The sequence below is a fragment of the Equus quagga genome, chromosome 11 (assembly GCF_021613505.1).
Source record: "Equus quagga isolate Etosha38 chromosome 11, UCLA_HA_Equagga_1.0, whole genome shotgun sequence".
NCBI lineage: Eukaryota > Metazoa > Chordata > Mammalia > Perissodactyla > Equidae > Equus > Equus quagga.
This window is the reverse complement of record NC_060277.1, coordinates 24,157,510-24,229,598: the sequence shown is the minus strand read 5'-3', so window position 1 is coordinate 24,229,598 and position 72,089 is coordinate 24,157,510. Positions and strand designations below refer to the sequence as shown.

General features: G+C 43.7%; 1 protein-coding gene across 1 annotated transcript; it reads left to right on the top strand.

Moving 5' to 3' along the window:
• Window positions 1–39,517: 39,517 nt before the first annotated feature.
• On the top strand, window positions 39,518–40,612 carry GPR6 (G protein-coupled receptor 6). Its single transcript, XM_046674496.1, has one exon. It carries the CDS (start codon window positions 39,521–39,523, stop codon window positions 40,610–40,612), a length of 1,092 nt encoding a protein of 363 aa, XP_046530452.1. The 5' UTR covers window positions 39,518–39,520.
• The last annotated feature ends 31,477 nt before the right edge of the window (window positions 40,613–72,089 follow it).

Genomic DNA, 72,089 nt, shown 5'->3' with positions numbered 1-72,089 from the left:
CTGCAATTTCTAGATGAGAAAAACAAGGTTCAGAGAGGGTATGTGACAGGTCCATTTTCAAACATTATGTAAGTAGTGAAGTCAGCCTATGTTCTTAACTGCTGTACTGAGGTCCAAAACCTGTGGGAGAAGACGGAGCACAAAAAGGCTAGCTCCAAGAGCCTGGTAATCATCACGCCCCCTAATTCCCATATGTTTCTCATTCTGAAGAAGGGGACCCTAGAAAGGGTGTTGGGCTGGATAATTAGCCTGAATTTTGGTTTGTTTTTCTCATTGAAGTCCCAGAGCTCAGCATTTGTCCCAGCTCACCCTGCCCTGCTCAACCACAGATGCTGATGTCCAGCCACCCATAGACTCAGGCCTCTCCTGCTGCCAAACTGGGAAAGACTGGCCAAGCTGGCCAATGTCCTCAGTTCGCAGAGGCTGGAATACACCTTCGCAGCCCATGGCAGCCATATGGCATGGTGTGAGCATCAAGCTGCACCTTTTCTCCGTTATTTCTTGTCCCACTCCCCCTGCGCTGGTTTCTGATTGGATTCTTGATCCTCACGTCATTCCCATCCAGAAACAGCCAGGTACCCCACTCCCCAGGCAGCTCCCCAAGGCATCTGATTTGAACCCTGCACTAATCTGGACAACCTGTCCCAGCACTAGGATGTGCCCACCCACCTATGAGTACAGAAGCTGACCATAGAGCCCAGGTGCCAGGTCCTTTGTATATTGGGCCGATATTCAATGAATGTTCATTGTTACTATTATTGGCAGTAGTATCCAAATTCTTTCAGTATGTGATTGTTCCAAGTGATAACCAGGACCTCCCAACTTAGCCATAGGATTCCGAAGACCTATGAGAATGGGGTAGAGGGGAGTGGGCCATCAAGCAACATCTGGAAAAACCACTGCCTCATGGCTGTTGATGGTCATTAGGTCCTAAGTCACTGGCCAGGAGATTCCTTTCACTTTGACAATTACGGGGTATTCTTCTGGGCCAAGGATCACACCTGGCTCACCTTTTCTTGGTGAATGGTGCCTTCCAAGGTTGTGGAGTCTAACAGGGTCTAGATCGTTACTACTTGCTGTTCCAAGTGCTGTGACTTCACCAGAAGCCACAAGTGCATGATATGAAGGCTGGGTAGATTCCGATTTCACAGCCCAACCTTCCAGAGGGATATCTCAATGCTTTTCTCCATCAGTGGGACAGCAGGCCAATAAAAGACTCATTAGGAATGATTCCAATTGTGGACCCAGGTTGTGGCTGGGAAACATTCTAGAGGAAGAACCTGGAAGCTAAAACCTGTGGACTGAACCTTTTACTGGCTGTAACACTAAGCTCTTTGGAGAAACTGACAGGGGACAAAATGATCAATAAACTGTTACCCACACACTTCCACCATCCTGAATCCTGGTTAAAGATGAAAGCAACCATAAAACCACCCAAGCCAAAGACCGAAGAGTCATTCTAAACTTATTCCTCCTTTTCTTTTTCTCCATTCATCTAAGCAGTCACTCAGTCCTGCTAGTTTTACCATGTTAACATTTCCCCATCTCACTGCCATGGTCTTAGTTCAAGTTTTCAGTTACTCAGCTACTTCAATCATCCAACTCAGTCTTTGCGCTCAGTCACACCCTTCCATCCAGCTGCCAAACCTGATCATGTTGCTCCCACGTTTAAAGCACCTTTCACAGCTCTCAATGGCCCAGAGTATCCAAACTCCTTGGCACAGAGAGAAGCTGCCTCCAAACCCTCCACCCAAGATCTATATCCCCTGCCAATCTCTCCAGCCTCATTTCTCACCATTGTCCATATGGACTCTATGAATCAGGATACACTGGGATATACTGTGGTAACAAACAACTCCCAAAACCTCTGTGGCTTAACGTACCAGAAGTTTATTTCTTGTTCATGCAAAATACCACTGTGGGACCACATTCCCACAGAGGAAGTGGGAAGTGTAGTCTTTCATGTGCTCAGGAAAGAAAGGAGAACCAGATACTGTTGAACACTACTAATGTTTGCCTTGTGTTTCTTATGCTCCAGGTATTCTAAACACCTGTGGCCTCCTTAGCATACCCTGCCATGTGATGCCTCTGTGCCTTTGCACATGCTGTTCCCAACTCTGGAATGCCTCTCTTCTCCCTCCTTTCCCATTTCTCCCAGTCTTTCTTTCTCTGTTAACACAACTCCTGAGAAACTCTTTCACTGTGTTTTCAGAACCCAAATTTAGTGTCTCCTCTATAAAGCCTTCCCTGACAGCCCCCAGGCCCCAATGATAAATGGTTTGCACCCTCCTCAATGCCACAACACTGTTAGACACAGACAAGTTATCGAACTTACCCTTCCGTGTTGACATGGTTTGTTAATGCATCTGTTCTTCCTGCTTCCGTACATCCCAAGATCCTGACACAGACCTTGGCAGTATCAGTTGTCCAATAAGTGTATATAGAATTACACTGAGTGAGTGAATGTGGCCCTTTACTGGGGAGGGCTCAGGTCTATCTGGTGGGCCTCACCCCTAGGCAGACTTTACAGGTCCAAGGAGGTTGGACGCAATGGTCCTCATCAGAGTTGGTGCCCCCATCTCTCCCTAAACCCTCCACCTGTACGTCAGATGGGCCTCTTGTCTCCTTGGGCCTAGCAGGCACTGCTAGGAACAGACAAGAGGTTAATTCTTTGTGTTCCTGTGAATTTTCTTCACACTCATTCTGAGACCAGGCCCAAGGCTAACAGAAGAGGGAAATAATACTAAAGGGGGCAGGAGCGTTGGAAAAAGGAAGAAAAGGGGAAAAGGGACTAAAGTCACCGAGGGCATAAAGGCATTTCCACCCTTTCCCTCTTGGGCATAATTACCATATATTAATGTCAACCTCTGCCCAACAGGACTCCCGTTAACCACACATCCCCATGACTCTGAAGGAAAAAGGTCCTCCATCAATTCTCCTTTTTCTCAATTGCTCGCTAACTTCTCCTGCTGTGAAGGGCTGCTTCAACGGGCCTCTAGTGCTTCTTTCAGTAGGGCCCAGCTGACTGGACCTCAACAACTCCCGTTTTGTAAACATAGTCTCAAACTACCTGGCTTCCTCTTTCCTGTTCTTGAAAACTAATTTTCCAACTAATATTCCAGTCTTCTCTGGAGATCCAGTTTGTGGGCAGTGCCTGCTAACTCAGTGTTCTCAGTGAGCTATAATGGTAATAATTGGTATTTCTTTCTTCCCATCGTCTTTCCAATAATCTGTGCATCTAGGATATTTTTTCCCTCATTTTCATGCTCTACCGTCAAAACTCATTTTGTTGTTTTCATTCCACGTATTTAAAAGCTCAGAGTGAGTTAGTGTGGCATCTGTGCCTCCCCCTGGCTAGCTGTGCTTTCTAGATTAGTATCCACAGTAGATTTAATTAGTACAATATTTACCTCCGCTTCTTGCTCATTAATAAAGATATCACAGCAGAGCAGATTCCCGTGACAGTCCTCCTGAGCCATATCCAGGTGTATGAATGTGAGAAGGCCATTTGATTATTTTTGTGATAATTGACATAATAATGTGTTTATAACCATTTCCCCAGAGGCTCAGCAGCTTTTTCAGAAGCAATTGTCATATGATTATTAGTTACTTTCAAAATTGCATTTTTTAAATCAACAAAGCACTTAAGAGTTCTTTAAAAAATATTCCCTTCTCTACTCTACCCTGTCCACATCTTCTCATTGATACAGAGCTCCTAAAATGGAAGAAGATGAAAACAAAGTCAAAAGTACAGAGCTAGAGGAAGAGGAGAGGCATAATGAGCAAGCTTCCTGAGGGGTCACTGGTGGCCACCTGCCATGGGTGGAACATGCCTTGTTTGTCGTGCCATAAAAGATGACTGTTGGGGCATTTTTTGGTTACCAACTAATTTTCTCATCTAAACTAACGAGAACTCACATTTGAGCAGGGAAATTTCAGAAACCAATTCAGAGGCCTCTATCTGCAACACTTATTGTGAACTCTTCAGTTGCTTATTTGAGAGCTCCAAGGGTATTTGGACAATGCAAAGAACTCTTTTATGTGAAATACTACAGTAGGGTCACTGAACATGATTATCGTACATTACCAGTGTGTCTGGTGATAAGAACATGAACTGCCCTTCCACGGAGATGTTCATAAGACATCTGTGAGAAGGGTGAAAGTGATCCAGAATATGCATTGGGACATGGAGGGAATGGTAACAACAACTTATAGTTGGATAACATGTTGGGTCCTAATTAGGGCTGCGTCAGAGGCTTTTCAAACACCCCAAAGATCTGGATTCAGTTGATCAAGGTCTCAGGTCCAGGCATATGTATTTTGAAAAAGCTCTCCCTGGGTGCCTCTTCTGCACAAATGCTCCTTTGGAGAAGCACCGACAGCAATGCGTTATTTTCAAAGCACTTTTGCATTCCACACAACTGCTTGATGAGACTGCCTCCATATTGTCAAATTCAGGGTCACTTTTCTTATCATCTGACCTCTCAGTTGACCACTCACTCCTTCTGGTCAGACACTCCCTTCTTCTCTTGCTTTCGAGGACACCACCCTCTTCTGTTTTTCCTCTGACCACAGTGACTGCTGTCTGGATCCTCTTTCTCAATATCAACTAAATGTCGGAGAGCCGCGGGGCTCAGTCCCTGTGCAGCCTCTCTTTCCTTATGTGACCTCATCCAGTCCCATGGTTTCAAATACCTCCTCTGTGCTGAAAAATTCCTCTTTTCTATCTTCAGCTCTGACCTGCCTACTGAACTTTGGACCCCTACATCCAACTGCCTAGATAACATCTCTCCTTGGATATTTGAAAGACATTGCAAACCCAGCATGTCTAAAACAAAATATAATTTTGATCCCACCAAATCTGCTCCCTCTCTAGGATTCTCCATTTCATTCAATCAGCTGCCAAAATCGGACTATCCTCTATTCTTCTTTTCCTCACATATCCAATCAGCGAGGCTCTTTGACACTATCTGCAACACATAGCCCAGAAGTGTCCATTTCTCTCCATCTCTCTTCTATCACCCTAGACCAGGCCACCGTCGTCATCAGCCTGGACTAGTACAATAGCCTTCTAACTGGTTTTCTTGTTTCCAATCCACTTTCCTTAGAGTAACCAAAGAAATTTTTTAAAAACAAAAATCAAATCGTGACATCACATCCCTTCTCAAAACATTCCCCTTAGCTTCCTATCTCTCTTAGAATAAAATCTCAGTTCACTACCTGGGTTTACCAAGAGCTGCAGGACATGGCCGTTGCCTCCCTCTCCCCTTCATCCACCATGCTCCAGCCATGTGGACGTTTTTTGTTCCTCAAACACTCCAAGTTTGTTCTTGTAAGAAGACCTTTGCACTACATGTACCTTTTGCTGATTGACTTTCCCCCTCATCTTTGCATATCTGGCTCCTTCTTGTCATTCAGATCTCAGCTTAACTGTCACTTCTTCAGAGATACCAGTCCTGACCCCCCCCCCCCCACCCCCGCCCAATCTAAAGCAATTATCTGGTCCTCTCTTTCACTCTCTTGCTTATTCATCTGCATACTATTTATCCTCTATTTATTATTTTTCTCATTTATTTCCATACATTAGAATGAGAGCAGGGACCTCATCTCATGCTCATTTGAAATATCCCCAGCCCTAGATAACTATTGAATCAATTTACTTAACTGAATCAGTCTGGCTGTGAAGGGGGCTTGAGCATCCTTTGTTATAGATGAGAAAAATGTCGTCCAATTGGGCCAGATACTTGCTCAAGGTCCCACAGCTAAATCAATGGCCAAGCAAATCTTCTGAGTCTTATTCCAGCCCTCTTTCTGCTTAAGTTGAGGCTGCCTCCACATGAAGAACTCCATCTTGAAAAAAAAAATGTCATTTTCCTTTAAACAATTAAATCTCCTGCACACCAATGCAAAATAAGCATGGTGTACAGACTGTGGGGTCTCAATGCAGGGAGAAGCAACCTTATCTGAGTTCTAAGGTTTGGTGGATTTTGCTGCCCAAATGTGATGTGACCTCCAGGAAGAGAACATGGTGGAGCACAACAACAATCCGGCTGGGGGCTGTGTGTGTGTGGTGGGAATGAGTACGTGCACACTCACTCCTCATCCACAGCCCCTTTGCGCTTGTACTGAATCAAGGCTCCTAGGATGAGTCATAGCCACCAGGATGCACTCCTTGAACTGAACCACCAGCACCTCCTTCACCAATCATTGCTCACTGATGAAACAAGCCCAAGGGGAAAGTTTGAATAAACCACAGGACAGGGTCTGCAGGCACCCCTACGCTTAGAAATGGGCCGTCAGTTAGTTCTCAAATTGGGAAGGAGGTCTTCAGTTTCCGTCTTTGGTAGGTGACCATCTGGCCATTCTTTTTCTAATTGAACCAGTGGAAGTACAAGCATTAACAATGGCGCCATTTATCCAGGCCTGAATGCTTCAGCAAATGTGTAGGAAATTGTTCCTATAGCAACAAGGAGATGACAGGTCAAGTCTGCTGCTCCTGCTGGATCACAGAACGCAGCAGGCGACTTCTTCCTCTTCAGACCAAAGCCCTCCTTGAAAAGGGATTGATATTCTTAAGCATACCTTAACCTCCACTTAGCTTCCAGATCTGCCAGTTCGGAACACGCAGCCAGGGTCAAGGCTGTGATTCCAAACTCTCCCAAGGACAGCCAAGAGAGGGAAGAGGCTTGAAACCTGCTCATCTCCTGCTGGCTTTTCTTAAGCTCTCTTGGTTAGTTCTGTTTTGTTTGCCAGATAATGGCAAGTGTTAGCACCTGGGCTTGAAATCCCAGCTGCCACCCTCCATTTCCCTTGGTTTCTATGCTTGAGCCACAGAGATCGTCATGGATAACTGTGAGGATTAGCAAGCCCCTGTTGCTCTGGGAACTCTACCCTGAGTGGAAAGAACTGGCTGAGGAAAAGGGGAAGCCAGCTGGGGGTTTTACCAGCCGTCTGATGGCGAGCAAATGCCTTAATCTCTCTGCATTTTAGCAGAGATTTCTAAAACAGGATTTATATGTTATAGGATTATTGTAAGGATTGAGTGCAAAGGGTGGAGGAAGCATGTAGTGCAATGCCTGGCCGGTGGTGGCTCTCCATAAATGCTGGTTCTCTTCTCCTCCATTCCCCACTCCTAAGACCTTTAGAAGGACAGACTTTCCAGAGAGAAGCAAAGAATATTGAGAGGAGAGATCTTCCCTGACGGGCATGGAGGAGGAGAAGAGGGATGGTGGGCACCAAAGGATGTTGCTTTTAGGTATTGTTGTGGGGCATGTGTTGGGTGGAATCCAGCCAGAAAAGCCAGATGAACCTTATATACCATCCCAAAGGGTAACAGAGGGTGGAGAAGAGGCTAGACAAAGGAAATGGGATTTGTGGCTTTTATTTTAACCAAAGGTATACCTATTTCAACTGTGACTCAAAACCAAAACCAATAAGCCTGTTTATACCTTAACCATTGACACAAGAGGTGTTCCCAAAGACGGGGCAAAAGATACAGCCCTCATGATCCAGAGCCACTCCCAAAGATAGCCCAAAGAGAGAAAGACTGAGATGAACCCTCTGAGAGCTGGCAATGGTCGGTAGGACGTCAGACACAATGGGGTACAACCCACATTTCTGTGTGGACATCTACAAATTCTCAGGGCCCCCAACGTGACAGTTAGCCACCTACAGACACAGGCCTGCCAGACTGTGCCCCTAGCCAGGTGGAGGGCCAAACCAAGCTCTCAGGACACAAAGGAATGTTTATGCCCCATAAACATTGTCTATTATTAGTATTATTGGATGCAGAGAAAGAAGAGACGTCTAGGAGAACAATTGGGTTTAGGAAATGGACATGGCTGTTTCAGTTTGTACGTTGTCTTAGGGCAGAGCCCTCCCCCCCGGATGTGGTCCTTCCTCTCAAGATGTAGCCTTTCTTAGGTCTCAGCTGAATGCCTGTGGTGCTCAGAAAGTTTTCTCTGTTCTGACTGGGCCCAAACTCCTAGGGCTCCTAGTACTGTGCAGTCTTTGAAATCCCCACTCAGCCCTCAGCCCCCGAGCATCTGCCTCCTCAGGCCTCATGGAGTCTCACCCTGCACCCTCCAGCCCTCGGTGGCCAGGGTGCAAGGGAAATCCCATTGTGCACATCTTCCCACATATTCCAGCCCCCTCAGCAGCCCCCAGTTCAAAATTGTAGCTTTCCATCAGAAAATAGAGAGGTAGAAATAGCTAATTCATTTTATGAGGCCTCCATAATCCTGATAAAAAAATCTAATAAGGACATTATAAGAAAAGAAAATTACAGGTCAATATTCTTCATGAACATAGATGCAAAAATGAAAACAGCAAAATATTAGAAAATAGATTCTAGCAATACATAAAAGGGAGGTTTATCCAAGGAATATAAAGTTGGTTCAACATTCAAAAATAAATCAAGGTAATCCACCATATTAACAAAATAGAGGAGAAAATTATATGATTATTGCAAGAAATAGAGAAAAGATATTTGAAAAATTTTAACACCTATTCATTATAAAATCTCTGAAAACTATGAAAATAAGGGGGCATCCTCAATTTGATAGAGCTAACACCATCCTTAATGGAGAAATATAGAACGTGTTTCTGTTATGATTGAGAACAGAAAGAATGGCCACTTTTATTGCTACATTTCAACACTTTACTCGAGGTCCCAGCCAGTGCAGTGGGGCAATAAGAAGAAATATATAGCATAGAAATTGAAAAGGAATAAATAAAACTTTATTCAAAGACAACATGGTTGTTTATAGACAATCCAAAGGAATCTACAAAAAATACTGGAACTAATAAGTTAATTTGGCAAAGTTGAAGAATACAAGATCAATAATTTAAAAATCAGGTTTTTTTAATATTCTGGAAAGCAAAAATTGGAAAATGAAAACTTTAAATACCATTTAAAATAGCATCAAAAATCACAAAAGAGCCAGCCCTGATGACCTAGTGGTTAAAGTTCGGTGTGCTCTCAGCTTCAGCAGCCTGGGTTGGTTTCCCTGTTGTGGAACCACACCACCTGCCTGTCAGTTGCCATGCTGTGCCAGCAGCTCAAGTAGAAGAACCAGAAAGACTTACAACCTGCATATACAACCATGCACTGGGGCTTTGGGGAGAAAATAAAAAGAGGAAGATTGGCAACAGATGTTAGCTCAGGGTGACTCTTTCCTTGCAAAACAAGCAAACAAAACATAAAAAACCTACAGTTCGGAAACTGCCAAATGTTGAGAAAAATCAAAGACCTAAATAACTAGAGAAATACATCATGTTAATGGGTTGGAATATTCAATATTGTTAAGATGTCAATTCTTTCTAGATTGATGAATAGAGTTAACAAAATCCCAATCAAAATTCCCACAGGCTTCTACTGTAAGAATTGACAAGCCGATTTTAAAATGTGTCTATAAAGGCAAAGGGCCTAAAACAGTCAGAACAATTTTGGAAAGATGAACAATGTTGAAGAACTTATGCTACCCAATATCAAAACTTACTTTAAGGCTACAGTAATCAAGAAAATTTAGGGTTCTCGTCAAGATGGCGCTGTGAGCAGACGTTGAACTCGCCTCCTCCCACGAACACAACCAGGTTACAACAATTTTGGGAAGAATCACCCTGGATTGAAAACTGAAAACTGGATAAAAAGAACCCCCACGACAAGGGACAGTCCTGACGAAAGCAGAAGAGGCAGTAACTCCGGCCAGAGAGGAAAAAGCCACCTTTGGGAGCAGCGGAGCTTTTCAGCTGGCCAGGCGGGAGCCAACCTAAGGTACAAGCCCTCCCTGGAGGAGTGAGGTCCGGAGGGGGGCAATACTGCTATAACCATCCTTTGGACTCAGCCCAACTGAGACAGGGGTCTTACTGTCTGGCTTTGCTGGCTATTAACTGCAGCGAGGACACCCCAGAAAAGCTATTGGCCGAAAGCCAAAAAGATCCGGGTCTTAAAGGGCCCACGCACAAACTCACTCATTGCAGCAACCTAAAATCACCAGAGAGAAGGCTGACTCTCCTTTGGTGAAACAAGACTCACCTGGTGGGCTCTGGGGGCATCTTGGTGAGAGGAGGATCCTCTCCTGAGACTGAGACATCGTTATTCTGAGCTGGTGCAGGCGTGCTGATACGGACACCAGTGGGGGCCATTGAGGTGCGTCCCTTGGGCTGTTAGCCCAGGGGTCTGCCACACCCACTAGAGCACAAATTTAATCCAGTTCAGCCAGGGCAGGCAACCCACCCTAGGGACTGGCCCCACCTAACAGCAAGCCCTCAGGCTACTTTTCAGCCTGCATTGACTGAGTGCCTTGATCCTCTACAGGCAGGCAAGGGTGTCTGCCTCTGTGGGGCAGGGCTTGTGTGAGGACCAGGTGAACTGTGGGGGGCATTGGGGCAGAGGTGGGGGCCTCTGCAGTGTGGCGTTGGGGTAGGCTCCAGGGGGTTGAGAAGTGTGCACGGACCAGGACTGTGCTGACAGTGTATGTGGTCCAGAGGGGGGTGAGGCTTATCAGCGGCAGAAGACTTGTGCTTCACAAATAGCCATAAAAAGGATCAGCCCCACCTTCCAAAGCCTGAAACAACTGAGAGCCTCCATGCCAAGGGCTAGCCCCATTCAGCTGCACTCTTAAGAGAACTGACATCAGCCTTGTTTGGCTCAGGCCTATCACAACTGTACGCCCCTGAGCCTAGCAACCAGCTACACTAGGTACCAACCCAATTAAGAGGACACTTGCAATAAGAGTGTGCTAATAGACTTTGTAGCCAACAGTGCTGAGGCCCCTCCAAACCAGATTTACAAACAGCTGGCCAGGAAAGGAAAGATCAGACTCCCCGGGTACCTGCAGTGGGAGCAACCCTGCCACAGCAGAACAACACAAGTAGCCCACAAAGGGGTCACTCCTGGTTCTTATGGTCTGGTGACGAGAGGGAAGCACACTGCTGGGCCTCATAAGGCATCTCATACATAAGGCCACTTCTCCAAGATCAGGAGACATAGTCGACTCACCTACTACAAAGAAAATAGCACAGAGAAAGAGGCATAATGAGGAGGCAAAGGAATACTTTCCAAGGAAGGGAACACTACAAAACACCAGAAAAAGAACTAAGTGAAACAGAAACTAGCGACCTCCTTGACAAGGAATTCAAACAAAATATAATGAGGATGCTCACAGATATGCAGAGAAGAATGGATGAACACGTGAGCACATCAGCAAAGAATTGGAAGATATGAAAAAGAACCAATCAGAAATGAAGAATACAATACTCGAAATGAGAAATTCACTAGAGGGACTCAATAGCAGAGTAGAGGAAGCAGAAGAACGGATCGGCGAGCTAGACGAAAGATTAGAGGAAATCACCCAAGCAGAACAGAAAAGAGAAAAAAGAATTAGACAGAATGAGAACAGTGTAAGGGAACTCTGGGACAATATCAAGCTTGCTAACATTTGGATTATAGGGGTCCCAGAAGGAGAAGAGAGAGACAAAGGGACAGAAAATTTATTTGTCGAAATAATAGAGGAAAATTTTCCTCACCTGAGGAAGGAAACAGACATCCAAGTTCAGGAAGCACAGAGAGCGCCAAACAAGAGAAGCCCAAAGAGGCCTGCACCAAGACATATTATAATCAAAATGTCCAAAATTAAAGACAAAGAGAGAATCCTAAAAGGAGCAAGAGAAAGGCCACAAGTGACATATAAAGGGAAGCCCATCAGGCTGTCAGCGGACTTCTCAGCCGAGACCCTACAGGCGAGAAGAGAATGGCACAACATATTTGAAATGCTAAAAGGAAAAAACCTACAACCAAGAATACTCTATCCATCAAGGCTGTCATTCAGAATGGAAGGAGAGATAAAGAGCTTCCCAGACAAGCAAAAATTAAAGGAGTTTATCATCAAGAAACCAGTTCTACAAGAAATGCTGAAGGGACTTATTTAAGTGGGAAAGTATCACAAATAGAGATAAAAGAAAAAAAAATTATCAAAAAAACCCAAAACAACAACAAGAAAAAACAGGCAATAAAATCACTTGTAAGGTAAAAATATAGTAAAGGCAGCAGATCAACTACCTGTGAAGGTAATATGAAGGTTAAAAGACAAATGTACTAAAATTACCTATTTCAATGATAAGAGGGTAATGGATATACACACACTAAACAAAAGACTATATATGATGTGAAAAACATGTAATGTGGGAGGAGGGGAGTGAAAAGGTAGAGCTTTTAGAAAGAGGTCAAGCTAAAGAGTCTATCTACTCAATATAGACTGTTATATGCATAGTATATTAAATAGGATCCTCATGGTAACCACAAACGAGAAACCTATAACAAGCAGGAAAAAAAGTAAGGCAAAAGAAATCAAACATATTACTAAAGATAGCCATCAAACCACAAGTGAAGAGAGCAAGAGAAAAAGAAAGGAACTGAGAAGAACTACTAAAACACCCAAAAAAAGAACAGAAAAAGTGACAAAATGGCAATAAATACATATTTATCAATAGCTACTTTAGATGTCAATGGATTAAATGCTCCAATCAAATGCCATAGGATGGCCAACTGGATAAAAAAACAAGATCCACGTATATGCTGCATACAAGAGACACACTTCAGACCTACAGACACTCACAAACTGAAAGTGAAAGGATGGAAAAAGATATTCCATGCAAATGGCAAAGAAAAGAAAGCGGGGGTAGCAATACTTATATCAGACAAAATAGACTTTAAATCAAAAACTGTAATAAGAGACAAAGACGGGCACTACATAATGATAAAGGGAACAATCCAACAAGAAAATATAACACTTGTAAATATCTACACACCCAACATAGGAGCACCTAAATATATAAAGCAGTTATTAACAGACATAAGAGGAGAAATAGACAGTAACACAATAATAGTAGGGGACTTTAACACTCCACTTACACCAATGGATAGATCATCCAAACAGAAGATCAATAAAGAAACACTCGCCTTAAAGAACACATTAGACCAGATGGACTTAGTAGATATATACAGAACATTCCATCCAAAAACCACAGAATACACATTCTTTTCACATGTCCATGGAACATTCTCCAGGATTGATCACATATTAGGCCACAAAACAAGTCTCAATACATTTAAGAAGATCGAAATAATACCATGCATCTTTTCTGACCACAAAGGTATGAAACTGGAAATCAACTACAGAAAGAAAACCAGAAAAGCCACAAAAATGTGGAGATTGAAGAAAATGCTACTGAACAATGATTGGGTCAATGAAGAAATCAAAGAAGAAATAAAAAAATTCCTGGAGACAAATGAAAATGAAAACAGGACATGCCAAAATCTGTGGGATACAGCAAAAGTGGTTCTACGAGGGAAGTTTATAGCAATTCAGGCCTACCTCAACAAAGAAGAAAAATCCCAAATAGACAATCTAAAAGTGCACCTAAAGGTACTGGAAAAAGAACATCAAACAAAGCCCAAAATCAGCAGAAGGAAGGAAATAATAAAAATCAGAGCAGAAATAAACGAAATAGAGACTAAAAAAACAACAGAAAAAATTAATGAAACCAAGAGCTGGTTCTTCGAAAAGATAAACAAAATTGACAAACCCTTAGCTAGACTCACCAAGAAAAAAAGAGAGAAGGCTCAAATAAATAAAATCAGAAACGAAAGAGGAGAGATTACAATGGACACCTCAGAAATACAAAAGATAATAAGAGAATACTATGAAAAGCTATACGCCAACAAATTGGATAATCTAGAAGAAACGGATAAATTCTTAGAAACATACAACCTTCCAAAACTGAACCAAGAAGATGTAGAAAATTTGAATAGACCAATCACCAGTAAGGAGATCAAAACAGCAATTAAAAACCTCCCAAAAAATAAAAGTCCAGGACCACATGGCTTCCCTGGTGAATTCTACCAAACTTTCAAAGAAGACCTAATACCTATCCTTCTCAAACTCTTCCAAAAAATTGAAGAGGAGGGGAGGCTTCCTAACTCCTTCCTACGAAGCAAACATTATCCTGATACCAAAACCAGACAAGGACAATACAAAAAAAGAAAATTACAGGCCAATATCACTGATGAACATCGATGCAAAAATCCTCAACAAAATACTAGCAAATCGAATACAACAATACATTAAAAAGATCATACATCACGATCAAGTGGGTTTCATTCTGGGGATGCAGGGATGGTTCAACATCCACAAATCTATCAACGTGATACACCACATTAACAAAATGAAGAATAAAAATCACATGATCATCTCAATAGATGCAGAGAAAGCATTTGACAAGATACAGCATCCATTTATGATAAAAACTCTAAATAAATTGGGTATAGAAGGAAAATACCTCAACATAATAAAGGCCATATATGACAAACCCACAGCAAATATCATTCTCAATGGAGAAAAACTGAAAGCTATCCCTCTAAGAACAGGAACCAAACAAGGATGCCCACTGTCACCACCCTTATTTAACATAGTATTGGAAGTCCTAGCCAGAGCAATCAGGCAAGAAAAAGAAATAAAAGGGATCCACATTGGAAAAGAAGAAGTGAAACTGTCACTCTTTGCAGATGACATGATTTTATATCTAGAAAACCCTAAAGAGTCCACTAAAAAACTTTTAGCAATAATAAAGGAATACAGTCAAGTTTCGGGATACAAAATCAATGTACAAAAATCCGTTGCATTTCTATACACTAACAATGAAGTAGCAGAAAGAGAAATTAAGAATACAATCCCATTTACAATTGCAACAAAAAGAATAAAACACCTAGGAATAAAGTTAACGAAAGAGGTGAAAGATCTGTACACCGAAAACTATAAAACATTGTTGAAAGAAATTGAAGAAGACACAAAGAAATGGAAAGATATTCCGTGCTCTTGGATTGGAAGAATTAACATTGTTAAAATGTCCATACTTCCTAAAGCAATCTATAGATTCAACGCAATCCCTATCAAAGTTCCAACAATATTTTTTACAGAAATAGAACAAAGAATCCTAAAATTTATATGGAACAAGAAAAGACCCCAAATAGCCAAAGGATTCCTGAGAAAAAAGAACAAAGCTGGAGGTATCACACTCCCCGATTTCAAATTATACTACAAAGCCATAGTAACCAAAACAGCATGGTACTGGCACAAAAACAGACACACAGATCAATGGAACAAAATTGAGAGCCCAGAAGTAAACCCACACGTTTATGGACAGCTAATATTCGACAAGGGAGCCAAGAGCATATGATGGAGAAAGGAGAGTCTCTTCAATAAATGGTGTTGGGAAAACTGGACAGCCACATGCAAAAGAATGAAAGTAGACCATTCCCTTACACCATGCACAAAAATCAACTCAAAATGGATTAAAGACTTGAATGTAAGACCAGAAACTATGAGACTTCTAGAAGAAAACATAGGCAGTACGCTCTATGACATTGGTCTGAGCAGCATATTTTCAAGTCCCATGTCTGACTGGGCAAGGGAAACAAAAGAAAAAATGAATAAATGGGACTACATCAAACTAAAAAGTTTCTGCACAGCAAAGGAAACTATCAACAAAATGAAAAGACAACCTAACAATTGGGAGAAGATATTTGCAAACTACATATCAGATAAGGGGTTAATCTCCAAAATATACAAAGAACTCATACAGCTCAATAACAAAAAAACCAACAATCCAATTAGAAAATGGGCAAAAGATCTGAACAGAGATTTCTCCAAAGAAGATATACAGATGGCCAACAGGCATATGAAAAGATGCTCAACATCATTAGCTGTCAGGGAAATGCAAATCAAAACTACAATGAGGTATCACCTCACTCCAGTCAGAATGGCTATAATTAACAAGACAGGAAACAACAAATGTTGGAGAGGGTGAGGAGAGAAGGGAACCCTTGTTCACTGCTGGTGGCAGTGCAAACTGGTGCAGCCACTATGGAAAGCAGTTTGGAGAATCCTCAGAAAATTAAGGATAGATCTACCATATGATCCAGGTATGCCACTGCTGGGTATTTATCCAAAGAACTTGAAAACACAAAGGCATAAAGATACTTGCACCCCTATGTTCATTGTGGCATTATACACAATAGCCAAGACTTGGAAGCAACCTAGGTGCCCATCAAGGGACGAATGGATAAAGAAGATGTGGTATTTATACACGATGGACTACTACTCAGCCATAAGAAATGACGAAATCCAGCCATTTGTGACAACATGGATGGACCTTGAGGGTATTATGCTGAGTGAAATAAGTCAGAGGGAGAAAGTCAAATACCATATGATCTCACTCATAAGTAGAAGATAAAAACGACAAAAAAATAAAACCACATAGCATTGGAGATTGGACTGGTGATTACCATTGGGGAAGGGGGGAGGGGGGAGGGAAAAGTGGTGGTTAGGCTCACATGTGAGGGGATGCACTATAATTAGTGTTCGGGCGGTGAACATGATGTAATGTATCCAGAATTTGAAATATGATGTACATCCCAAAAAACTAAAAATTAAACGAAAAAGAAAAAGAAAAAGAAAAAAATTTAAAAAAAAAAAGAAAATTTACTATAGGCACACAGACAGGCATACAGGTAACTGGAACAGAATAGAGAGTCCAGAAAAACACACACACACACATACACACATATATATATAAATTCATTTTTTAAAAAAGTTACCAATCTAATTCAATGGGGAAAGAGTTAATTTTTACAATAAATGGTACTACAACAACTGGGTTTTTATCTAAAAAAAAAGCGATCCTCAACTTCAAGGCCTACTTCACACCATTACAAACATTAATTCAAAATGAGTCAAGACCTAAATGTAAAAATCCATAAAATGTCTAGAAAGAAACATAGGAGAAAATATTTAAGACTTTGGGGTAGGCAAAGATTTCTTGGACTCAAAAGCCACTAACTATAAATGAAAAAATGGATAAAATGGACTTCAAAATTAATATAACTTCTGTCTTTAAAAGATACATTTAAGAAAATAAAAAGTCGAGCCACAGATGGGAAGAAAAGATTCAAAAATATATACCTGACAAATTACTTCACCTAGAATATATAAAACACTTTTGCAACTCCATATGAAGAAGACAAACAACCCAGGCAAAAATCTAGGCAAAAGATTTGAACAGACACTTCACACAAAAAAATTTCTGAATGGCTAAATAAGCACATGAAAAGATGTTCAACATCTTTAGTCATTAGAGAAATGCAAATTAAACCACAATGAGATAGCACTTCACACTCACCAGAATGACTGAAATTAATAAGACTGAAAACGCTAAGTGTTAACGAGGATGTGAGGAAACGGGAGCTCTCATGCATTGGTTTGGCAACTTTTTATAAAGTTAAACATACACTTACCCTATGACCCAGTCATTCCACTCCTAAGTATTTACTAAGAAAATGATAACATGTCCACCAAAGACTTCTATATGAATATTTATAGTAGCTTTATTCATAATTGCCCCAAACCACAAACAACCCAAAAATATCTATCAAGAGGTGAATAGATAAATAAATTGTAATATAGCCAGTCAATTACTTAGCCATAAAAAGGCACAAACTACCGAATCAAATGATGACAGGAATGAATCTCAAAAACATGATGCTGAATGAAAGAAGCCAGATACAACCAAGTATGTACTGTGTGATTCTATTTATATGAAGCTTATGAAGAGGCAAAACGAATCTATGAGGGTAGAAACCAGGAAGTGGTTGTGTTTGGGGCAAGGATTACCTACAAAGGGACAGAGGGAACTTTCTTGAGGGTGATGGCAATCTTCAATATCTTGATTGGAATGTTGATTACAGGGATGTGTTAATTCGTCAAAAGTCAGTGAATCATACACTTAATATCTGTGCATTTCCCTCTAGGCAAATTTTACTTTCTTTTTTAAAAGAAAAATAAATTGCAAAAACAGAAACAGAACAAAGCAGCAAGCAATTCTCTTTGACTTAAAAATATTTTTTTAATTTATCCAAAGGAGTTAAAAATTATACCCACACAACAACCTGCTCATGAATGTTTGTAGCAGCTTTGTTCATAATTGTCAAAGCTTAGAAGCAACCAAGATGTCTTTCAGTAGACAAATGGATAAGCAAACTGTGGGACATCTATTCGACGGAATATTATTCAGCACTAAAAAGAAATGAGCTATCAAGTCACAAAAAGACATGGAGGAACAGTAAAGGCATGTTACTAAGTGGAAGAAGTCAATCTGAAAAGGCTACTTTCTGTACGATTCCAAATATATGACATTCTGGAAAAGGCAAAACTATGGAAACAGTAAAAAGAACAGTGGTTGCCAGGGGTTTGGAGAGAGGGAGAGGTGAATAGATGGACCACAGAGGATTTTTAGAGCATCAAGACTATTCTGTATGATACTAGAAGGGTGGATGCATTTCATTATACATTTGTCCAAACCCAAAGAATGTACTACACCAAGAGTGAGCCCCAGTGTAAACTATGGACTTTGGGTGATTATGACATGTCCATGTAGGTTCATCAGTTATAACAAATGGATCACCTCGGGGGGTGTTGATCACGGGGGAGGCTGTGCATGTGTTGGGGCAGGAGACAGATGGGAAATCTCTGTACATTCCCTTTAATTTTGCTGTGAACCTAAAACTTCTGCTCTAAAAAAAATAGTCTTTAAAAAGAAAGAGCATTTTCTTCAACTTTACAACACCACAAGGAAGGTTTGATATAACAACTTAAAAAAAAAAGAAGACAACACAGGAGTAATCTCAAGGTGGGACAATATTACGTAAAGCCCAGGAACTCGGCTTTCTCGCTCTCGTGTTAGGTGCAGAGGGCGCTAATGAACAAGACAGCACAGACTCTGCCCTCGGGGAGAGTACAGTCTAGTGGAGAAAGAGCAAAATTGGTTATGCAAATGGTAGTGGGCGCATCAGAGAGTGCTGTAAAGGAAAAGCTCAGGAGCCCAGAGATTAGAAGTGGAGCACCTAACCTAGTTTGAGGACCATGGAAAGATCCCCTGAGGAGGGGACACTTAAGCTGAGTCTTGAAAGATGTGTTAGCAACACAAAGAAACTGGAAAGGAGGGCTCCAGCCAGGGAGATCTGCATCTGAGCAGACCCCAGGTAGGAAGGAGTGTGGCCAGTGCGCCCAGAACACAGAAGAATCAAGAGAGTAACCAGGAGGGGAGGCCGGACAGCAGGACCCAGCTCTCACAGCCTTAGGTTAAAGTTGAGGCGTTTCTTCTTAAAAGAAGGGGGAAGTTATTGAAGGGGATAAGCATGGCAGTGACGTGGTCAATTTTGTCCTCTTAAAAGACTATTCTAGGTACAGAGTGAAAAAGGGTCTATCCGAGCACCGTCCATTAGAAATATAACACAAGCCACAGATGAAAGTCACATGTGTGATTTTAAATTTTCTGGTAGCCACATTTTTAAAAATGTAAAAATAAAAAAAAAGATGTAGTTAATCTTAATAATATATTTTATTTAACTCAAAAATTCCCAAATACTATCATTTCGACATGAATCAATATAAAAAATTACTAATGAGAAATTTTTATGTTCTATTTTTTTCTTTCATTCTAAGTCTGCAAAACCCAGTGTGTACTTCCAGCACAGCTCAGTTCAGGCTGGCCGCATTTTCAAGTGCTCTACAGCTGCATGTGACTGCTGGCTACCGTCATGGCAAGCGCAGGTCCAGACTGAGGCAGAGCTGGTCAAGGGGTTGCAGCGATTTCCGGGCAAGAGAAGATCGCGGCTTGAAAGAAGGGGATGAGCAACAGGAGCTGACTGGAGAGAGAATTTGGAGAAAGAATCCCCAGGGCTTGGTGACTGGCTGTCCAGGCTCGGATAGACTCTTTTCTCCTAGTGGGCAGTTCTCAGTCCTTGTCTTCCCTGACACGGCAGCAGCCTTCAAGGTGGTTGAGCATTTCCCCCTTGCAACAGTTCCATTACTTGACTTCAAGCACACTGCACTCTCCCACTTTTCTTTCTGCCTCGCTGGCTCCTCCTTCTCAGTCTTGCTCTTTCTTCCTCATCTCTCTGCCCTTTAACACAGAAGGGCTCCAGATCTCAGGCCTGTACCTGTTCTCCTCTCTATCTGTATCCAGTCTCTCCCTTGGTGATCCTGTCTAGTCCCGTGGCCTTAAATACCATCTACAAGCTGGTGACACACAAAGGTCTATCTCCAGGTCACATCACTTCCCTGAACTCCAGACTTGTAAATTCAACTCCTGCTCCACTGCACTGGGGTGTCTGAGAGGCATCTGAACTTACCGTGTCCAAACCGAACTGCTCACCTTGCCCTGCAAACCAAAGGCTTCCCCACCTCGGTCAGCGGCAGCTCAATCCTTCTAGTTGCCTTGGAGTCATCTTTGACTTCTCTTTTTCTCTCATAACCCATATCCGGTTCTGTTGGCACTTCATCCACAATGTATGTCTAGGGTCCCCTGGTCCACGGCTATCAGCCTAGTCGAGGCACACATCTTTTGCCTGCATTATTACAACAGTCTGCTCACTCATCTTTCTGCTTCTATCCTTTCCTCCTCGATACAGAAGCCAGAGTGATCTGTCAAAATGTAAGTATGTCCCTTCTCCTTCAAAACCTTCCAAAGGCTCCCCAGCTCACTAACAGTGAGAGCCAAAGTCTTCACAATGGCCTACCCAGCCCAGTGCAATCTGCCCCTTAAGTCTCTGACCTTTTCCACTTACCTCCCTCTATTCTTCAGCCACAGTGGCTTCTTTGCTTTTCCTCAATATCCCAAGAATTGCCCTGCCTCAGGGCCTTTGCACTGTCTATTCTCTGGAATGTTTTTCTCTAAGGTAGTTGCTCCCTCCTTCATCTCTAAGTTTTTGCTCAAATCTCATCTTCTCAATGAGGCTGCCTTATCACTCCATTTAAAATTGTAACCTTAGCACCCCTTCTCCTCCTTCTTGTGATTTTTTTTCTTCATAGAATTTACCACTTTCTAAAAAACTGTATAATTTACCTATTGATTGTTTATTGTCTATCTTCCATCACTAGAATATAAGCTTCAGAAAGGGAGGCATTTTGCTATTTTTGTATATCCACAGCCCTAGAATAGGATCCAGCACACAGTCACTCAACATTTGACGAATGAATGAAGGAATGAGATGGGATGAGACGAGATGAGACAGGATGAAATGAGGCGAAGGGAGAAGGCAGAATCAAGGTTAATGCCCAGATTCTTAGCCTCCAGTGCTTGGCAAACTTTTGTAGCTTGAGAATACCTTCAAATATACTTCAGAGAGTCATTCAAGGGTCACAAGATGTTGCTGGCTTCAACGGCCACACTAGGGTGAACCTCTCTGCTCGCTTCCACTTCCCACGGAACAGAAAACCCTTGACCTTCAGGTGCTCCCAGGAAACATGTCGTGCCAGGCAGCTGAGTTTCTCAGGAGCTTTCAGCCCTAAATATTTTTATATTGACCACATCTGATGGAGACTTCTAAAACACATGATGCACTTGCCAGCCTCTTTATAAAGCACTCAAATTCACCTTTTCTTGATGAGTTTCAGACATCATTGTAAGCAAGAGTGACTGTGCTGTGCTGAGGACAGGAAACCCTCCAGAGATCCTGAGGTGTAGAGGGATATTTGCTCCTACACTGAAGTCCCAGCCTAGGCTGCTCTTGGAGTTTCTATTTCTGGCCAGAATAGTTTAATCATCCGTGCTGTCAGGATGCCAGCTGTCCTTTCTAAACATGATCACAGTCCCTTTCTTTGCTTTCTAAAATGCAGCTTCAAAATAAGATCTAAGCTTATCCTGGTTGTGATGAAATTAAAAGTCGGCTCTAGGAAGGGGTTTGCCTGTGGTTAAGTGTGCGAGAACTGTTGTGCATAAAATGTAGGGCATCCGTTGTCTGGGTTCTTGATACGTGAGTTTGCCAGAGCGCTGGTGTGTTATTGTACAACTCATAATCAAAATCCAATTTCAAGAAATGGATTGTGCTTCCTTCAGACATGGGGAGGGGGGGAAACGATCCTCAGAATTCTAGGAGGCCTATTTGTCCAAAGTTCCCAAAGGAGACCAATGGGGCCTCTAAGACTCCTCAGGGACCTTCCAGTTTCTCGGCAGACTCTGCTCTTCTTGGAGACGATCTCAATCTTTACTAATGCTTTTCACTCTTTCCCACTTCCGTCCAGGGATTGCCAGCCATAACCCTGCACTTCCCTCTTGCCCCTTCTGCATCCATGTTCCTGAACTCCTTTATTCAGCATCTGCTCTGACCCAAGGCCGCAAATCAACTACTTTATATCTCTGAGCCATTTGGACACCTGGAGGACAAATTCCCTCTTTCAGATCTTGCACAGTTTTCTCCAGACCTATTTCAGGAGTGATTAATTAAAAGTTACCCACCTTAGTAGTCAGACACCCATTAGTCCGTTTTCTCCAAGTCTATACATCACAGCAGTGGATTTTGCCTTTTCCCCATTTAGTTCTGCCCTTTACTAGATGGTCCACCTGCAGGGCACTCATTCCAGACAAGTCCTGGAGATGACTGGATCCCATGCCCCAGACCCCCTTGCTGTCTCTGATTGATACAATATCCTCCCCTGCCGCCCAGTCCTGGCTGGCACCTCTCACCTTTGCATTTAAGAAGGCTCCTTCATGAACACTAAATTGAGGACAGGTGTCACGTTGCCCTTAGTAGAAGATGCTGGAGTTGTCAGGATAGGAGAGCTCTGTTCAAAATCAATTGATAATATCTTTTAAAAACGTATCAACAGTTAAAAAAAAGGAAAAGGCCACATGCGGAGAAAATGAACGTTGAAATTTGGGTGTATAGGCTTCCATGCACACAGAAATAATTTTATGACCAAAAGACCATAGTAAACTTGATGGTTGTGGTAGGCAGAATAATGGCCCCCAAAGCTATCTGTGTCCCAATTCTTGCAACCTGGAAATATGTTACCTTACACGGCAAAAGGGACTTTGAAGATGTGATTAAGGTTAAATTCCTTGAGATAGGGAGAGTATCCTGGATTATCCAGGTGGGCCCTGTCTAATCATGTGAATCCTTAAAAGCAAGACCCTTTCCTGACCATAGTCAGCGGGAGATGCGACCATGGAAGAAGGATCACAGGGATAAGACATTGCTCATCTTGAAGATGCAGGAAGGTCCAGGAATCAAGGGATGTGGGGGAGACTCTAGAAGTTGGAAAAGGCAAGGAATGGATTCATCTCTAGAACCTCCAGAAAGGAATCCAGCCCTGCTGACACCTTGGCTGTAGCCCAGCGAGACCCATGTGGGACTTCTAATGTATAGACTGCAAGACAGTAAATTTGTGTGGTTTTAAGGCAAAAACAAAAAACCCACAAAAAAATAAAACCCTATCAACAGGAAATATCATGGAAATGCCGGTCTCTGCTACTCCTGTTACCCCAGAGCTGAACCTGTGTCGGCATATGAAGCAGGCAGCTAGGAAAAGGGGAAGCTGGTTTGGCTGCCAAGTTGTTTGATCTGATCCCTAGAGATGGTCTGGAGTGAGGGATGGTTTTAAGTGGTGGAATCTACGGATGCTGAAGAAATCGGCTCAGTTTCCCTTCAGTCCCTTGGGCCATTTCAGGCCACTGAACCAGAGAGCCATCTATTCAATGATCCCCTTGGGCTTGGCAAGAGGTGATGTGCATTTCCAGTCTCGTCTGCAGGCTGCACATCTCCTTTGGCAGAGCCAAATGTCCTCAGCGGACTGGAGAGTTCACATAGGGTACGTTTCAGCTTCAGTCGCTTCCTGGACAGCACTTATTTGCTGAGCCCAAGCGTAGCTCCCAAGTCAGGAGGCAGGAAGGAAGCTGCTTTGGAAAAACAGGGAACACAGCTCACAGCAGTGACCCAGCTTCCTTTATTTTTTTAGGAAGATTAGCCCTGAGCTACATCTGCTGCCAATCTTCCTTTTTTTGCTGAGGAAGACTGGCCCTGAGCTAACATCCAGGCCCATCTTCCTCTACTTTATATGTGGGACGCCTACCACGGCATGGCTTGCCAAGCGGTGCCATGTCCACACCCGGGATCCAAATCAGCGAACCCCGGGCCACTTGTGTGTGCACTTAACTGCTGAGCTCCCTGGCTGGCCCCTCAGCTTCCTTTATTTATAGGCAGATATGTAATCTTGGTAGCATCTGACCTTTAGTGGAGACCGAATATCCTCCAAGCATTGCTAAGCATTTGACACATATTCCCCCATTTAAGGCAGCCTGTGTAAGACAAAAATGGCATTTTCCAACAGTGTCCTGTCCTTAGTGTATTTCAGAAAGTGTCCAGATGCAGTGTGACGCTGTGATAAAACGTTCCACTTTGGCACAGATGCAGTGATGGTTCAGCCAAACCCTGCCTTCCCTGTGCAGGGCCTCCTGCTAGAGCCCAGGAATCTTGGTCAGCCTTCTTCTGTCACCGGCCCTGGACCATTGCTCATCTGGACCTGACAGGCTTCCTGAAATCTCCACCAGGAGAGTGTGTGCAGGCCGCAGGTTCCCTCTTCATTCACTCAGTAAACATTTACTAAACACATAGCATGTGTCAGGGCCCATACGAGGCGCTTGGAACACATTAGTGAACAATACAATGAGCCCTGCACTCAAAGAGCTTACATTCTAGTATGCGTGTGGGCAGGGGGGAGGGAGGAAGACGATAAACAATAACATAGCAACTAACTAAATTATATTGTCTGTTAAGAGCTGATAAGGACTATGGGAGAAAGGAGAGCAGGAAAAAATAAAAGAAGCAAGCAAGAGGTGAGGGGACGAGTTGCAATTTTAAATAGAGCAGTCACCGTGGGCCTCAGTGAGGAGGTGGCTCTGAGCAAAGACTGGAAGGAAGTGAGGAGTTAGCCATGATGTCTATGGAGAGAGCATTCCAGGCAGAGGGAACAGCCCGTGCAAAGGCCCTGGGTTGGGAGTATGTTTGGTGTGTTGGAGGAGGAACAAGACCAGGGGAACTGGAGCAGAGTTAGGGAAAAGAAAAGCAGTAGAGGGAAGAGGGGGAGACAAACCTTTTCGGGCCCACATGGCCACTGCAAGGCCTCACAGGAGGAGAACCTCTGAGACTTTGGAGCAGAGCAGCGGCAGAATCCAACTTCCACCTTAAAAGCTTCATTCTGCCTGCGGTGCTGAGAATAGACTTGCTAGCCGTGTCTGTGGTTAGTAGAGGGCTAGCCGTGGAGGAGGTGAGAAGCGGTCCGTTTCTGGATCTCTTTGGAACGCAGAACCCAAAGATGTCCCAATGGATCCTCTCATTACCTGGGAGAGCTGAGAGAAATTCTCTCTGGAGGGCCGTATTTCTCCCCACACGTGTCACCATTTTAGACGCTTTCCAGAAAGAAAGAGAATTTTCTTCACTTCATGAGATTATTCCTAATACGATGAACTACAATATCACCCCAAGACGCGGGGCTGTTGGCCAAGCTCACTCACGGGCTAAGCCCCTCCCAACGGGTGTCAAGTCTGTGCCTCAATAAACCCCCACCTCCACCTGGTTCCCCTGTGGTCCGTGTTGCAGGTGTTCAGGAGGGAGCAGGAGCTAAGAGCGGAGTTCTGAAACCAAACTGCCTGAGTTCAGATCCCAACAGGGACACATACTACGTGTGTAACCTTAGACAAGGGGCTTTCAACCACCGCTTAAAACAAAACAGTCTATTCCACATAGGGTTACGTGGATAATGGCCATGCTAATGATTCCATGTTTGCAGTCTGGGCACATTCTCAGATATGGTCCACACCAGCCAGGAGGGACATCAGGACATCTGGAAACTCTCCAAAATCCTGCGGGTCCCCAAGTCCTCATGGCAAATGTGGCACGTGCCCCTCCCAGCAAATGCTCAGCAGCGCCACCTAGGGACGGCCTGGCCCTTACCCAGCACAGCAGAGAAAGGCGGAGTCAGGCGTTCTCTCCTCGGGAACCTCCAAGGCCATGGGCACCTTCGTGTTCTGCGGAAGAGAAGCATCACGAGGGCAATATGGTCCTGTGGAGTCAGGAATCTCTGGGTGCGTGGAGTGTACTCTGTAAATACTCCCACAGGAATAGGTTTTTTTCCCTTTTAGGGAGTCCCTGTGAACCCGGACCTGCTCAGGAGTGACAGCCACGGTAGTCAGTGAACCCAAGAGTGAAAGATGATAGATTCTGTGCGGGAATATAGTGGCGACATGTGGAATGCCGAAAAAAGTTTTTCACACCAAATGTGTGAGAATAGCTGAAATGTCAACACGATGTTTCACTAACATCTGTTTTTCTTCATCTGATATCTGCCTATTATTTTGTTATTTTAAGTATTCCTTATGTTTCAGGATAATTTTCCCTTCACTGTGTAAGTAAATGCCTGGGAAAAAAAATTTTTTTTAATGACTTTTAGTCATTTGGAGCAGCTAAAGCAAAAGTCCCAGCTGAATTGAAGCCAGCTTAAAGTGAATTGCTGGTACTCGCCCACAGTGTGGATAACGGAGAGTAATGTAAACATCTTGTTATTATTAGGGATGAGTGGGGACACCCGCTGCTATCTAGAAACGCGTGAGGAGGCGCGTGGCGGGGGCGGGGGGGGGGGGGGGGTCGTCTGTATGACTGATTCTGGAATGGCTTCTAAATCACCTCCAAGCTTCTTTAGGACTCAGTAGCACAAAGTGTCTCCTCTTGTCACCGTTATAGACCACACCACTACACACACGTGCACGAGCGTGTGCTCACATACACAGGGACTGCAAACACACACCCACGTGATATGCACACGCCCACACACACCTCTCTGTGGCACAAGTGAACAATATACACCCCCACATACACACACCCCTATACATAGGCTCACAAACACACGCCCACCGGAACACACATGAACGCCTCACAAACACGCGTGCACCCCCCACGTGCCGACGCCACACAGCCCACGAGCACCACAGAGCCACGTAAAGCTTGTGTGACACGCAACTGCAGCACACACACGCTCCAACTTTCCTCTTGGTCTCACAGTCGTCAGTCTCCTGACCTGGGCAGGAAGGGGGCTGCCTAGACCGTCTCACCTTTGGTTTCTCCTCAACGTCCAGGTCTCGAGTCATCGAAAAGGCTACTGTGAATATCCCCACATCATCACAGGGCAGCACCCCTACCTGCTTCCCAGGACAGTTGTGAAACCTTTGAGTTAAAATCAAGACAGTCCACGGACTGCCGAGGGGACACTGTGTCCTTCCCATAAAAACTGAGCACGGGGTTAAAGCGCTGATTTGATGCAATTTGTTTGAATGAGAGCGGATAGGAGTGAAACTTGGGACAAGTGGTTTCAGTAAAAAATGTCGCAGCTAGAAGAATCATTCTAGGGCCGGCCCACTAGTGAAGCGGTTAAGTTGGTGCACTCCGCTTCAGCCACCTGGGGTTCGCAGGTTCAGATCCCCAGCGTGAACATACGCACTGCACCACTTATCAAGCCGTGCTGTGGCAGGTGTCGCATATATAAAAGAGAGGAAGATGGGCACAGATTAGCTCAGGGCCAAACTTCCTGAAAAAAAAAAATCATCGGGGCTGGGCCCCGTGACCGAGTGGTTAAGTTGGCGCGCTCGGCTTCGGCACCCCAGGGTTTTGCTGGTTTGGATCCTGGGCGCAGACATGGCACCGCTCATCAAGCCATGCTGAGGTGGTATCCTGCATAGCAGAACTAGAAGGATCCACGACTAGAATATACAACTATGTACTGGGGGCTGTGGGGAGAAGAATCAAGAAAGCGAAAAGAAGGAAGATTGGCAACTGATGTTAGCTCAGGTGACAATCTTTAAAAAAGAAAAAAAGACATTCTACGTACAGGACTTGGACTTGAATTCTCAATGGACCCCTGGGTATTTCATGGCTTTAAAAGCTATACAAATGTTGGGGCCAGCCCGGTAGTGTAATGGTTAGGTTCAAGCACTCCACTTCAGCAGCTGGGGGTTTACAGGTTCGGACCCCCGGTATGGACCTACACACCACTCATCAGGCCACTCTGTGGCCATGTCCCATATACAAAGCTGAGGAAAATTGGCACAGATGTTAGCTCAGGGCCAAGGGCCATCTTTCTCACACACACACACAAAATACAAATGTGTGATACAAGATTTGGTTCAGCTGTCAAGTGACAGAAAACTCAAAATAGTAGGGACTTAAACAAGACAGAAGAGGAAAAATAATTCTCTGTCCTGTAGCTCTAGGGTGTCCAGGGCTGGTATGGTGGCTCCATGATCATCAGGGACTTAGACTTCTTCTCTCTTGTTGCTCCAACACTTTTAGCATACAACTTCCACTTCAGGGTCCGATATGGCTGCTCCAGCTCCAGCCATCATGCTCAGATTCCAGCTAGCAAGAAGGAGGAAAAGGAGGAAGGGCATGCCCCTTCCTTTCAAGGATACTTTCTGGAAAGTGCTATACAACACATCCACTTACATCTCACTAGTCAGAACTTAGTTACATGACCACACCTAGCTGTAAGAAAGGTCTAGAAACATGCTACTTATTCTAGGTGGGTATGCGCCCAGCTAAAATGGAGGTTCTATTACTATACAATAAAGGAAGGCTGGATATTGGAAGATAGCTATTAGTTTCTTCCACACATGAAAAAAGGATAAAAATAGCCCCCACTCAGAGGTAATCACTGTTAACATTTTGATATGTAGCGTATATGTACATAAATTATATACTTTCTTTTGCAAAACTGAGTCCCTCGTGTATACTCTGCTCTTTTGTTTCCATTTTGGGAATGTCTCTTTTTTTCTTCTCCCCAAAGTCCCAGTGCACAGCTGTATATTCTAGTTGTAAGTCCTTCTAGTTCTTCTATGTGAGCCGCCACCACAGCATGGCAACTGACAGACAGGTGGTGTGGTTCTGCCCCCGGGAAGCGAACCCAGGCCACCCAAGCAGTGAGAGCACCAAACTTTAACCACTAGGCCATCAGGGCTGGCTCAGGAATGTCTTTTTATGACACGACATAGGTATCTGTGTTCTTTAAAAAGCTCAAAAGAGAAATCAAATCCATCTCGTAAAATAAGCATGTTACACAAGTCACTCGAATAAATTATTCTTGCTTGAAGCATCATTTGGTTTGTGGGCAGGGCAGAGAGGCAAATCGGCATCAAGTAAAAAGCTGGGAGGGTTTGAGAATCTTCACGAGGGTAGGGTCCCTGGCTAAAGGAGCACAGGGGCATGGAGACCCTCTGGGGGTGCAGCTGTGAAGAGGACCCTTGGCGGGGACTCGCGCTGTGTACGCAGGAAGGAAATCTGAAGGGCAGAGGGGAGGGCAGATCCGCACGGCTTCCTCCTCCTCTCCAGCCAAACCCTCCAGTGCTGCTGGCTGCATAATGGAGCTCATGATATTTGGGAGAACTTATTTGATGGATTCCGCTGTTTATGATACTTAGGGCTTTATTCCCTTAGCAATCTCTCCTGGGTTTTAGAATCCTTCTGAAAAGATCAGGGGATTACATTTCGATAAGCATCCAGGGTGGCGACTTATCTTAGCAACAACTCAGAAATACCAGTTCCCGCTGGCTCTCATTTCACAGGCCTGCTTTATTTACCTGGTGCCCACAAGCGTGTCACAGAAAAGCGTCCTGCTTTCTGCTGTCCGCTCCCTGCTGTCTTCCTCAAGCGTTGATTCAAATCAACTCTCTGCTCTGAATCCTCCCCCGGGGCCCTGTTTCCCTTTTGCACCAAATCCAAGCTCTTCCACCGGACTTGTAGCATCCTGCAAAATCTGCTCTCTGCCCCTGACTGGTTGCCCGCTCCCCAGGCCACACGTTGCACCAAAGCCAAGATCCGTGGGGTCCCCTTCCCAGAGCTGAGGACTTTTTTGAGGAGGTGAGACTTTGAGAACCAAATGGATTCTCTCTCTCATAAGCTGTGTAACAGTGAATGTTATTTAACCCCTTTGAGCCTCTGTTTCCTCATTGTTAAATGGGAATAATAAAAATGGTCCCACAGAGGCACAGGTGGGCAAAATGGGGTCATGCACGTCAAGTGCCTTGCATTGCATCTGGCCCATGGCAAGGGACTAAGTGAATGTGACTTTCCTGTTTCCATCCCCTTCCCCTGTAATTACTTCTCTCTGTTTAGGGCTTCTTTTCTGCTCAGAGTTTGCAATGGGTTTTGTTCTAACCGGAGGCTGCTTGTTTGGGTCTGGTCTGTACTTGCTCCCACTGGGCTGGGCTGTTCCCTTGCCTGGAGCCTATTGACCTCCCTTGAAGCTGAGGTCCTACCCTCTGACCTCCCTGGGCTGGGGCTGGGCCAGAACTTGAGAGCTAGAGTCCCCCAATACCTGCCCAAAGGCTCTGCCGTCCTCATGCGCCAACGCCAACAGGCATTGGCCAGCGAGTTGTGCTTCTGCCACTCAGAGGAGACTGCAGCCTGCCTGCCTCAGGGCCCCTCCCAGAACCTTTATCTCCCCAGAAGATCTCAGTCCTCTCCCTTCTCTCATAAATGACATAAAAACACTCCTCCCAAGCCAGGTATGTGCCTTTCTCAGGGTAGAAGCCAATGTATATGTTATCTTTAAAAACCAACTTCATAAAAATGTGATACTCCTGAACAATCAAAACTAAAGTTCAAAAAGGAAAAATGGGGAAAATTTCCCTTAAGTTTGACATGCAAAGGATTAATATCTAGAGTAGACTTCCCCAGCTATATAAAAACAGCACTAAGTCCTAACAGGTAGACATTAAGAATAGATAATTCAAATAAGAAAAAAATGCAAACTGTTTAAAAGAAGAGAGACAAATGGTCAACCTTCGTGGTAATCAAGTAAATATAACTTAAATCATTAATGAGGTGCCACTTATGCCCACGGAACTGAAAGAACATTTTAAAATAATAAAACCCAGTGCTAGAAAAGCTGCCAAGAAACTGGTAGACTCACAGAGTGCTGCTGGCATTGGGAATTATTAGAGGCATTTTGAAAAGCAATTTGGCGGTGCCTTCCAAGAGCCATGACAATGTTCCTGCCCTTTGGCTGACAGTTTTCCTGTCAAGGTAATCATACAAAATAAAAATAATTATGTGCTCGAAAGTAATCTCTGTCGGGTTATCTACAACAGCAAAGATATAAACAATCTAAAGGTCTAACGGTAGGAGAATGGTAAATCAAACATCACTCTCGGTGCTCAATGTAGTATTGTGCAGCCACCAAAACGATAGCTGTAAAGACCCTTCCGTTTACCATCTCACTACTAGCTTGCGTCCTCCTCCCCAGATTTCATAAGGAGTTAGAAGCAATCTCTTGATTTCTTGGCTCTCCACTTAAAATTCACATGTATGGCCCCACCTGTACTCTTCATCCTTCCTGCCCTGGCCCTTTCTCAGCTTTCTCTCTCCACCTGCCGTGCAGACCCTTTCTGTCTCTGTTTCCCACCAGTTCACCCCCTCAAATACCTTCTTTCTCTAAAATCAACCCTGGCTTCTCAGCCATCTCTTTTCTCTTCAAATCTCTTCCACTTTTAAGGGAAAGCTCTCCCTTGAACCTACATCTCTATGTAGCTACTGCCCTATTGCTCTCTTCTCCTTCAAGCCAAACTCCTTCTAGAGACTTCTGCACTCCCCCTTCCCACCCCTCCTTTCCAGCCCGTTCACTTCAGCCTGGCTGCCCTCCAGCCTGCACTTTCACCAGAGTCACCAATAACCACCGAGCCGAGTTCAGCTAGTACTTTCTCTTCCTTGACCTTACCTCATTTGACCTCTCAGGGTATAATTTGGCCCTTCCTGAAACTCACTCTTCCTCTGATCTCCACACCACATGCTCTCCTCGCTGACTGAGGCTGGGTTTCCATGATAGGTCTTGCCTCTCTGCTCTTCTCAATTCCTCGATGCCTCTTCCTCCACCATCCTGTAAAGACTGTAATCCCCAAGGGACTGTCCTCGGTCCTCTTCACTTAGGTTCCTCAGTTCCCTTCAACTGGATTCAGACAAATGGGTTCAAATTCTGACTCCCTCACCTTCCAGCCCTCTGGCAAACTTACTTCACCCCTAGTCCGAAGTTTCTCTTCTATGAAATGAGGATAACAGGATCCACCCCATAGGATACCTTAGTAAATGGTACACATTCAATGAATGGTAGCCTTATTATTATTATTATTATTATTATTATTATTATTAGATACCCTAATCTACTCTTCCAGTCTAGACTCTTCATCGAGTTTCAAAGCAACCCCTCCATTCAATGTCCTAGTGGAGACATGCACATGGATGTCCTACCTCAAACTCACTGTGTCCCCAGTTGCATTAACCATTCTGCCCCTCCCCAATCCCACTCCAGTCCACACTTGAAAACTGGAGGTCATCTTTGATATCTTCTCTCCCTTTACCTGTGTCTGTCTCCCTCCCCACTTCCAGACATGTTCTGAAAAATACTCAAAGATGAATTCCCCAAGCTCATTTTCCAGTCACCAGAGTGGTGAGATGCTGAAATGGTGAATCCTGAAAATTCTGAGGTCCTAGCAGAGGGTAGAACTACAAGATGGAAGGAGCTGTGTCCTTGGGTTGACCATGTGAAAGGATGTCTGCCAGTCAGAAAATCTGTTCTGAATTTCATGTGAGTAAGAAACCACCCCCTAGTATGTTATACCACCAAGAGTTGAAGAGCTATCTTTTACAGCAGCCAGAGTTTTAAAACTAATATAATGTCCAAAACATCTGAAGGATCCGTCAACTTCCCCACTCCCCACCATCACTATCCCCTGGTGAGCCTTCAGAATCTCCTGTAGAGATTCCTGCAACAGCCTCTCAGTGGTTTGCCTGGATCCACTCTTGCCCTTCTCTAATCTATTGCCATATAACGTTGTTGGTGGGTCTCCGCAAGTTGTAAGAGGGACCCAGGTCTGATTACATCAACCATGCTTGCTTAGGAAAATCTGTCACTGGCTCCCGATTATTTTCAGGATAAAAATCCAACTCATACCGTGGTGTAGGACGCCCTTCATGAGTTGGTCTCATCTACCTGGTATATCTATGCTCCTGCCCTTTCATCTGACATGCCAGCCACAATTAACTACCCACAGTCCCAATGACCTGTGCCAGGTTCTCTTGACTTCACACCTTTGCACATGCAGCTCCCTCTGTCTGGACCACTTCCATAGATAGATAACTAGATAACTGTTCCTCATCCCTCAAGATTCAGCTTGGGCATCATCTCCTCTGAGAGGCCTTCTGATTCCTCTGAGCTGGGTGAGAGTCTTCTCCTGAGTGTCCCCATTACCCCTGTGATCACCTCTTTTATAACATGTACCACACTGTTCTCTTGGAATCTGTTTACTTGTTTCTGAGGACAGGCTCTTATTTTGGCATCTTCCTTTTCTGGTGCAATGTCTAGCATGTAGTAGGTGCTCAATAAATGCTTATTGAATGAATGAAAGACTAGGTAAAAGTAGGAGAGTAATTACATGTAAAATAGAAAAATGTTGGCAACATACACTTTATTACAAAGTGAAAACTTATATTGTACATTGTACACATAGTACACTGAATACTACGCAATATACCTACATAAAATATATGGGTTTGTGGATAAATTCTGGAAATAGTCATTCAATAGACATTTATTGAGTACCTATGATGGAAAGATTAATTAGAACTGGTCCATCCCCTTAAGAGGTTTACAATCTGGGGAGAAAAAAAAAACAATCCTGGTTAGCTGATAGGAATATAGGTGAATATTTTTCTTCCAAAATTCCCTTTAATTTTTTTACAATACATACATTTGAAGAACAGCTTACAAAACAGAAAAAGGCCATCTATCAGCTGCTGTTCACAGTAATATTGAAGGTATAAAATTCAGCCTCCATCATTTTAGACAGGTCTATCCAAAGGGAAAGCCTCCTTGAGTCTTGGAGTCTACAGACCTTCGCACACGTTGAATCAATGTTTGTCTTGCTTTCCCATGAGATTGTCAATATCTTATACACATGTACTTGCTGGAGTCCTGTGTGCCCTTGGACAACTCACTTCACCTCTCTGAACTTCTGCTGTCTCATCCTTAAGGAAAATAACCTGAAACTCTAAGTAATTGTTTCAAAGAATAAATTGAGATAATGAGTATGAACCCAATGTGTGAGCTTCAGAGCTCTTTGAAAATGTAAGGCATGGCAGAGTAGAAGACTGCCTCTGTGCTACTTTTCAAACATACCAATAGGACCAACTTTCTCATTCCCTTCTTCAGTACACCAGTAATCTAAGGAAAGATTATACAGTTCTCCATGCAACTCAGTAAAGTTATTTTCACTCTTTGTGATATAGGACGTATGTCTTTAAATGGTATTATTTTTCCTGATTTGTTTCTCATGCAAAATAAATGTTGCTCATCAATTGAATTAAATAAAAAATTTCATCTGCCCTGCACAGCGTTCTGCATCTCATGGACATGTAATGATAATGGTGGTGGTCTGTTGCTTTTCTAAATGTGCTGGAACCATCAGGTGATACTGACCTCCCTGGATCACAGCCCTTTGGAGTGAGCACTGCTCACCTGGCATGAAGCAGGAACATCCCTGATGTGTTTGGACATGCTGAGGAAGGAGGTACCTTGGACATTATGACATGACTGATGCCTGAGGGAGAGAGGAAACCCTAGGGACAAGTGAAAGCAGAAAAAAGGAAGTATTTTGAATATCACTCACTTATCTAAGCATGTGTCCCCAAAAGATTACACTCCATCCAACATCCTGGATCTGACAAACAGTGAAGAGCATTCAACGGCTCTTTGTGACTCCCGCCTCTTTCAGCAAGCGTCTTTCTTCACAACAGCTTCATACATCTCACTAAGCACCTGCTCTCTTCCTGAGCTGTCAGCACAAGTATCTCTGTACCACTAAATAGACTTATACTTCTCAGAAGAAAACTGTACCGCTTGTCTCTTAAGAACCAAGTAGAGGGAGCATGTGTGTGTGTGTGTGTGTGGTGTCTGCAGATGCTCAGAGAGAGAGGCCAGAATTGCTAGTATGGGTCTTTCCAATCTAGTTTTATAAGGTCTAGACAGTTTGGCTGACTGCAGCTCTGATTTTGTAAAACAGAATTGATTTGCAAAGATATGGGCCAGGAGAGGGCACAACTGGAAAATGGCTGTGAATTCAGAACAAGGAAGGGAGCAGATGCTGAGGTATCCTGAAATCAACAGCAGAATAGAAGGTCGAGAGCAATCAGAGTTTAAAGCTCCCTGATGGGACCACTGAGTTAATCAGGGCCAAGAAGGAACCAAGAGTCAGGCTTCGTCTTCTGCCTTAAAGGAGGTTCTGTGTGAGGGTGAAAAATAAAAAGTCTGCAAGGACGGGCCCGGTGGCGCAGTGGTTAAGTTCACATGTTCCGCTTCACTGGCCCGGGGTTCGCTGGTTCAGATCCCAGGTGTGGTCCTATGTACCGCTTGTCAAGCCATGCTGTGGTAGGCATCCCACAGATGGGCACGGATGTTAGCTCAGGGCCAGTCTTCCTCAGCAAAAATGAGGAGGATTGGAGGCAGATGTTAGCTCAGGGCTAATCTTCCTTAAAAAAAAAAAGTCTACAGAGGAGGTCTAGTTAGTACCTTAAATCTGAAATTACACTAAGCAACGTGAAGCTGGATTGTTGCGAAAATTCCTTTTTACAACTGTTCCAAAATCTGAATCATTATTTCAGGAGTTCTACTGCATGCTAACCTAGCAAGGAAATTGTAAGATTGCTTAGATGAGTGTTCTCAACCCTGGCTTTTCATTAGAGTCTTTAGGAAATTCGATGCCTTGTCCTCACTCCAGACCAAATAAATCAGTATCTCTGTGTCAGGAATCCAGGAGTGGGTAGTTCTTAAAAGCTTTCTAGGTAATTGCAATGTGCAGCCAGGGCTGGGAACCACTGAGTTAGACTGAGACAGACAAGAGAAACCCAAAGGAGCCAGAGAAAGAGTTGTGGTTGAGACGTTGTGATTCCTGGGCATAACCTCAGACAGCGATACACTGGAGCACCAGAGATACCTTGTGCACGTCACAGAGTTGGCACTATGAGTTTAACCTGTAACAACAAACCAGAAATCAAACTTCACACATCCCAAAACATAACAGGGACCAGACAAGTTGGTGGATGAATAATACATTTAGTTGTGTGTTTTGGTCAAGTATCAAGTATTCACCTAATAGAAATTCACTCACAGCGGCTCAAGATTAGGAAGGTTTGTGGCAGAGACACAAATGGGAATTTCAAGGCTTCTAGGGATCTAGACTGCCAGAGCCAGGAACCAGACATTCAGGGACTGAGGTTCTTCCCTCCGTCTCTCAGTCATTTGATCTCCTTCGTCTTGGTTCCTCTCTGCACGTCTGTTTCATTCTTGAATTGCAATGGGCTTTCTCTGAGTACTCATTTCACACGAGGCTCAACGTGACTGCTTAACCCTAATTTATCATGATCTTTCAGGTCCAGAGCCCAACACTGACTGACCATTGTCACAATGTTTCTTACTTCAAATTTTCAAGGAGAGGAATTTGGTCCAGCAAATTTGGTCCACAGCAAAGGATGGCTGGTCTTGTCCAGCCTTGAATCAAGTGTTAATCTCCTCCTAAAAGTTAGGCTGGGGATAGTAAACGTCATATGGTTCACAGGCTGAACATTCTAGGAGACCATTGGAAGAGTAGGCACTTGTGAGGAGCTGTGGACAGAGCAGACAATAAAGTATATCTAACACCCATCCATAAACAGTGAACAACACACTTTTCTTCTTTCCCATCTTCTAGTCCCAGTAGATGGGTGGGCATGGGGGAGATAAGGAGGAGCTTGAAAGAATGTGCCCTGTCTGCTCTCAGGACCCAGCTAGCATCTGAGAGAGGTAACCAGAGACTGGCATGACCCAAAGACAGTCTACATACCCTCAACCAGTGTTTATGTACATGATTCTACAGGTGTTGTCTTCCTCCTGAAACCACTGATAAGTCCATTCTTGGCAATGGTGAAAGCCTGAGGATGTCCAAAACACAGGATCTCTGTTTGTTCAATTTTAATCCCACACTTTCTGCTCCATTGTGGCATGCAAAAATGTAACACATCTAGACATTAAGAAGGATTCTCCTCCCCTTGGGCCTTTATCTGATCATTTGGAAAATTTACGATTAACATGTTATTACAGTGATTTGACAGTTCACTTGACAGCTCTGAAATAACATTCTTGGCTTTTTGATGGCAATCTTTTACTGAAACTCAAAATGGCTCTTTTCAGAAACTTAGAACTGCAGCCAATTTGGGGGTTCGTGAAAATAGCAGTCTGAGAATTTTATAAACTCCCCAAATGGAGAGATTGCGTGTAAGTTCATTGTATGGACCAACACTGGCTATTCCAGCAAAGAATTGAAGAATCCTACCACTCCTTCTTTCCTCTAGTTAAGTTCAGCTGCATTGAGGCAGAGGGCAGGAATAGTCTAGACTTGGGGGGCATGTTTAGAGGGAGCAGGTCAAGGTAAAAAGTCACCTCCCACTCCAGTCTGAGTATATCTTTTTCCTTTTTAATCCCCGGGGCTAGTGGCAAAGCGAGGCCTGGAGTGGGGAGAGGGTGCACAGGGAATATAGAGGAAGCACCAATAACAATTGTTGTCTATTTTCACCTTGCCTAGAGCATATGGTCCCTGAAAATCATGGATGTGGCCTCAGTGTAATGCCATCATGCCAATATTCAATCATTTATTTTAAAGCCTTGGATGGAGCCAACTATTTTAGCTTTTGCTCAAGTACAGCTATTAGAGATTCTGGCTGGTTAAAAAAGAAGAAGCAGAAATCTAATACTTGTATTTTACTGACAAAACAAAACACCTTTAAACCAAAAGGATGATTTATCTGGGCTGAAAATAAAACTCCTGCCTACTGAAGTCTGGTGCAGCTGAGTTATCACTATTTTCATCCTGTAATTTGTTTTATAGGGTACTAATTAACAGGGCAAAGTCTGTTGCCAGGAAAGTAAATCACATTTTGCTGTTTTCTTCTTTTCTAACAAGACACAGACCTGGTCTTTAATTAAAGAGCAAGTTCCAAGGGCACTCTCAGCTACTGAAATTGGGAAACCTTCAGCTGGGAAGATCATGGTGAAACCTGCTGTGTAAAGTTCAAGAAAGATAGTGGGAGAGAGAAAGGAATGGGGGTCAAGAGGGGACAACTGCACAGGTAACCTTCCAAAGAAAAGATTGTTTTCCTTGATATCCTGTCTTTTCTCTGCTCCCCACAACTCTGCATTTCTCACACTGTACCTCAAACATCCTTTAAGAAAAGCTCTCTGCCCCTCTGGCTCCCCACCAGTTCATTCCCATCTACAAAGCAGTACTATTTATTTTTTTAAAGCTAGTCACTCTGCTGTCAGACCGCCCTGCTCCAACCTCCCCCTTCTCCTTCTTCTTTGACCTGGCCTCCTCAGTGACATTTGACCGTGGACTTTGCTGCCAGGCCAGCGCAACTCATTCCCTCACCCCTCCCCTCCCAGCTCACCCTCCTCGCCCGGCCTCAGAGTCTTCTTCACTCCTTTCTCCCTCTCCTTCTCTTTTCCCAACCCATTCCTGGAGGTTCTGGACTGGAAGCTGCCGCTCCGGCTTCTCCTCCCTCCTTGAACCCTCTGAGACATTGTTTGGGGGAGAGGAAACCAGGAGGGGGTACTGATGGGCGGGCGAGGAGAGCCAGTGCCGGGCTAGCACTCGGGAGCCAGGAGCCTGACGTCACCGCGTCCTGCCTGTCAATCTCCAGCAGGCGCGCTGCTCTTAGCCGCCTTTTCTGCCGCTGACTGTGTGTCTCACTCTCGGCGCGGGCACAGCCACAGGCGCCCGGCGCTCCTCTCCGCGCCGGCCCCGGCCGCCTCGCAGGCATCGGTTCGGTCTGCACCGGGAGTGCAGCCTGGTGCCCCGCCACAGCGCTCATGATCAGAGTCTTCGTGAAGCCCTGACTCCCCAGGTGAGCAGCCGGGCTCCCGAGAGGAACTTGGAGGGTGTGCAGAGAGGAAGGGGTGAAGGATGGCCAAGGGATGAATCCTTCCCGAAGCCAGAGATATGGAGCCAAGCTTGACTCCACACCCTCCCGCTGCACACATCACCCCAGCTTCTGTCCCCTCAAGCAGCCTTCCCAGGGGTCTCTGTGGCTTCCAGAGCCCGCTGGGCTCGGCGATCGAAGAAACTTCGCTTTCAGCACCGCGGACAGCGACTCCGCAGCCCAGTTTGGGAGAAGGCCCTGACCCCGCTGGCCAGGGCCCCAGCGGGACTGGCTGAGGCTGTCACCCCTAGCTCGGTGCATATGGGCGAGTGTGCAAATAGGGGCACACTTACGGGATTGATCGGTGTGCCTGTGAGTGCATGTTATCCGTGTGTATATCTGTGCAAAAAGTCAGATATCCGTGCGGGCACCCATGTGCGTTTCACTTGCTCACTCGTTCAACAGGTATTTATCTATTTGTGGTTCTCACTTAACCACTGCTTCCTCGCTCTGCTCTGGGGTCCCAAGGTGGGATGGGCAACATGAGCGGGGCACCTGCGCCGGAGGAAGTTCCCTGGCGGCTTGAACCGCACACCTAACGCTTGCTCTCCCTCCCCAAACAGGGTGCAGTGTCCGGCCGCGATGAACGCGAGCGCCTCATCGCTCAACGAGTCCCAGGTGGTGGCAGTGGCGGCCGAGGGAGCGGCGACAGCGGTTACAGCGGCAGGGGCGAGGGACGCCGGTGAATGGGGGCCCCCTGCGGCGGCACTGGCGCTGGGGGGCGGCGGCGCGGCTAACGGGTCGCTGGAGCTGTCTTCGCAGCTACCCGCGGGGCCGCCCGGGCTGCTGCTGTCAGCGGTGAATCCATGGGATGTGCTGCTCTGCGTGTCGGGAACGGTGATCGCAGGCGAAAACGCGCTGGTAGTGGCGCTCATCGCGTCCACTCCAGCGCTGCGCACGCCCATGTTCGTGCTGGTGGGCAGCCTGGCCACTGCCGACCTGCTAGCGGGATGCGGCCTCATTCTGCACTTCGTGTTCCAGTACGTGGTGCCCTCCGAGACCGTGAGCCTGCTCATCGTGGGCTTCCTCGTGGCCTCCTTTGCTGCTTCGGTCAGCAGCCTGCTAGCCATCACGGTGGACCGTTACCTGTCCCTCTACAACGCACTTACCTACTACTCCCGCCGGACCCTGTTGGGCGTGCATCTTCTGCTCGCTGCCACCTGGACGGTGTCCCTAGGCCTTGGGCTGCTGCCGGTTCTTGGCTGGAACTGCCTGGCGGAGCGCGCCGCCTGTAGCGTGGTGCGCCCGCTCACTCGCAGCCACGTGGCGCTGCTCTCCGCAGCCTTCTTTGCTGTCTTCGGCATCATGCTGCACCTGTATGTGCGCATCTGCCAAGTGGTTTGGCGCCACGCGCACCAGATCGCGCTGCAGCAGCACTGCCTGGCGCCGCCCCACCTAGCCGCCACCAGAAAGGGCGTGGGTACGCTGGCCGTGGTGCTAGGCACTTTCGGGGCCAGCTGGCTGCCCTTTGCCATCTACTGTGTGGTGGGCAGCCACGAGGACCCTGCTGTCTACACCTACGCCACCCTGCTGCCCGCCACCTACAACTCCATGATCAATCCTATCATCTATGCCTTCCGCAACCAGGAGATCCAGCGCGCCCTGTGGCTCCTGTTCTGTGGCTGTTTCCAATCCAAAGTGCCCTTCCGCTCCAGGTCCCCCAGTGAGGTCTGAAGGCTTCCTCGGTCCTCTCGCCAACACCACACCCCCAACAAGCCAGCCTTTGATGAGCTTCTCGGTGGCTGCTGATGAACTCCGAGATCCCGATAGTGTGACTCTGACTTTGGAAAGAAAGAAAGAGAGAACAAATTCACATGCAACAAACTCACAAGGACAAAGAGGCTTGTTGGCACTTTACATATACAGTGTATACATGTGTACATATATATACAAATATTTGTATCTTCTGGAGGCGTTCAGGATGTGGAGTTTCCTATTCTGTGAAAAAAATAACAAAGATGTGGCTGTATACTCAAATTGTACATCACATTTGTCAAGTGAAGACATTCCAATACTGCTTAATTATAGCACTTTTTTTTTAGCTGCTGAACTGCCGAAACAGTGTTGCTGTTTTCAAGGTCAGGGGAAAATGAGTTGAAGGTGTATTTTTGTTTTATGTGATAGAATATTTTGCTGCACATGCATCAGTAAATCATAACATATTTTGTACACAAATAAACACATTATAAAAATGTAATTTGGGGTATGTGGCTGACTATAAAATTATTATTTAAGAGCTGAATTATTAGTGCATTTACTTTAAGAGTTTATTATGTATTAACTCCCTCCCGTGAAAATCTTAACGTAAAAAATCGTATGCATTTGAACGTTGTTCATAAATTGTCACTGAAATACCTAATCCAGATAATGGGAAGAGGGCAGGAAGGAATTAACACATTCACGTAACAGTATTCACAGGACACTAAAGGATTATTAGTGTTAGTGCTAATTAACCTACTCCCTTAGTTGCTGGATTTAGAAGACAAGGCCCAGAAGATGTCTGAAACCATTCCTCCATCTTACCACAGGTGCACTTCTGAATCCTGAAACCACAACTGTGAGTTGTAGTTTTCCCAGTCTGGAAAGAATTTTAAGTGTTGAAAATTCTTAATGACTAAGTCTACTCCTTGCTGGCCAGGTCTTATAGCAAAATGCACAGGCATAAAATAAAGAAATTCTTCTAAGACAGGATTCCAAGATATATCATGTTCATGAGGTAGATGAAGGCATGCCAGCTGCGCCTCTTGCGGCACTCAGCTCCGAAACACACAGCATTAAGATCCTCAAGAACTAAACTTTCCTGTTCCACCTATGGGTGTGAGTCATAGTTAAATCGTTCCCCTCCTCCTCTTCTTACAGGATGATGTGAGGGTAGATAAGAAACCGTGTGGACATGCTCTGAGTACCAGTGAAGAAATACACACACAAGCACAAGGTTATTGGTCTTAGGCCTTAGAAAAATACACACAAGCAAACTTTTTCACACAGCCCACAAATATTTATTGAATGCCTACTATCTGCTAGACACAATTCCAGGGCTGGGAATACAGAAGTGAACCAGATAGACAAAAAGTCTCTGTACTCACAGTGTTACATTCTAGTGGGGGAGATGGCCTATGAGCAAATAAACAAATATATAGAAAGAGATCTATTGTAAAGAAATGGTTCATGCAATTATAGAGGCTGAGAAGTCCCCAGATGTGCAGTCAGCAAGCTGGAGATCCAGGCGAGCTGATGGTGCAGTTCCAGTCTGAGTCCAAAGGCCTGAGAACCACGAGAGCCCACGGGCCCTAGACCCAAGAAGAAATGATGTTTCAATTCAAGACCAAAGGCAGGAAAATACCAACGTTCCAGCTCAAGCTATTTAGGCAGCAGGAGTTCCTGCTCACTCACCCCTTTTGTGTTTTTTTTTTCCTTCTGGTCTTCGATTGATTAGATGAGGCCCACCTACATCAGGGAGGCCAATCTGCTTTACTCGGGCTACTGAGTCAAATGTTAATCCCTTCCAGAAATACCCTCACAGACTCATTCAGAATAAGGTTTGACCAAATGTCTGGGCCCCCCTGTGGTCCAGCAGGGTGACACATATAAAATTAATCATCACAACAAAAGAGCACAAGAATCCAAAATAAAGGAGAAAAGGTGTTTAAGGAAGGAGTAGTCAACTAGGTCAAACGTTACTGAGAGAATAAGCAAAATGAAATTAAAAATAATGACTATAGATCCAGCCCTGATGGTCTAGTGGCTAAAGTTCTGGAACTCTCACCTCTTCCACAGCCTGGGTTCACTTCCCAGTCATGAAACCACACCACACATCTGTCAGTAGCCATGCTGTGGTGGCAGCTCATATAGAAGAACTAGAAGGACTTACAGCTAGATATATACAATCACGCACTGGGGCTTTGGGGAGGAAAAAAAAAAAAAGGAAGAGGATTGGCAACAGATGTCAGCTCAGGGCAAATCCTACCCTGCAAAAAAAGTAATAATAATTTACAGATTTTGTAATGTGAAAGTCATTGGTGAAGTTGACAAGAGAAACTTCAGGAGAATGAAGGGGGAAGAAAAGCTTGACTGTCAAAAGTACAAGAGAAAATGCATGAGCAATCTAGTCTCCAACATCTTACAACAAAGCTGTTACCTTTTTAACACTATAAAACACACTAAGTTTTATAGACATATAGTTTCATAGTGTCTGTAAATTTAGAGCCAGGAAGATCAGCATTATCGCTCATTCATCAAATTAACATTTCTAGAGAGCTAACCTTCATAGACTATTCAGCATCATCAGACACTGTTTCAGGCCCTATCAGCATCTGGAAAGCATTCAAGCAGACTGCAATAACAAAAGCTCTGGCTGCAAACTTTTCCCAACATGTGGTGGGGAAAATAACATAATTTCAGAGATGGATCAAAGTCAATATTGCCATATATTTTATAATTACAGAGAAAAACATTTTGTAATCAGCAAATTAAGAAACGTCAACACTAGGATAATAAGACAGAGACCATGGATCTGACTTCAATCGCTTGGTATTAATATTCAAAATCAGCCCTAGTCCTAATCAAAATGTTTAAGAGAGCCAAGAACACGAAGATACTAAACAATCAGGTTGTTAATAGCCCTAGCTTATGCAGTTTGCTGGCTGGATAATGTCACCAGGCTTGATATTAACCAACCTGATGATGTGAGGATATAAAACTGCAGGTAGATTTTGAAACATTTCTATGGAGGAAGGTCACATATTCATCTGAACTATCAGATACAAACGATCTCCTATTATTCAAGACCCTATGCTAGGTGCTGGAATCACAGCGTCTTTGAGAAAAGCAAGATTCATTCAAATGTCCAACTACCTACCTACTTTGCTGTCTAAATAGGTATCCTAAACTTAACACATTTAAAATTGGGTTGTTGATTTTTACCCCAAAATCTGCTCTTTCTCCCTCCTTTATCATCTAAGTTAATGGCAGTGTCTCGTTATTCAGGCCAGAAACCTTGGAATCACACTTACCCTTTTCTTTCTCTCATACCTCTCATCCAGTGTGGATGCCTATTGCTTTTACTTTAAAAATATACTCAGAGTCCAGTCAGTTCTCACCATCTCTACCACTATCATTATCTCTTATCTGCGTTACTCTATGGCCTTCACTGTGGTCCTCTGGCATCAGTTCTTGCACCCTTTAGTCTATTGTCTACACAGTGGCTCACCCCCACAAGCAGTTGCTCCCTTGACTACCCTTCACATCCAGGCACGAGCCCATGAGCAGTACAGTCTATATCAAAAGAACAAACTTGAGGAAGAGTTATTTAGGCCCCAGAAATAGGCCTTGCATAAGGATTTCTTGAGTGAGGAACTCCAGGGTCCTGTGTATCTGGTGCCTGGTCTAGAAGGGGGGACATAGTCTCTTCAGCCCCGAAAGAAGGAGAACAGCTGGAAGAAGCCTAGAGCAGAGGCCTCTACAGCATGAGGCCCAGGGCGAGGTACCACTTAGCCCAGGGTATTGGTTTCCTGTTGCTGCTGTAACAGATGACCACAAACTTGGTAGCTTCAAACAATACCTATTTATTCTCTAACTGTTATGAAGATCATAAATCTGAAATACATTTCACTGGGCTGAAATGAAGATGTCACCAGGGCTGCGCTCCCTCTGGAGGTTCTAGGCAGAGAATTTGTTTCCTTGCCTTTTCCAGCTTTTAGAGTTGCATTTTTTGGCCTGTGGCCCCAAAGCCAGCACTGTCTTATCTTGCTTAAGTGGTTACATTGCCTTCTTCTGTAGTCAAATCTCTCTCTGCCTCCCTCTTATAAGGACACTTATGATTACATTTAGGACTTGCGTAGATAATCCAGGATGACATCGCCATCTCAAGATCCTTAACTTAATCACATCTGCAAAGTCTCTTTTGCCATATAAGATAGCAGTTACAGCTCTGAGAGCAGTATCAATGAAAAGTGCAATAATAAAGGCATACACAGAGTGGTAAGGATCCCATGGGAAAGTCAGGGAACTCCTGTGGAAGACTCCTCTAGGGAGGCAATACTAAGCTGAGTCTAGAAAAACTAAAGAAATTTGCAAGGCAAAGGACATCAAAAGGGGGTGTTCCAGACTGAGAAGACAACATGGAGCACCAAAGCATGGCCCATTCAGAGAAATGCAGGCCATTCAGTATGGCTGGAGTGTATAAGATTTAGAGTCTAGAAGAAAAGTGGCAGGAGATAAGTCTGGAGAGGTAGGCAGGAGCCAGATCACAAGAAAGCAGTGTTGGGAATGGATTGCAGATAAGAAAGACTGGAAGCCAAGAGACCACTTTGGAGGCTGGTTGCAGCAATCCAGGTGAGAAGTGATGTTGGCATCAGCTAAGAAGGGCATAAGGAGTGGGGAGAAGGAGATGGACTCAAGAGATCTCAAAGAAGTAGAGTGTCTCCCACTAAGTGAGTAATTGTGGGGGTTGAGGACAGTGTTGGAGTCAAGGATGTTCAACTGGGGGGTTCACTGAGATGAGAACAAAGGGGGACAGGCAGATTTGAGGAAGAGGATGCTGAATAAAGTTTGTTACATATTAGATGTCAGGATCTGTGGGATATCCAAGCGGAGGAAGCTGGCCCTGTGACTTGAGGGTTCACAAGGATGGCAGGAATGGAGACACAATTTCAGTAGTCATCAATCTTAAGGTAGAAGTGAAGTCATGGGGGTAAAGGAGAAGAAGCCATGGTCACAGTCTGGACACAATAACATATGGGAGTACAGTGAAGGAAAGCAAAAGAGAAAAGGAGACCAAAGAGGAGCATCCAGGGGAGACCCTTGGAAAGCCAAGAGAAAAAATCTTTAGGAAGGAAGTGACCAACTGTGGAGGCAGCCCAGAGGTCAAGTAGGAAGAGTTAGACTTAGGAACATGGTGGTCATTGGTGACCTAAGTGAGAGCAGCTTCAATGGAGAGTGGGATGAAAGCCAGATTGCAGTGGATTGAGGAGGAAATGGGAATTTCCCAACTGTTTTTCAATAAACTTAACTTTAAATGGAAGGAGAGAGAAAGGGCGGTACCCAGAGGGAAATACGGGGTCACAAGATAGTCTTTGTTTTGTTTTACTTCTTAAAGATGGGCAAGAATTTAATATATTATTATACTGAGGAGCAAGTACCATATAATTGGAAAATAGGATGATAGCAGAGAGAAAAAGATGATTGACAGAGTGAGGCTTCACAGGAGGAGAATGGGGGCCAGGGCATCGCATCAGGGGGAGAGAGGGACTCAGACAGGAGGAGGTGGAGACACAGCTCCCTGTTCTGACAGGAGGCAAGGTGGGCATGATTGGTACTGATAGAGCTAAGTTTATAGGTGGTGGGAGGAAGTTCACAGAGTTTCTATCTGACAACCTCAATTTATCTGAAGGAGGAGTGCCAGTTAAGAGACTATTGCAAGAAGTATCAAGAACCCGAGTTGACAACACTGGGAGCAAAGCTGTGAACTTGGGATAGAGTAATCATTTATCAAAATTAAAGGTCAGACCATACCAAGTATTGCAAGGATGTGGAGCAATTGGAGTTCTCATATATCGATGGTGGGAATGTAAAATGGTACAAACAGTTTGGAAAATACTTTGGTGGTTTCTTAAAAACATAAGCATACTTCTACCATACAACACAACCATTCCACCCCTAAGTATTCACCCAGGAGTAATTAAAGCATATGTCCATATAAGGATTTGCATGTGAGTGTACATAGCATCTTTATGTATAACAGCCAAAAGCTGGAAACAACTCAAATGTCCATCAACAGGTGAGTGAATAAAAAAATTGTGGTACATCCACATAACAGTGTGTTACTCAGAAAGTAAAAGGAATAAACTATTGATACATGCAACCACATGGATGAATCTCCAAATAATATATGCTGAGTGAAAGAAGTCAGGCAAAAAAGAGTACGTTGTAAGATTCTGTGTACATAAAATTCTTGAAAATATATAGTGATAGAAAGCCAATCAATACTTGGAACTAGGAGAGCAGAGATGGGAAAAAGAGAGAGGCCGGGATCGCCAAGGGACAAAAGGAAACTTTTGGGGCTGATGGATCGGTTCCTTATCTTAATTGTGATGATAATTTCGTGGGTGTCTACATATGTAAAAATCCATCAAATTGTACACTTTAAATACGTATAGTTTTTTACTTGTCAATTACACCTCAATAAAGTTGTAATAAATAGATGGTCAGGAAAAGAATCATAGTAAAATAGCAGCTGATTAAAAATAATTCCATATGAAAATAAACGGCAAAACTCCAATATGACATGGCTTATTAGTCTAAACAGACTAAGTTATGCTACAGTAACAGACAATCCCCCAAATCATAGTGGCTTAACACAACAAAGTTTTCTCACTTGTGTAATGTTAACTGTACTGCCTGGGAAACTTCCCAAGGCAACTGTTTTCTATGCAGCAAGATAGCCATCCGTTTTTCGGCTCTATCCCCACGACATGAGGCCTTCTCTGCAACCACTGGGGCAGGGGAAGGGAGCACTGGAGGATCTCACACCAGCAATGAAATGCCTTGGCCCATAAATGACACTTTCACTCATAGCCCACTGGGCAGAACTAGTCACATAGCCCCACCTAACTACAAGGGGGTAGGGAAATGACTCCTGAGTGCTCCAAAGAATGGCAAATCAGAAATGGAGGAATTCGAGAAGATTTTGCCACTCATGGCTTCAAGAGCACATACGTTGTCTTTGCCATTAGAAACTGGACATCAAGTTGCAGACAGAGAAGAGATTCCCAAGATAATTCAAACTCAAACACACACACCAGTACTATTTCAGACTAGACTGAAGTTTGTAGTCCTTTGATAAAACTTGTGTAATGAAGCTGTTGAGTTCAGTCAGCAGAACATAGTATAAAAAAGCTAAGACTTGAGGTGAGCATAAGGGAAGTGCTATTCCAGAGAGGAGCCCGATTTTCTAACTCAGCAGACGTTGCCCGTGGTCACACAAGAAGGGGAGAACTCTGAAGGCTGAACACAAACCCTTCTCTGCAAACAGACGAACAATCCTGAGCCCGTGTTGTTGGATGTGTTGTTGCAATATTGTAGACATGAAAATTGAGGAAAGGAATGCTAATTGATGGTGGTCAGAGGACCCAGAAATATCTGAATTCCACCCACAACCTTACTAAGCCCTTTAGGGAAACAGTGAGGGACAATATCCAGTCAAAATTAATAGTTGTTACAGAGAGGGTGGGAGGGAGTAAGTTTTCTGTGACTGTGAGCTGTGGCTTTGGCACGTAACCTAAACGTAGAACATCTTTGGAGACTGGGCTGGGTCATAGAAACTCCTTTTTCCTTAAGCCAGGCAGGTCTAAACAGACTCGGTCTAAAGCTTGCCTTGCTTTGCCCAACTTAATCTCTCAATATTCAAACCGAGATCTCAGATCTTGCCATCAATGATTACAAAACAAGCCAAACCAACACCAAACTTCCAGACCAGGGAGAAGAGAATCTGAATGAGAGAGAGAGACCCACCCAGTAGCCAGTTAGCCTGGACCTAGTTGCCCCAGAGGATAGCGCCACTTACTAGAGGGACCAATTGGATCAGGTCTCCTGCACCTTGACGGTGGAGTGAAAAGCAACATGGAGAGAGAAGGAGAAGAGTATCTTACAGCGTGCAGTCTCCTAACTTTTGAACCAGCTGTGAGAACTTGGGCAAATTCTGTACAGTGGGAATCATAATAGTAACTACTTTCTAGGCTTGTTGTAAGGACTAAAAGAGTGAATATACAAAGTTAGAATAGAGCCTAGCACATAGCAGCATTATATATGCCTTAGCTGACATTATGGTTAATGTTGTTGTCGTTGTTATAAGCAGGCTTTACCAATGTTGAATTTCATGAAGTCTAGATTTATTGCCTTAGGTGCATTTGCTTTTCAAGTTTCCCTCTATTGTTCCCATAAAATGGTTTTTACATGTTACCTGTTTGCAGTAAGCTGCCAGTCTCAAAGACTGCCGTTTCAACATCTTAGCTGCTGCTCTGAAAATCATATGAATACAACATATGATATTTATATAATATTGTTTGATACATAGTTAAGATTTATCTCCAAAGCAGCAGTCCAAATCAGTATTATGCCCATTCTTTCCAATAGACTAAAATTGAGATCCATGTATTTGCTGTAAAACATTGATCTTTAATTTTCAAATAGAACCTTGATACTTGGGAACACCTGAGTAGAATAACATTAACACTGATTATATCATCTCTGCTTCCCCCAAACCAGAAACTAACCAGCAAACACATACATTCTTTTTGTCTCTCTGTCTCCATCTCTCTCTCTCTCACACACACACACACACACACTCACACACCGTGTACCTGGGAGTCCCCTGTGACTTCCCAGCACTCACTCACTCAGAGGACATACTGCACACCCAGTAGTAGTGTGCGTTCAGGATGCTCAGCAGCACTGGATTATTTTCTAGAGAAATGTAGCTGTAAGAAAGGAATTTGTTAGGATCAACCGCAGCGGTGTACAAAACCAGCAGAGCCAACTTTCCCAGCCAGAGTAGTGGCTGGATGAACACATTTGAATACAGACAGGCAGGTAGAAGGAAGCGGGGAGGACCTAACATCACTAAGAGAATTCTCTGAGCACAGTTACTTATCAGTCTAGGTATGCTGTGTTGGGGGGAAACAATCTATGTATTACAGGCCATTTGAGTGTGCAAGTGAGAGCCACGTCCTGGAAGGCTCCCTGTGTGTGACGGGCTAAGTCATTGTGTAACCAAACCCAAGAATGATTACAGGGCCTTGCAGTGGGGTGTTACTGTAATATTCAAGCAAGCCTTGTATTAAAAGAATAATTGCCCCCTAGATGTTTTTATTACTATTATTAATGGGAACACCCAGTACATAAGCATGAGACAGCATTCTTTCTTTTACTGGAAATGTGTTAAATTTGTGTTTTGCAAATATTTTACCAAAAAAGTGCTTATGAAAATGATGGCAGAAGGTAAAGAGGGCTAAATAATCATGTTTCATAACATGGTGATAAATCACATTTCCACCACTGTGAATGCACATTCACTTTATTACTGAAATGGCTGACAGCTGATAACATTATCTTTTGTTGCTGAGACATTTAATCAGTGTGTGACAGGTGTCACTGAACAGGCTGGTACCAAACCAGCAGAAATTTCCATACCATGCAGTGTGCACATGAAAACCAACCCACCTGGACTTTGCAGATTGTACTTAACTCCCGGAGCCTGTGGCTGTTTGTGACTCACTTCCTCTCCACATAGGGGCCACCTTCTCTGTCCAGGGAATCAACTGGGTCTGCTGGGGGTTTTGGTTGTAGCATCAGAGCTGGTCAGGGTTGGAAGGGACCTTAGAGGCCATCTTGTCCAACTCCCTTGGGTTTCAGACAATGATATGGGGCCTCAGAGAAAGTGGATCACTTATCTAAGATTGCACACCTTGTGAATGGGGAAAACAGATCTGGAACTCAGTTGACCCAGGGCTCCTGGTTTTTCTTCCCTATCGCCTGAAGTGTTCAGCATTCTGTCACGTGTGTTCTTATCTGTCTTTATGGCCTCTCTATGCCCCTCCTGTTCTGTAAGGAAGAGATGCCCCTTCCTTACATCCTAGGAAAGCAGCTGGGCCAGGACTCCATGCCAACCCTAGTGCCTGGACTGAGCTCTGAGTATTGTTAGGGGTGGTGACCCAGGCCAGACCTTTGGCAAAGGGGGTGCTGATGGAGCCGTTTGCAAAGCCTGGCGCTCACTCTTCTGGACTGCCAACCCAAGGCTCAGAATGAATGCTCCCACCACTGCCCTTCGTGTGGTGCAGGGAAGGGATTTCTGACCCCAGACTGTGCTTATCATTCTCTTAAAGCTCAAAGTTTGGCTGCCTTTCTTCTTTCTATGGCCCACGAGACAGAATGATACCTCCCAGGAAGCAAAGTCTGGTGGCAGCTTCCGGCTCCATTGTCGTGGATGACAATCTTTGGCTAAGCATTAGGTGAGTTGGTAGACAAGTTGAGTCATGGACCCTAACACCAGAGCCAAACTCTCTTGTGCCCTATAACTCAGTCCAGGACCAGTTCTGCGTCTTGTTTAATACTTAAAGTACCATCTTCAACAATAAATCACACAGTTAACCATTGTAAAGACTTTAGGTAAAGCTTTTAGCCTAAAGGGTCAAAAGAGTTTTCTACCTCCCCCAATTAAGTTTAACATAGATTAATGAGTTTAAAAATTATTGAAATTATAAGAAAATAGGAAAGAGTACCTATCTCTGACATCTCTGGAGTGGGGAGGGCTTTCTGAGCTTAAAAGCAATAGGCAAAATCACAAAGGTACGTAAGAAATTCAAGTATGTGTGTTAAAACAAATCCCACCACAAACAAAATTAAAGGAAAGAGAAGATAGTAGAGAAAATATTTAAAATATATATATGACAAAGAGGTTACTGTGAATGTGAAGAATTTTTATAAATCAAGAAATGCTTAGGAAATTTTGACAAAAATAGGAAAGGCATTTTGCAAAGGAAGATAAATAATTGTTCGATTACCCAAGGAATGTAAATTAAAACAACAAGATGCCATTTTTCATATAGCAAGTCAGGTAATTTTTAAATGAAAGTATCAATATTGACAAAACAATAATCATATTGTCCTCCTGGGTTTTAAATATGTATAGAAGTAAAATGTAAGACAGTAACATTTTGTCGTCTGACAGGGAAAATTTATGAATTAGAAAAAACTGTATGGTGGAGAAAATTAAGAAAGCCTTTGCATTGTTTGGAAAATGGTAACATTACCGTATTAGTTTCCTAGAGCTGCCATAACAAATTACTATAAACTAGGTGGCCGAAAACAACAGAAATTTATTCTCTCACAGTTCTGGAGGCCCAAAGTCTGAAATCAGGATGTCAGCAGGGCCATGCTCTCTTTGAAGGCTCCAGAAGAGAATCTCTTCATTGCTTCTTCCAACTTCTGGTGGCCCCAGACCTTCCTTGGCTTGTGGCTGCATCACTCCAGCCTCTGCCTCCGTCTCCTTATGGCCTTCTCCTCTCTGTCTTCTCTTCTGTCTCTTACAAGGACCTTTGTCATTGGATTTAGGGCCCACCCAGATAATCCAGGATGCTCTCATCTACTGAGACCCTTAATTACATTTACAAAGGCCCTTTTTCCAAATAAAGTCACTTTCAAACATATATTTTGTTCAGCTTTTATAGTTGTTCTTGGTGGAAGGATTGGTTTATTACAAGCTAATCCATCATAGTCAGAAGTCCTTAAAATGTTTTTAGTGAGTGTCATTTTGTTTGGATGTATTCCTGCAGAATGTATGTTTTCTACACATGTATTTTAAATTCGCATCAATGGTGTCGTGTTGCATGAGATCAGCCCATGTTTCTTACCTTTTTCTCTCAGCACTGTGCCTTTAAGCTGTCCTTGTGGTTATGCAGACTCTAAATTATGCTTCTCACTGCTGAATCTCACAGTGTGCTCCCACCACATTCCAGTCTCCCAGTAATGACACCCAGACTGCCTCCAACTTCCTAACACCACAAATAGTATCGAAATGAACATTCCCAGGTGTGTCCCCTCATTGACGCATCTGAGAATTTCTTTGAACTATATATACCCTGGAGCTGAATTACCAGGTCATTTGACCCAGAATTTCTGAGTCAAATAATCACTAAATTTGACTGAGTAGTACATATTGCTCTCCAAAATGCCTTTATCTCTATATTAATTTTCCAGTTTCATAGAATTTGTGAGTACTTGGAGATTCTTTATGGCGGAATGGATAGAGTAGGGGTAGTAATCACTGTGGTCTCACCTGCCACACCTTCTTCCTGCTCTAGACTTCGCAGTTGTACCACATAAACTGGTTCCCGCAGGTGACAGCTGATTGGACGAGGGTAGACTCTTCGGCCATGCTGAGCCAATCGGATACTTTCTACCAAAAATTTGGGATACGGACACCAGAAGATCCAGTTGGAAGATGGTGGACACTTGAAATGAAAGTTTATAAAAAGTCAGAGACCTTTCTGCAACTGATAATCAAGCAGGGAGAATCAATCAAGAGAGAGAGAATCAGAGAATGGAGCTGACGTGTGACTCCACTAGAAATGAAAGAAGCAGTTTATCTCTTTGACTCTCTGGATTTGTTTCCCATTTTGGACGTCTACAATGTTAGTTGCTTGTTGAATCCTTAAAAAAAAAAACAAAACAGAAACAAAAACCCTGACTTTACCTCTATTAGCTTAAATAGGCTAAGTTTCTGCCAACCAAATAGCTCCTAAGAAAATATATAGCTGATTTTCCTGCCGTAATGGACAGTGTACATTGTTTTCGTAAATGAAGCTTTATTGGAACACAGCCAGCTCAGTCATTTATATATTGTCTAGGGGAAGGTTGCATTCATACCGCAAAGGCAGAGTTGTTAACGTATGGCCTGCAGTCTAAAATATGATCTGGACCTTCACAGAAAATGTTTGCCAACTCCAGCTAACTCTTCCAGGAACTCGGTGGCTTGGTTACGAATATCATCCATTGCAATCTGCTTAGGTGCGGGGCTGCCCTCAAGGGCTTCCTGAGGTGTACAGAGCTCTGATTGTCCCACACTGAATGCCCCCAGAGAGCTACGATGTTCCAGCAACTCGTGTTCTCTCCCTCCCGCTCAGGGCCATTCTGCTCTGCATTATTGCTTCTCTCTGCTCTTTGGGTAGGACGGTAGCACTATGCTTCGCTGGTCCTGTGTCTCTCACCTCTTCCGGTGTCTGTTGGACCCTCCCCTTTGCTCTTCTTTCTTCTCTCTCCTTTCACCGCAGCTTCTCACTTGGCATTTTTGTCCATGAAGGTTGACTTTTAGGGTCAGCACCAGTCATTCTGTGCTCTGCTCAAGAGCTATCTAGACACAATGCATCTCCTTCAGTCTTCTTATCTGATGTTCTTATTGACTATTTTAATCATGATTTTGCTTTCTCTTATGTTCAGACTCCTGACACCTCTACATTGTGGAAAGTGCTGGAAACAGAGCAGTGGAAAAGTACAGATTGGATTTCAACTGTTCTCCAGGACACCTTAGGTAGTAGGCATCAGAACAAGAGTAGGGATGGGCTACCCCTCCTCTGCATCTTCCCCTGGACTCTGCTTAGCCACCTCCTCATGCCCCTGCCCCCTTCCTCCCACTGCCACACAGGGAAGGGCTGGGCCAGAGTTCCAGATAGGATTTTCTGCAGATTGTCTTGGCGCACAGAGATCCCACACAAAACTATACCTGCTCTTTAGAATCATCACTCTGGCCATCTTTGGGGTGAGGGATGTGGAGAGGATAGAGGCCCTAGACACCCAGACCCATCTAGAGTCTTCAGGAGGTGGGTATAGACCGTAAGGCCCTTGTCCATCAGGAGGATGGGATTTCTGTTCAGTGGGGCACGGCACCCTGGGTGTCAGACTCGGGCCTCGGCCCTGGCTCTTCTCTTGAGTGGCTGTGTAATCTCAGATGGGGCCCTTCCGTTCTCTGGGCTTCAGCTTGTTCATCTGCAAAATGAGGAGTTTGTACTGAGACAAGTTCTAAGTTTTCTTTTAGCCCTGCTGTTCTGTTCTGAGCAGTTAGCCAGCCAAGATCCTCTCTGTGATGGAGCATAGAAAGATGCTGTGTTGGCTGAGAACTAGCTTATTCCTCCATATCTTGGGAAAGGATTCATTATATCTAGAGGCTGCTCTGTGCTTTCTGACTTTGACTGAGGCAGAAATGCTCTGAAAATTGGTGGAATTTCATGTTCTAGTGGTTCACCACAGAGCTCCAACCACATTAGACGAAGGTGTATGAAAAGCAGAGCAGTGAGCTATTCTTGTCAGCTCCTCTGCTTAAATCCTCAGTAGCTCCCTGTTGCCACCAAAATCAAATCAAACTCCTTTACATGACTAGTAAGACCCTTCCTAATCTGATGCCTGCCAGCTTCTCCCCACAGATCTCCTCTCCTCGGCCATGCCAAATCCCTTTTCATTCTTGAATATGCTGGCTTTCTTCCGTCTCCAAGACTTGAGTGTGCTTTACCTCCTGCCTCGACTGACCCCCTCCCTTCACCTCTCCCACTCTTCCCAACCAGTGACTAATATCTCAGGTCCTAGCTTACACATTCCTCTTCACACCTCAGGACCTCACTTATATGTTCTTCCTTCATATCTGAGGGCTGACCTTACATGTTCCTCCATCTTAGACCAGGTTAGGTCTCCACAGGCTGTTCTCCAAGTGCCCGGAGCTTCCCCGGCCCTGTACTCTTCACCCTTTATGGTAATTATTTCTCCAAATTATCTGTCCTTGCTAGACTGCTAGTTCCAAGGGACGCTGTCCATCTTGTCACCACCATATCCCATGGTCTGCGACAAGCCCGGTATATAAAAGGTACTCAAAACATACACATTTAAATAAGGATTAAGAAATGAATTTGCTTCCTCTTCATGATGAGATAACTCCTTTCTTTGGCACTGCCATGGCGATTGGTCAAGAAGCCTTGAAAATGATCTAGTTAAGTGGCTTAATAAGCTGAATGCTAAATGATGGAGAGATGTCTAGTGGAGTCAGGAGGGCTGCAGATGGGGCTCTGGACCATTCTGGTGGCTGGGGTGGTGATGCTATTAGACATTGTCAGCACATCAGAGAGAGATGGCTCAGCTGATCAAATAACTAGTTTAAAAGAAAAAAGTAAAAAAAATCTTCCAACTTTTAACCAAAAGGGGCATTAAATCGTTTTCACTTTGATCTCTTGACTCATTTGTCGAAGTTAATTTCCAACTGCCTAAGACCCCAGGATAGCGGGCTCCCCCCTCCCTGCCCAGCATCCCACAGGGCTCTCCAGCAGCCGCACACCACTGGCATGGCTAGATCACACACTCCTGGGAAATTCTGTGGTCCCAGAGGGAGAGAGCAGCCAAAAAGACAGCTAGGAAGGCTGAGAAACCAACTTGCTACTGCAAGTTCTTGGAATTCTAATCTCCATGAATAATGGATATTCACCGAGATAGTCAAAGCATTCATTAAATACCGTTACATGCTATTTACGTAAAGACGCACTGCAGCCAAGTTCCTTACATTTCCAGAGGCAGCTACTGCAGCTGAAGAAAAATGACTTTCCCTGTCAGAGTAGTTAGAAGACCCCATATTTATAAAAAGTAAGATAGGAATATAATTTTGGGTTCAACCTGCTTTTGCTAAAACAAAACAAGGCAAAAATACTTACATTAAAATAGCTGTGATTTAAAATATCCCTTTGACCAAAGAGCACTCCCCATGACCTGGGAAGGTCATTCTCTTTCATTCAGCCTCTAAGATCAACCAAACTGACTTTGGTCAACAATGAAGGGTTATGAATACCCCACGCCCACCACTCCCCGGCCATCCTCTGACCCTGCCATTTTTTGTGCAGCCACTTAGCTTCCATTCCCTCTTCTCATGATCCCTTGACTTCCACGGTGTCCTGCCTTCCCTTGCCCAGAAGTTGGGCACAGGACCCGAGCCAGGCCAACCAGATTCCCTCCCCCAAGATCTGAATCTTGAATGTAGTGCCTCAACGATGGAAAAAGAACACATCCATTCCAGGGACAGTGTTCAAGAAAGAAAGGCTGAGTGCTTTCTGCTGCCTCAATGCTCAGAGCTGCCCTGATTCCTGTTCCTGTCCTTCTGGTTCCCCAGCTTCCTGTCTGTTATGTGAGCTCCTCAATATCCTTTCCATACATTACTTTTGTGCTTACAGTGGCCAGACTTAGTTTCTGTTGCTTACAACCAAAGAATCGTGGTGCATCTTCAGATCTTTATCTGAATATACTTTAATGTTCAAAGCTGTCATTATTTCAAGTTTATGACACAGTCTTAAGTTAAAGAAAAAAGATGCAAACTATAGGTACATTTATGGCATTTGGGTTAAAACGAAACAAAACTGTGTTTGTAGAGAGTAAAAGACTGCAAGAAAATACACCAAATGCTGAGTGGTTATGTTAAGATAGGGGTGTGTTCGATTTCTCTTTATTTCCTCTGTTTTCCAAATTATTTCTGATGTGGCACATTAATAATGGAAATATTAATTTACAGTTAAGAAACTATAAAATGAGGGATATATTGTCTAGTATTAAAGACAATGTAGCATTGTGACTTTGTTACAAAAGTTACAAATGAATTCTTGGCCTCTTGTTTCAAATTTCTAGTTCAATTTCCTGCCAGGATTCTCAGTACACAGTAGCAGGGTCAACTCTTAATCAACTCTTAATCATCATAGTGAGAGATCTGGGATGGCGTGGGCTCGCAGCCATCAGTCTCTGCAAGAACAGCCCCCTGCAACACATTTTAGGGCTAAGGATGAATCACTCACAAGTACCCTTGCTTGTCAAGTTTTACAGAAAGTCACACCAGCAAATAGGGGGCCCACTGAAAAGAAAGGCCAGCTTTTATTCAAGGAGTTTTTAAAAGGCTTAAGAAGGTTTCCTTCTTTTAGGTTAATTCTAAATTAAGAATTCATTTGGTCATTGAAAAAGACAAGAAAACCGATGTTTACCGTTCTGTTTAAGAATAAACAGGATGAGGAAGGTAAAATGTGAGCTGACTACATGATTTTCACGTTTAGTTAAAATCTGCTTATTTTAAGCAGGAAGCCTTATCACTTTTAAGCCTATTTCCTATGTGTATTAGTGTCCTATTGCTGCTGTAACAGATCATCACAACCTCAGTGGCTGAAAACAACACCAATTTATTCTCTCACAGTTTAGGGGGTCAGAAGTCCACGGGCAATCTTACCAGGCTCAAGTCATTAGGGCTGGTTCCTTCTGAAGGTTCTTGGGGGAGAATCTATTCCTTGCTTTTCCCATCTTCTAGAAGCCATCCTCATTCCTTGGCTCACAGCTCCACATTGCATCACCTTTTCTCCCTCTGCCTCTGTCATTACTTGGCCTTCTCTGTCTGACTCTGACCCTCCGGCCTCCCTCTTATAAGGACCCTGGTGATTACATTGGGCCCATGCAGACAATCCATAATAATCTACCCTTCTCAAGATCCGTAACTTAATCACATCTGCAAAGTCCCTTTTGCCATGCAAGGCAGCATTCATAGGTTCCAGGGACTATGATATGAACAATTTGGGGGTCAGGGGACAGGCATTATTCAACCTACCATGCTTTGTATAACAAACTTTTCTATTTGGTTAAAATTAACAAAATTTTTGAAAATTTAGAGAGCAAACAGGGGCCAGCCTGGTGGCACAGCGGTTAAGTTCGCATGTTCTGCTTTAGCGGCCTAGGGTTCTCTGGTTCGGATCCTGGATGCAGACATGGCACTGCTTGGCAAGCCATGCTGTGGTAGGCATCCCACATACAAAGTAGAGGAAGATGGACGTGGTTGTTAGCTCAGGGCCAGTCTTCCTCAGCAAAAACGAGGAGGATTGGCAGCAGATGTTACCTCAGGGCTAATCTTCCTCAAAAAAGGAAACAAAAAATTTAGAGAGGAAACAATTTTTAGTTAATAAAAGTATTTTAATGTCTGCTATGTGTGATAATTATGATATAATGTAACCCAAAAAGAGAAGTGCTCAAATTAGAGAGGGCTCACGTTTTAATAGCTTCATCACCAATAAAGCCTCATGTTTTAAGAGCATCATCATCCAGAAAAAAATGACGGAAATTTTAAATAAAATCATCATTTGTCTCATAGCTGTGAAGCCCCCAAATTTTTTTAAATAATAAAAATGGATGTTTTAAAATTAAAATATTGATTAAATTGAGTCCTCTTGACTTGATTAGTAATGAATCTATTTTATTCTAAGTCAGAATTTCTAATCATCACTACATCCTCCATACATGTCCTCTAACTTGTGTGATAAATGAAAGATTCTAATCAGCATCCTTTCTGTTAGTCTAAAGAGGAACCACAAGGTGGAAAACACAAGGATACCACTCTGGTTTGGAACGCTACTGCCTCAGTCTTTACCTATCTGGGACCCAGTTAAGAATTAGAAATTGAGCAGGAATGGCCCCTGAGCATCCAAAACAGAAGGTCCTAAAGACCTCCACTTAGCATCCTGCCTGCCATCCACAGGGGAGTCCGTCAGGCCCTCATACAGAGCCGCAATGTTTTACTTCAGACATCTTTCTGTAAATGTGATCACCTGATCGCCCAAGGAGATAAGTGAGAATGATAGAAGTATCAAGTTAGAAGTTGGGGTGGGTGGAGTGGAGTAATTTACTGCAGGTGGACACAAGGAGCCCAGCAAGCGCACTCACACACAGACACATTGTCTGAGACTTGATTCCAGCAGATAAAGAACACGCTAGCCCCTCCAGAGTCCCCTGAACAACTGTGAAACAACTGTTGTTCAAAAAGATATTTTGAATCACTTAGAAAAGGACAATTGATGTTTGGTCAGCTCTTCTTAAGATAACAGGGAAGCATGTGGATGATTTCAGAAACATTTTTATAAAAATTAAGAAAAGTTTTCCCCCCGTTAATTTGTTTGAAAGGATAAAGCCTCAACCACCCCGAAAACTTGACCCCCCTAAACGACTTACTCTCTGGTATCCAGGGAGCTCTGATTGTTTTTTTAAATTAAATTTTCATTAATTTTCATCCTATTCATTCAGAATTTTTGATAATTCTATCCCAGCTGGAATGACTAAAATTTTGGTTTTTAACGTCTACAAAGAAAGGGTTGGCCAAGCAAACTAATAACATAAATAAGACTTCAGAGAAATATATTTAGTCTGCTTATCAAAAAATATACATAAAGTCCTTTGAAATGCTTCTATGCAAATAGAAGCCACTCAAGTAAGTATTTTCTGTTCATTATTCCTAACACGGAAACATCTCAATATCAGTTTCAGTTTATGTACATAAACATAGGGAAAAATTGCATTTCCTCAGACATATTTAAGTTCAGACTGAGCTTATCCTTTAAATTCACCTCAGTTTATCCAAGTCAATGAGGATTTTTTTCTTTCCCCTGTGCATTGTATTACAATTAAATCAGTGATGACTAGATAGTTTGAATATGATTTAAGTAAAACAGAATGATTTTTAAAAGGAACAATCAACATTTATGACCATTCGAGATATGAATTATGTTTAAAAGACTTTCTTTGTTCAATTGAAAAGATCAAACCCTGTTTTAATTGAGAAATGCACTCCAATATATTCAACACCCAGCAAAACTTACAAAAGCTTCACAATGTTTGCCAATTGTCCTAATTTTTCTCCTATAGTCTTATTTTAAAATGCTGGGAGAACATCTTCACATCCTATAAGTCACAAACCAGTGGATGACAAACTGAAACTGCGGATAGGGGAAGTTGGCACGTGTCTTGTGAGATAAACAAAGACCCAGAGTTGCTCACATAGATGCCGACAGAAACCCACTCCTGGGAAATGCATCTGGAAGGGTAGGCTTAATATTTAACATTTTCTAATTTAAAGCTGGTTTAGCGTCTTGCTACTTTATGTTCAGAAGAATTTATAAACAGCTGTTATATCTGACCTCACAAACAATTTAGGAAAAAGAAGTTAAATTCAGCCAAACAATTATTTTGTTTCCCCTAGCAACTGGTTTTGGTCAATCCAGTCATTTATATCTAGATAGTAATTGGTTAATACTTTTGATTTCTAAATGATTGGTTATTTAAATGTTGATTTACAAAACAAAAAGCTTTGTCTAAATAATATTATATATGGGATTTGCTTTGAATTAATACAGAAGTGGAAGTGGATTGTTCTGGATGAGAAAGATGGGCTGTGAGTAACAAGTGACCCTGGCTGACTAGTACATGGATTTGTTACACCATTCTTTCTAATTTCCATGTTTGACATTTTCCTTAATAAGAAGAAAAAGCTATTTATGTTGAAGACAGTTGAAAGAAAACAAGACTAATTACCCGTTTAACATCAGAAAAGGAAGAGTGAGAGAGTTGTGGTTGTTAGCCTTGTTTTTTTAAGGACTCCTCCAGTGTCTTCACCATAGACATCTACAGAGGGTTCATACAGTTCAGTCCAGAACTGAGTCTTCAGGCCTGCTGGACTCACCACACAAGCATGGACGAGTCAGTCCTCAGAATGTTGGTGGCTTGGGGTCCCCTTTCCACAGCCTCTGGGTGGTCCCTGGGCAACCCCAGCCCACCTGCCATTTGGATGTGATTAGGCCCAGGGAATTCATGGGTGAGCAATACGAGATTTCCATATAATAATGATTCTGTGATTTTCCAAGCCATCAGTCCCCTCATTGGATGAGAATTGACCATGATTTGATACCTTATTCTCACTGAAAATGGATCTATATGTACAAGTACACCTACACTTGCACATTTAAGAAGGTATAATTATACCCTACCTTGTTCCCAAAAGGATTTAAGATACTTGTGCACATGTGAAATAAAACTTAAATTAGTTTTGCCATTTAAAATTTCTCTCCCTAAAATAAAGCTCCATGAATATTTATCTTATATTTGCATTAAAAAGGCAAACTCCTTGTCATGAGACCCTTTTGTTCAGTTGGCTCACATCACTCAACTTCACGATGAGAAACTTTCCTATTTATACACAGAATGTTAGATTTGCTTTTGACTGAAATGTGGTTAAGATCAGAAAAGTTACCCCATGAAGAATTTTGCATTTCCTCGGTAACATCCACTTCAAATTCTCATTTCGCGATGACTCAAATGGTTTTGGTCATGGAAATAGGGGTCCATACCTTGTAAATTTACACATGCAAGTACAGTTGGTGTAATACCTCATACATAGAAAGACCTTTTCTTCTGGAGATAAGTCTGCATTCCCGTTTGTCATCTCATCACCAATCATTAATACAGTCTCAAAATCAAAGAGTAGGAAGCAATTTCCTTGCTAAACTGGAGCAAAACAAGCCGAATCTCTAGAGATGACTTTCGCCAGTCGAAGGCTAAAAACTTGGAGAAAAAATGTTCTGCTTGAGGACCAGAAGCAGGAATGTTACCCCGTTACACTCTGTTATAATCAGTGCAAAGATTGAATCCCACTCGGCCAAAATTCTCCTGTGAGTCTGCAGGCAATTAGAGCTTGACCTGCCTGGGCGACAGCAGAGCAGGGCACACTCAGGCACGGCCACTTTAGCCTGAGGGACTCAGGGACCTGGAAACAGTGACAATTCATTTCCAACCACGCTAATCTGGAATAAGGAATTGAGATCACATTTTCTTTTTTTTAATTCAACATTGCTCAACAGCTCTCAGTGCTGAGCACTGACTGTGTGTTGAGAATTCAAGGATGCCTAAGTGCTGGTCCCCACGCTTGCTGTGCCCATGAGACCTGCAATTTGTCCTATCACTAAGGTAATTCTCATTACAGAGGCTTGGGAACATTTAATAGATTAATGAATGAGAGCAATGTAAAGTTAGTAAATCCAGTTACTGATGACCAAAGTCCCTCAAGAGCCATTCAGAACAGCCTAGAAAATGAGTTTTAAGCATGCAGACCAAAGATAAGTCTCTAAATTATTTATGAGGCATTACTGTTAGTCCTACCCCCAAGCCCCTCCACGCAGGCCTTCTTCACTGTCCACCTGATGAGTCAGGCACCCCCAGGGGCTTTACACCACTGGCTCTCACCTAGGCTGCATATGGAATCACCTGGAGACTTCTTAAAACTCCTAATGCCCAGGTCAAGCCTGAGACCAATTAAATCGGAATCTCTAGGGGTGGAATCCAGGCATCAGTATTTTTTTAAAACTCCCTCAGAGGATTCCAACATGCACCCAAGTTGAAAAGCCAGTACTTTAGATATGCAATCTCATTTAATCTTTAAAACTACCTCATGAGCTGGGTGTTTTTCCATCCCTATCTTATACAGGAAGAAATAGGCTCAGAGGGGTCTCGAAATTTACAGGTAGTTTCCAACCTACTTTTGATTCCAAAATTAAGGTTTGAACAAGGGGCTTTCATCACGTTATTATCTAAGGAAAACAGCTATTAAAATGCTGATCCTGATGTATCAGACTTCAGTGACACATTAAAGGACTAATTTACCAGTCTCAGAAGCAAAAAGCAGGACCCTAGTGAATGGAGCCTAAGAAGGTAATTTTTTGTAAGAGGAGGAGGTTGGGGTGTTCTGGACTTTGGGTTATGATGACATTATGATTCCTTAGTCCAGTGCCCTGAAGTGTGTCTCTTGTCTGAATGTTGGGTTGATTGTGTTGTTCTGAGATCTGGTTAGGGCCTGACAGATGCATGCTATTTGCCTGGAAGAAGAAGAAATTGCCCTTAGCGACAAACAGGATGGGAGAAGGAACTCTTCTCTCTTGAGTTAGGAGTTCTAAGAGTCCAAAGCTCTCTGAGGATGCTCCGGGTGGTACCAGAAAACTGGCATATGCCTTAATGAGGCAGGCTGGGAGCCAAACAGCAAGGCACTTTAAATTCTTAAACTTGGCTGCACATCCTAGTCCTTGGGCAGAGCTTTTCAAATATGTAAATTCCCAGGCCCCAACCCAGTTCTATACGCCAATCTCCATGGGTGGGATGAAACGTCTTTTTATAAAGTTCTCCTAGGTGGAAATCACTTAGATAGGGGACTGTAGACTGGAGATGAGTGAACTGTATTTTGTAGGTCTAAACAACTGTATCTTCCTCTCTGTGTTTACTTCCCTTCCATCATCCCTCAGCCTCGTTTAAACCTTCTAGACTAGTCTATTGTATACTACGTGTTGTGTGTCCATGCTTGTGCCAAAATGTTAAAAGTGAAGAACACCACCCCCAGGCTAGTGTGATGGTAGAGGTAGTACCTCTTAGAGCTCCCCATCAGGAGATAAGTTTGAACCAGAGAAACTGGGTTCAAATCCTGGAAGTTACTGTGGGCTTAAAGATCAACCTTCATCTCTCTTACCCCCAGGTTCCTCATCTGTTAAATAGTAAATGAAGTAAAGAATGTATGTAATGCATTTAATACAATACCTGTAGGACCTCAATGCATAATATTTGTTAAAACCTAGCTGCCTTTGCTATGTGGCAATGAGTAAAGATTCTCTCACTTCTGCCAGCTTTTTGCTATGAAAGGCAGCGATTTCCTCCCATCCCTGATCAAGGAGAGCCATTCCAGGGGGAGGATATTAACAACCACCTGGACAGTGTGGGCACCCCATGGACATTGAGCCAGGTCATGCATTGGACACGTACAAAACTACAAACCTGTATCTGAATGATAGAGGATTCAATTATTCACATTTCATAATAGGTCTGTATTACAGAAAATGATTTAAACTTGGATTTCTCCAACCTGCCAGCAACCCCCTACCATACATAAAGTAGAATTTAATCTACACAAAGCTTCCTCAGGAAATCTTCTCCTGCATTAGACAAGATTCAGTATTTGCCTTTATGAAAGAGAAATTTCCAAATGTAAAACCAAGTGCAAAGACGAATTATCAGCTGGGAACCCTACTAGCTCTCATTTTTCAAGATTTGGGACTAATTCATCCTTTAATGTAGACCCAAACGACCAGAGGTTACCATCGTATTTGGCAAATATTATTGTATCTACTATGTCCACAGCATTGTGCTAGGTGATGGGGCCAATTTTGGGTAGGAGTGGAAGATTGGGATGCATGAAGAGAAACAGAGCCTACCTCCTGCCAGAAGGGTCAGGCAGCTGAATTACACCGAGGATAGGTGCAGCCTCTTTCCGTGACGTTGAGGTCCTCACCATCTGCCCTGCCCACTTCTCTTACCACTCTTCCCTGTGCTCACTCTGTCCCACCTCTCTGACCCCTTTGTCCTTCCTCAGTCTCAAGCTTGTTCCCACTTCAAGACCTTTGCCATGTGGTCCCCTCCACCTGGAGGGTCCTCCCCTCACCACTTACTTTGTGAAGACACTACTTCTCTTGACTGGAGGGGGCCCGGCACTGTCACCTCTTCTGAAAGACCCTTTCCTAACCATCCAAATTAGCATCCCCTCTCCTCTCCTCTCCTGTTAATCTTTCTCTTGATCCCTTGTTGGCTTCCCTCATAGGGTGATAGCTCTCATCATTGATAGTTATTTTATTTACTTATCTCTTAAGTGGGGTTTTATTTGTCTCCCTCACAAGAACACAAAACCCACCATGATATTCTCAGTGCTTATCACTGTGCTTGGAACATGGTTGGTGCCCAACAAATACCTTTAAATAAATGAATGAATAACAGGTCATGGCAAAGCAAGAGGGGAGATTCGATATTATAGAAATTAAAGAGATCTGAGTTCAGAGGAGGAGAGAGCCACAGGTGCAGAGGGAAGAAGGTTGGGGTCCCTTTTCTGAGTGGTAACAGGTCAACAGTGTCACTCGACTTGTAGGGATGGGTGTTGGCAACATCCCTAGTGGTCTCTTGGCAGACAGCCACAAGGGTAATTATACAAAAAGCCACTGGGTGTTTGCGAGTGTCTCAATGAGATGCCAGAAAACAAAACAATATTTACAGGTCACCTGGGCCCTGCTTTATCAACATGAACTTGACTCTGAGGGACCCAGGCTGAGTAATCCAGAAAAGCCGTCCCTTAGATCATGACCAAGACCTCCTTAGTGCGTATAGCATCCTTGCTCTCTTGTTGAACAACTGCTCGCATTTATAGAGTACTCAGGTATGACTCAGGAAACTGACGCAGAAGGTAGTTAAGTGACTTACCAAGGTCTCCCAGACTAGGAAGGAGCAACACTGGGGCTCCATCCCAGGCACCTGAGTCCAGAGCGTCTTCTCTGAAACCCTACACAGCCGCCTCCTGAAGCTCTTCACGCACACCGTTCACGTTGGTTGATTTTACACCCAACCACTCCAGCCCAAATGGAGTTTGCTAAATATTTAAAAGCAGTTCTTTAGTTTGACAACCTATTTTAGGAAACTCTATTAATCTTTCTTTTTGAGAATGTGGGAGCTCAATTAATTTATCTATGACAGTGTGGTCTTCACATACGCCAAGATATGTTTAACAACCTGATTATTCAGCATCTTCCCAGCACAGGAAAAGATCCTGTCATGGTCTTACCCAGCTTTGGGGCCACATAGTCGATCAGCTGATTTGTTGAAAGTCTTCAGAGGTGTCCTTCCCCCACTTGATGAGTCCTCCTCCTCCTCCTCCTCTTTCCCCACGAGTTGCCTTTTGGATTTCTTCCGCACCTCGGCTGGTACACAATCTCAAGTTAAAATGCCAGCTGGAAGACCGACACACAGTCATGCGCCAAAGGCTCACGTGGAAGTGGTGAGTGCTGCTGGTAGCCTGCAATGCCAACATGCAAATCCTCGATCTTTCTCCTCCAAAATGATGCAGAGGCAGAAAGCACAACCTCCCTGAAAACTCAGAAGTGGTGCTGGCTTTTTTTGTTTGATGTTGGCACACAGTTGTCAGAACGGTCCATACAGTTGGGAGTGTGCAGAGCGGGAGTGAATCTTTTTAGCTTCCTCCACAGAACTGCTGTGTAAACCCATCCATGCCAATATCAACATCTGGATTTGTTAGGAAAGAGTATGGGGGAGACAAAGGCCCCCTGTTGTCTTTTCCCCACATGAGTGACAGCTCTCATAGGAAATAGGTATGCCCAGAGCTCTACTGCTTTTTACCTCAAAACCCTTTGTTCTGATAAAATGTACACAAGGTTTTAAAAGGGCCCAATGCAGTGTCTCACACAGTGTTACAGAGTATCATGTTTCCAGAAATATGTGCTTTTTCTACCCTGGGTTTGTTGCAATTCAAAACAAGATATTTTTTCTCATCAGCCAATAAAAATATATAAATTCATTTACGGGCAAATCCTTGAAAACCATTGAAAGACATTTTTAATCCTAATTGAAGCATCAAATTATATCTTTTTTTTTCTGGTTGCTTATTGTAGCAAAATCATTCCAACAAGTTCTTTTGGAGACATTTCTAAAAGCCTGTGATCAGAAGCAGACAAGCTGAGTCTACTTACTGAGCAAGAATTTTTGTAGACACCTTGAGATACATTATCAATGGTCACTTGGTGGTAGAGATGCTAAAACGGCGTGACTAGTAACAAAAGACACCAGATCCTAAATAAGCTTACCTCATTGGGTGATTGATTGTTACAATTTCTTTGGAAAATAATTTTGCTTCATCTACTAAAGTTGGATCTTTGCACACCATGCACCTTGGCCTTTTTCATTGCCAGAGAACTGGAATTTTGTAAGGTGGAGCCCAGGTGTGACAATTCTAACAAATGCTTCAGATACGCAGACATGTGCAAGAATGTTCACAGCAGCACCATTTGTAATAGTTAAAAAGTGGAAACAACCATAATGTCTATCAACAGGAGACTCAGGCCCAGCCCAGTGGCGCAGCAGTTACGTTCATACATTTCACTTCGATGGCCTGGGATTCACGGGTTCAGATCCTGGGTGCGGACATGGCACCACGTGGCAAGCCATGCTGTGGCAGGCATCTCACATATAAAGTAGAGGAAGGTGGGCACGGATATTAGCTCAGGCCCAGTCTTCCTCAGCAAAAAGAAGAGGATTGACAGTAGATGTTAGCTCAGGGTTAGTTATCCTCAAAAAAAAAAAAAAAACTGTAAACTGGATAAATTGAGGTCTAGTCACAGAATAGAATTCTACACAATGAAAATGAAAAACTTTCGCTATATGCAACAACATGGATGAGCCTCACAAACATAGTGTTGAGTGAAAGAAGCCAGACACCAAGGAAAGCCAATTGTTTGAGTCCACTTGTATAACAAAGTTCAAAAGTCTCTACCAATGGTGGAGACACTGGTGTTCACTTTGCAATCATTACCTGGATTACATATTTTGTGATTGGTGTACTTCTCCATATGTGAGTTACACTTCACGATAAAAAGTGAGTCTTTTTTAAAGACAATAAATAGGAAGGAACTAAAGTCAATGCATATGGTCCACATTCTCAGACAATTTGGGGAAAAAATCTGGCTTTACCTTTGTCTTTTTTCCCATTCAAACCTGGGTGTATGGGACCAGAAGCCAAAGGCAGAAGTGGGTTTTTGGGGCAGCCTATGATTGCTTGAAATCAGATCAGCTCCTGAGTTCCCAGTTCCACTTGGGAAAGACAACTAGTCTTGAACTCCAGAGTTCCAAATTCCATGTGACGAGCTTCCTGAAGGCTTTGTACTTGACGAACAAATTGCACTGCCAAGAAAGCGTCAAAATTCTATCAAGCTTAATTATGCAATTTCTGTCTATAAATGACATACCTCCTGTACCCGGTGAGACCCACCCAGGCACTAATAGGATGTGACAGCTGCATCATCAACAAAGCCTCCCCCGCCTTCAGTTCTTTTCAGAGGTGAATGCCTCCTACCTGGGAGGCACTGACAGGCCCTTTGAGAAACACCAGTGAAGTCTGAAACCAGAGACAGTGTGACTGCCCAGGCTCACCCAGGACCATCCCAGGCCACCAGTGGGTGTATGTGGGCATGAGGACGGGGGATTCATCACATTTTCACCTTTTCAGACCAAATATATGCCTGTTGGAGGTTGTGGCACTCTTTTTGCGAAGACTTTTATTTTTGAAAAATAAGGTTAAAAACTTTTTTTTGTCAAGGTTGTATGCAGTGTCTTCCTCTCTAGAGGCGGGGCAACCAAAATGCACCTCATCCATGAGTGAGCATCCTGGACAGAGGACTCACCTGTAACCTCATGCTGTTACCACCTCTAAGGCAAAGGAGAAAATATCCGCTCTCCACATTTTCCTTGTCTCTTTACCTTCTTTGAATGAATAAACAAATGGCTGAAAGCTAAATCTGAGTCTTAATGGAAATAAAAGTTCTTTCAGTGTTGGCTACAGACACATTCCCAATGTATTTGAGTTGGGGAAAGGAAACATCAGTGAATTAGGAAGAAAAAAGGAGTGGGCCCCTCCCCAACTCCCCTGAACCACACATCCAATCACTCACTCAATTCCCACTTGCTTAGAGTTCAAAGGAAGATGCCAGAAGAAATGAGAGTAGGGATTAATCAGCACATGCAGCCCTTGTTCTCTAGAGACTTCCATGGAACTAGGGAAGGTGCTGACTATAAGATAATAGGACTGGGATATTTATTTTATTTAGTTTTTACTAGTATTATCCAAGCCACCTCTATATCCACAGGTACCAGTTCTAGCAGAGGCTGACACATTATTCCATTGGGGCTGACTCGACCACAAACATTATAGTTCTTTCAAAATTGCTTTTGTGTGCAATGAGCCCTTTTCAATGTAAATATTGGGTTCAGTGTGTGTGGCTGATTTCATGGAGCCAGTTCAAAGAAAGAGACTCGTTCTCTGCTTTCCCTGGTATACTGCTGTTGGGAAAGAAAGGAGGAAATGTCAGGAATGACAAAGGGAAAATCAAGGGCTGGAAAATTCTCTAAACCAGTGGTTCTCAAAGTATGGCCTCTGAGTGGTAGCCTCAGCATCACCTGGGAACTTTTAGAAATGCAAATTCTCCACCCTCCTCCAGACCCACCTAATTCAAATTTCTAATTGTCCCTAGGGTTTTGTAAAGTCTGACTTCATTTTCACTTTCTTTTCTTTGTGTAAAAATAACTACAATACTAACACCTTTGGATGTCTTTCTAGTCATCATTTTGGGGTGCTTGTGCGAATGGATCCTGTGCTCTTCGTTCTAAACAGTATGACTTCACATTAATCCAGAATAACCCCATCCTGCCTTCCTGTGTGTCATTAGGCTTCTCATTGTGAACTGGGTCACTTCTGCGGCTCACTGATCTGGTTTTCCCGTAGCTGGCAGAAGAAAAAGGAAAATTACCCAGTGTAATTTTTCCTCAAGAAGTAGCTTATTTCTCATCTTTAATTAATTGTTCCTTCCTGGGGGTTAGAGTTAAACCAGGATTTCCTAACCCTCTGTGAGAGAAAAGGAGCTCTTCTCCTATCCCAGAACACTTGAGATATCCGGGAGGGTGGGGAGGGGGCTAGGTGGAGGGGATGTCGAGGTAGGCACGAGGGTAAGGGGAGATGGTAGTGAAGTCCAGAGCAGATCCAGGGGGCTGGGCGGGGGGGGGGGGGGGGGGGGGGACCGTGAGGGGCACCTTTGAGGGAAACTGATCTGGAAGCACAGTAAGAGGAAGCCTGTCTGACTCTATTCAAGATGCACTGCATCTTTATAAAACCACTTCGGTGCCTTTTTAAAGTAAATTCAAATAAAAGAAGCATTACGTGACAAGAGATGCTCTCTCTGCAGCAATATTTTTATCCTTATTCCATTTCATCACAGAACTATTATTTACTGGAGAGATTTTTGTGATTTCAATATGGAGGATGACAATGTCAAGAAAGAATACACATAAAAAGAATCTAACTTCTTCCAGCAATTTCTAATGACTGTCGGAAAGGGGTAAAAACTCATTTATGAAACCAAGAACGGTTCTGGGCAACCCTGAATGATTTTTCAAATTTCTCTAACAGATTTGTTTCCTCAGAAGGGAAAACGTGCACCAACCTGGAAGTTAGACAGCTGGGGTTCCATTTCCAGCTCTGTCAGGGAACCATGGAGTGAACCTGGACAAGAGTCTTGACCTCTCACATCTGGGAACCTCTTGGCTCCTCACCTATAAAATAAAGGGTTGGGATTCCCATCCTCAAAGACTCATTTCGGTTCCAGCTTTCTAAGAGTCTATAAAAACTTAATAGCCAATAAGTGGAAACAACCCAAATGTCCATCAACTGACGAATGGATAAACAAAATGTGGTAGAGCCATACAATGGGATATTATTAAGCCATAAAAGGAATGAAGAGTTGATACGTACATGTTACAACATGGATGAACCTTAAAAACACTATGCTAAGTGAAAGAAGCTGGTCACAAAAGACCACATATTATATGATTCCATTCCCAGAACAGGGAAATCTGTAGAGAAAGTAGATTTGTAGTTTCTTAAGGCTGGAGGGATGGGGAGGATGGGGAGGTGGGGGGCAGATAAGGAGATGATAGCTAAGGGTATGCAGTTTCTTTTTGAGGTGATGAAAATGTTTTCAAATTGACTGTGGTGACGGTTATGTAGATCCATGAATACACTAAAAACTACTGAATTGCATACTCCAATTGGGTGAACTGTATGATATGTGAATTATACCTCAAAAAAGCTATTAAAAATCTATAAAAACCACATTTCCATAAATTGCTCAATTTTCAACAGGAAACAAACCCATGAAGTTAGACCACGAGCACCTTTATGAGATGGATGAGTTATTATTTCATATAAAGCAAGTTTCATAGGGCTTTACACCACTCCAGTAAAATAAAATCTGGAGGAAAATTGAACCCCAGGCCTTTGGGCATCTAAACGGAATATGATACAAGCCGAATGAGTGGAAATATGCAAAAATGAGTTAAGGAGAAGCTACTTGAGAATCAGCACAAGGAGCGGACTTTCTGTTTGAGGAGATCAGCGATGTGAAACTGGTGCCTGAATGAAGACTCAGGATGCTCAGTGGCCCGGAAGAGGGTGGAGCAGCCAAGCCAGCACAGCGAGGACCGGATGGTGAGAAGGCCACCCCTGGCAGGTAACTTGGCAACACTCCTGGGGAGTGGCCAAGGTCAGACGGGGTGGGGCCGGAAGCAATGACTGGATTGCCCTGCTGTTACTGCCGGGCACAGGCCCATCTACTGGCTGAAGGGCTTTTTCGGGTCACAGGACCACAGCTGGCGTTCAGCAAAATGCCCTCAGCTCAGAGAAGCAAGACCCAAAAACTGATCAAGTCGAAAAGCAGCGCTCTCAGTCAGACCTTGGCTAGCGTTCCAAATTGGAAAATACGTGCATGCATGCTTTGACAAAAGTATACAACGTACTGCCAATGTACTGCACTGCCGTAATTCCCATTGGGCAAGGGGGCTGGGTGATTATGCAGCTAAACGGACAAGCAAGACTCCCCTCCATCCTCACTCACCTGAGGCACAGTGGACAGCCAGACCCGGCTGACCCATTAGCACTGGCAGAAACACCTGTGGGATTTTCAGCAAAGGGGCTACAGGAGGGGCCGGGGGCCGGCGGACAGATGAGAGCTCCCTAGACTTTCCAGCCTGGTCAGCCCAAGGCAGTGGTTCTCAGAGCATAATCCTGGACCAACAGAGTCCGTATGGCCTGGGAACTTGCTAAAATGCAACCTGCTGCAGAATGAGAAACGCTGCGGGTGGGGCC

Excerpts from the sequence above, each read along its gene's own strand:
- GPR6 (XM_046674496.1), top strand. The coding sequence starts at position 39,521 with ATGAACGCGAGCGCCTCATCGCTCAACGAGTCCCAGGTGGTGGCAGTG.